Source organism: Astatotilapia calliptera, chromosome 12 (genome assembly GCF_964374335.1).
Source record: "Astatotilapia calliptera chromosome 12, fAstCal68.1, whole genome shotgun sequence".
NCBI classification, from domain to species: domain Eukaryota; kingdom Metazoa; phylum Chordata; class Actinopteri; order Cichliformes; family Cichlidae; genus Astatotilapia; species Astatotilapia calliptera.
Genome location: NC_137433.1, coordinates 3356384 through 3427394, shown reverse-complemented (window position 1 = coordinate 3427394; position 71011 = coordinate 3356384). Strand labels below are relative to the sequence as shown.

General features: G+C 40.2%; 4 protein-coding genes and 1 long non-coding RNA gene across 7 annotated transcripts in view; 1 reads left to right on the top strand and 4 right to left on the bottom strand.

The window, feature by feature from the left end:
- Positions 1 to 9223, bottom strand: part of dgcr8 (DGCR8 microprocessor complex subunit) — a 10216-nt gene extending 993 nt beyond the window's left edge. The window contains exons 1-12 of the mRNA XM_026187156.2: positions 9084 to 9223; positions 7798 to 8764; positions 6870 to 7032; positions 5642 to 5784; positions 4748 to 5087; positions 4441 to 4638; positions 4226 to 4327; positions 3711 to 3809; positions 2815 to 2897; positions 2511 to 2611; positions 1774 to 1880; positions 441 to 568 (exon numbers count right to left, since the gene is read on the bottom strand). Of these exons, the coding sequence (XP_026042941.1) occupies positions 441 to 568; positions 1774 to 1880; positions 2511 to 2611; positions 2815 to 2897; positions 3711 to 3809; positions 4226 to 4327; positions 4441 to 4638; positions 4748 to 5087; positions 5642 to 5784; positions 6870 to 7032; positions 7798 to 8484 (2151 nt within the window). The 5' untranslated portion in view covers positions 8485 to 8764; positions 9084 to 9223. The remainder of the gene's footprint in view (positions 1 to 440; positions 569 to 1773; positions 1881 to 2510; positions 2612 to 2814; positions 2898 to 3710; positions 3810 to 4225; positions 4328 to 4440; positions 4639 to 4747; positions 5088 to 5641; positions 5785 to 6869; positions 7033 to 7797; positions 8765 to 9083) is intronic.
- A 3366-nt stretch (positions 9224 to 12589) lies between these two features.
- LOC113034229 (uncharacterized) lies at positions 12590 to 24633 on the bottom strand. The gene is made up of 3 exons (XR_003274135.2): positions 21898 to 24633; positions 21484 to 21526; positions 12590 to 13051 (listed from the first exon to the last, which is right to left on the bottom strand). It is a non-coding gene; the product is annotated as an uncharacterized LOC113034229 (long non-coding RNA).
- LOC113034227 (glutathione hydrolase 5 proenzyme-like) lies at positions 17585 to 32803 on the top strand. 2 transcript variants are annotated; one of them, XM_026188627.2, is made up of 12 exons: positions 17589 to 18210; positions 21107 to 21234; positions 21309 to 21416; positions 26219 to 26396; positions 26783 to 26943; positions 27169 to 27315; positions 27429 to 27559; positions 28014 to 28198; positions 28303 to 28394; positions 29960 to 30066; positions 30241 to 30351; positions 30438 to 32803. In XM_026188627.2, the coding sequence occupies exons 1-12, from the start codon at positions 17834 to 17836 to the stop codon at positions 30573 to 30575; spliced, it is 1863 nt and encodes a 620-aa protein (XP_026044412.2). In that variant the 5' UTR covers positions 17589 to 17833; the 3' UTR covers positions 30576 to 32803. The 2 variants fall into 2 exon arrangements, with proteins under 2 accessions (XP_026044411.2, XP_026044412.2); XM_026188626.2 differs by lacking the exons at positions 30241 to 30351; positions 30438 to 32803 and adding an exon at positions 29278 to 29342 and having other exon boundaries at positions 17585 to 18210; positions 29960 to 30065.
- A 7466-nt stretch (positions 32804 to 40269) lies between these two features.
- Positions 40270 to 51063, bottom strand: arrdc1a (arrestin domain containing 1a). Its single transcript, XM_026188540.2, has 8 exons — positions 50873 to 51063; positions 47854 to 47964; positions 47553 to 47603; positions 44876 to 45030; positions 44182 to 44364; positions 43445 to 43621; positions 42450 to 42984; positions 40270 to 41325 (listed from the first exon to the last, which is right to left on the bottom strand). The coding sequence occupies exons 1-8, from the start codon at positions 50988 to 50990 to the stop codon at positions 41288 to 41290; spliced, it is 1368 nt and encodes a 455-aa protein (XP_026044325.2). The 5' UTR covers positions 50991 to 51063; the 3' UTR covers positions 40270 to 41287.
- A 10670-nt stretch (positions 51064 to 61733) lies between these two features.
- On the bottom strand, positions 61734 to 67968 carry LOC113033983 (P2Y purinoceptor 2). Of its 2 annotated transcripts, none has more exons than XM_026188232.2 (2): positions 67901 to 67968; positions 61734 to 63407 (listed from the first exon to the last, which is right to left on the bottom strand). In XM_026188232.2, exon 2 carries the CDS (start codon positions 63388 to 63390, stop codon positions 62395 to 62397), a length of 996 nt encoding a protein of 331 aa, XP_026044017.1. In that variant the 5' UTR covers positions 63391 to 63407; positions 67901 to 67968; the 3' UTR covers positions 61734 to 62394. The 2 variants fall into 2 exon arrangements, with proteins under 2 accessions (XP_026044017.1, XP_080164897.1); XM_080308771.1 differs by lacking the exon at positions 67901 to 67968 and adding an exon at positions 63512 to 64277.
- Between the last annotated feature and the right edge of the window lie 3043 nt (positions 67969 to 71011).

Sequence of the window (71011 nt, the reverse complement as noted above, 5' to 3'; positions counted from 1 at the left end):
AACAAAGGATCCAGCTTTATTTAGCTGGACACTTCAAATGTTCCAGCACTGACCCACTCACATCTTTTTTCCTGTCATAGACACCCAGTTTCCTAAATAAATTAATAGAAAGCAGCATCTTAAAACGGCATCTTCTTGCTCTTCATCCTGTTTTCAGACCCAAAATGAACTGTGGTTTGAAAAAGATTGACTGCCACTTGCTCCAATTCAGTAGAGCATCCACTGTTTATCAGTGTACTTGAACAGGCGCCCTTCTGTATCGGTCACAAAAACTATGATGCACAATGCTGAGTTAAAGCTGGAGATTGCGACTCTGTGGAAAACGGTATCTTCTTATCTAAAGACACTTAAAACCCACAGGAACTATATTAGAGACCAAAACAATTTTCTTCATCTTCAATGCTTTCTCTTAAGACTTTACAGCAGCTGTCAGTCCTTACCTTCTTGACCATCTTATTGCTCTCTCTGCCGTACATGCGCAGCAGTGAGCCCCAGTTCTTGACGTGAGGATGTAGCATCTGCAAGATCTTCTGAGATGCTAGCTGTTTGCCAACCCTCTTGTTCTTGCCTAGTTACAAAGATGACAAATACAAATAACCTGTCACTGAAACTCACATGTTAGTGTCACAGTGAAAATTTGTATTTATCACTTATATTGGTTTTATTCTGATTTTTAGTGTTTTTATTTGCATGATTTTATTCTGTTTGTATTGCATGTTTTTAGTGTGTTATTTGACATTGTTTTAATCCACTGTGGAATGGCTGAAAATGGGATAAATTAGTTGATAGGGATCACCCGCTGAGGTATGGGTGTCTCCAGAGGTGCTGTGTAAAGACCTTTTAAAAGCAGGCTAGCTGAGCCCTGGGAGGACAGAGGCCCCAGATATGAGCAGGCCAGGTGAAAAGAGGGACCCGCTGCCTGACCGTGGGGTGCAACACCTAATCAGGAGACGTGGCGGCGCAGTCCTGACAGCAAGGAACGGCGACAGTGGGAGACAAACGCGTGTGATTAGCAGCAGGGCAGAAGTATACCTCCTGCATTTGTGAGTAGTGTCTCCACTTGTTCGCCAGATGCAGCCGGGTTGGGAGAGGGACGCCATGGCTATAAGCCAGGGACACTTCTGGGACGATTGTTCTGGCCCCTATTTGTTATTTTACAGGGCGCTGATGCGAGGGGAGCCGTGGTGGCATTGCATGATGGACTCCGGTGCAGAACGCAAGCTGGGCTGGGATGTGATGGGCCTAGTGAAGGGATAGGAGGCTCCTCCTTGTCTGTTGGAGACTAGACTGTTGTGGACTCCGCTCTGGAGAAAGAATTCCTGGCCTGCTGGTGGACCCATAATGAACATGTGGCATGATTACATCAGGGGATTTTAGTGGATGTAGAAAATTGTATTTTTATGGGTTTTAGAATTGTTTTACTATATAGACAACATTTTATTCTGTAGGTTTTTTTATGCTCCCTGGCCTGGTAATAAACTGCTTCCGATCAGACCTGCTTCATCTTTGTGCGCTTGGTGTCTGACTCGCTTGCTCGCCCCCTTGTATTTAAAAGAATCATTCTCTTTAGCATGACATTCTGGCACATCAGCTTTAGTGTCTGCGTTACATTAGCAAAACAGGTCCACTAAAAAAACTAAATAAAAGGAAAATAATTGTAATAATATGGACTTCATTTACAAAGCAATTCTGACAGCTGCTTTGAACTTATCTATAAATAACACCCAGCTATGCTCTCGCCAGATAGAAATGCAAAGATTAGGGTCTACTTACACCAGCCACGCACAGTATGTTTCCCACATGTCATCACATATTCACTCTTCTGGTTCTTCCCCGGGATCACCTCAAATTTAATGCTGGTGTCCCCCATCCCGTGGTTTCTGCAGTAAGGAACAAACATTTGTTTTCACATGGATATTTGAAATCTGTCTGCGTTTTGCACAGACACCCCAATGTCCAATCAGCAGCTGTGAACTTCATTCTCTCATCTTGATGACGAGCAGCTCCACCTTATCATTTGAGTTAAATGCCTTTCCTTGTTTTCTGTCATATATATGTGATAAAGGATTATATTAAACAGTTACCGATAATAAAACCAGTGTCTGTACAAATAAGCCAAATGATCCATTTCAAACTGATTTTCCCACTTATGTTTCTGGATGATATCCTGAACACTGGCATCTCGGGCACACAGCCAATCAGTTGTTTCAATCCATATACAAGGAGCAGTCAGTCAGAAGAAAGATGGTGAGGAGGGACTCTAACAGCTTGTTTCAAATAGAGGATGAAATCAAAGACTGCAATAAGGCCAGTAAAAGATAGTAAGGATCATTTTGAAAAGTTAATCATGCAGAGCTGCTCTATTAACAATATGGACGCAGTCGTAGTATAAATCCCACAACAGGTGACATAAAGAGGCCTGAGAGAGAGAGACAGAAGAAAAAAGGACACACACATCGCTTTAACAATAACAGTTTAACAATATTAATAAATACTCAAATCTACTTTACCTTTTAAGGCACTCATGAAGAATCTGATATGGCGATAGTAGTCCTGCTTTGTTGGTCAGCTCATATACTCTTGAATCTTCTATACTGATATGATTAAAATACTGCAGGAGAGAATGCACTGAATGTCACCACTGCTGTGTCATCTTCAACTCTAAAAAGATGTGTTTTACATTTGAAGGAAGTATTATATGAAAATCTTGGCTTCAGAATCAGGATTTAGCTTTGCTTCAAGAGTAAACAACAACAAAAAAAAAGACAAAAAAGAAATACACACAGAAAAAAATGTCAAAAAACGAAAAAGTACCTCCAGTTCATCGCCTTCGACGGGTTTCTCCTCCGAGGTCTGCTTCACAAAGTCAGGTATGAGGATTTCCAGTGTTGCTCGAGCTGCAAACACCCAGTGAGATTTTACAGCAGGTGAATGTGCAAATATTTACCACATGTAATACAGTGTACTGTTATCTTGCTCCATTGTGGGGAGGTGCAACAAAGAGATTGTTCTTGGAGCTGCAGTGTGTAAGAAAGTGTAACCCCTTGACTTTTCAGAAGACCTCTCTCTCACAAAGCAGATACATCCAACTAAAGCCCCTTTACTATCAGTACCTACTCGAATCGACTCACCACGTTTTCAGGGTTTTCCATTAGGTCATATTACCTGGTACCACGTACTTTTTTAGTACCTTCTCGGCCGGGTCTGAGCAGGTACTAAAATGTGATGTCGTCAGACTCCACTGCCACTGATTGGCTGGTCAATTGCGTCACTTGATGAGTGATGAGAGCCTCTCTCATTCACGAAAATCAAAACCATCATTTTTAAAAAACCCGGCAACGAATGACAGGACCACAAAGAACAACGCCGGGGTCCCCCGAGTCTGCCTCAACGTCCACCTTTGTTGTAGCGTTTGTGGTGCATTCTAATAACATGCGATGTATTGCTATAACAACGAAAACACACATTAGGTGGCGCTCATTTGCAATGGAAAACCAGTGAATTGGAGTCAAGTCGTGGCTACGTGATGTAGGTACTAATGGAAAAGGGGCTTGACATGTTTTTTAAGGTCATTATGCTGATTTTTTTTTAATTTATACCAATTCCAAAGGACAACCTCTAATACAACACCATAATTTTTTTATATATTAAGCTGTGACCAATATCAACCACATGATCAAATGTCCAATATTGTAAAGAAGAAGAATTACCAGCTTTATTCTTGGCAAGTTTTTTACTGCTTGCAGTCCCTGTGCCGTATGTGACTCCATCTATAATGACTGACGCTCCAAAGGGTTCACTTGGGTTCTCTGTGGAAAGAATGGCAAATTAAAATGGATATTCCAAAAAGGTCAACATCAAAAACAGGCAAAACACAAAAAAACAAAAACACTTTTACTAGTTTATGCACAAAAAATCCTGATAGAAAATGAGTGGAAGAAGTAATAGCGTACTATGAATTTGACTGTCTGTGCATTAGCTGCTTGATAAAACCAAATCAGAGATCATATATCGGGCTTTCACATTGCTTAATAGCAGTTTTATATGTTAACCCGGTGTTTTTGCTCCAGATCCAACACCAGGTTACAGCTCAGTTGTTGTGTCTATTTAAGATAAGGTAAAAAGAGAGCTACTGACATAGGTAGCTAACCTGCTAATATTGCTTCGTAGTACACCCTTGTAAATTACTGTATTACCTTTGGCCGCTTAAGAAAGAGGAACTTACCACAATCAAAAAAGTTGTAAACAGGGCGAACCTTGAGGATACGCTGCATATATTCATGTAAGATGCAAACTTCAGACTTTCCATTAGGATTTATAACAAATTCTGTGGAAACAAACAATTCATTGCATCAACAAACAAAAACTTAACAGGATATGTTTAATATCTACACCCAAACTGTATGAAATGTACACAGTATGAATCACAGGTACTGGCACCTTTCTTAGTAGGAGCGTCCTGGACTGACAGTGTGATGAGCTTCTGGTTGGCAGGCAGGATAGGTCTTTCCGACTCTGCCTGTTTCCTCTTCATGTCTCTGTTGAACTGTCTTCGCTCAGCCCAGGTGCGAAACTTCTTGACAGTCACTTGTTCAAAGTCAAAGCATTTCTCCAGGTACAGGCGAAATTCTTCAAGTTCTGCAAGGAAGTTTCAAGATGTCAGATGATGTCTTTTACTGTAGCAAAACACAAGCAAACAAACAAAAGAACATTTCAAAAGTCACTGCTAGTGTGGGAAGCTATTTACCGATGGACTCATCCTTGCACACCTCCACTTTGGCCTTGACCTGCCCTAAGGCTCCTTGTGCAGAGTCACAGGGAAGAGACTCTTTATTTTGGATGCTGTTGTCAGTGGTACCTTCTCCATCCCGACCTTCACCAGGGAGACTGGAGGGTGGCATGACATCCTGGTCCTCAGCTGTAGCATCTGATGTGCCTACTTGCTCTCCCCCGTTGGCCTCCTCAGCAGGCTTGACAACAGACTCCTCTGCATCAGGCACCACTTCCCCATTCAGCTCCCTTTCCTCCTGTTCCTTCATTTTCTTGTAGTGTAGGCAGGGGATGCTGCTTACAGGTGGGTCGTGTTTCTGTTTGAACAATATGTTAACAGTGCTGTAAGTTTGAGACTAATTTTAAAATGACCTGGAAAGTGTCCATAGGCTTTAAATAAATAAGGTAAAATCTCTCAAAGTGATGTTTACCCAGCTGTAAAATGTTCAAGATGTAGCTCATCCAGTGCCGATATGCGTTTTGGGGAAAACAGTGTCGTTATGGTTTTCTTTAGGCAAAAACATTTGAGCCTTTGTTTCCTCAAACACTGTCAGTATTGGCAGGGTTCCCAAGCCCTTTAAATCACTAATTTCACACTAACTTGAACAACAAAAATAACACCACATCAAATGTTGTTACTTTTGTATTATGTGAATTAACTCAGATTAATCAGGAACAAACAGACGAGGAACAGTGCAGAGTTTAGGCTTTTGGTGGCAGACTACTTTAGTCCAAACTGAGAGCAGAAGCAAAATCTGTCACTAATCTGTTTAGAGTGTTGACACAGGCAGACGTTTAATGTAAGCAAAGCTAAATTTTATTCCACCAGTTTCATAAACAGAAACAGTTGTGAGATTTATGCCGTTCTTACCCTAATGCTTCCAGTGCCAAGGAAGTACGGTCTGGACCAAGTGACCACTCTGGTCTCTCTGTGCAGGTAGACTGGAATGCCTGAATTATGGAATGTCATTATCCATCCATCAGGGAGAGGCTCGGTGGGCGGACGTCCCCGACCTAGTACATAAGAAAATGCAAATGTAAATATAAGTACTACATAGTACACTTTGTGGTATACCTCATTAGTAATACTAAATACTGACATTTCTAGGAGTTGTAATAATCATTCATTCAAAAAACATCGAAGGCATTTTTATTCATTTGCTTCATTTTCCATGTAAATATAATCCAAAACAAATCAAAAAAGCCAGAACAGCAACCATTACTAAGACTTTAACACGTGTGAGGTTTTTGTCAGATATTCAAGGCAAATTAGAAGAATTTATTTTTCTGTAAATATTTTGCTACTTTGAAAAGAAAAGTTCTTTACAGTTTCAGTGTAGGTGCATGATATCCCTCTCACTCTTAGCAGTAATCATTACACTTTAGGTCACCTTGTTGTAAATAAGCACCTTGCTAAAAATCTATGGGAGTTTGTCCCCTGTGAAAAAGACATCGCTTTTTAACTTTGAGACCGAATCATGTTCAGCTCATGGGTATGGGGTGAAGACTGAGAGACTATTTGCTATTCATTACATCAAAACCATCATTAACAGGCCTAAATGCTTCTTAGCTGGGAAGGTGAAGTCTTTTCATTAATTTGCCTTTAAAATGCGACCAATGCAACCACATTAATTTAAAGTTTGGTAAAAGAAAAAGTGAGACACGGTTCTGAAGTTGAAAATAGAAACTTCAAACAATGATTTCTGAAGGAACTTTAAGGAATTTGGAAAATATTTCTGCTTTGTCTTTTAGGATTTCAGACCAGACTTGTTTAGTAGGTCATTCTGTGTAATGCAACAACAACACTCAAAGACAGCAATGACCATGTGCTGTTAGACTGTGTGATCCTTTCAGAGGACTTCTTAGTTGTCTAGTGTATTTATAGAGAGCACATCTACCAAGCAGTGTCTCAAAGGAGAGCAGGTTATTTCCATAGGTCACACACAAAAATATAATATACAAAAGATAAAATCAATTTCCTACAATTTCAGATGGTTTATTTAAACAAAAAAACAAAAGTAACTAATAAGACAAATATGTGGCACATACAAGACAGTATTTGCAGTATACTTCAGACTACAGGCCCCTCCCCAACTCACTCTTCAGGACAGTCTTAATTTTGGTCATCATGGGTTGAACACCTCCTTCACCATCTGACTGATGATCACTGTCCCCACCATATTTATCCTCTGCCGGGCGCATCTTCTTTGGGACTGGCATGCCCTCCTCCAACAGAGCGTCGACATCATTGTCAAATTCCTCCTAGAAGAGTGAAGGGTTAAGGCCAGCAGATGATGATTGTTGGGCAGTTCTAGAGAGTACTGAATTCTTTGTAGTCTTTTCTCAGACTGTGTGTTTGTGTGTGTGTAACTCTGTAGAAATATAGAAAAAAACATTACAGCTGCAAAATGGTGCATAAAAGCAATTATGAGTTTAGAAAGAGAGGATATGCCCCTCTGTTAACTAGCCAGGTTTCAAAAAAAAAAAAAAAATTACCTTGAAAATAGGAAAAGGGCAGGCACGTTAAAAAATGACCAAAGCTCCACAGCTGTGATTTTACTGGCCAATATTTCCTCAAAAGTACCAGCTGGTCCGACCAATCACAGTGAGCCTGTCAAAATGGATTCTCTAAGGATCTCACCAGAATTCATCCGTCTAACAGTAACTTCTCCTACTAGAAAATCATATGAAGATCTTTTGGGTCAAATGCAGACTCCGCTATTGAAGGTAAAAATTAAAACACTGACCTCTTCCAGCTTCACACTTCACATTTTCAGTGATTTAAAACAAAACAAAAAAACATTGGTTATCAAACATTTACTTAAACATTTGGTCCTGTTTTTATAAATAAAAGCTTGATGCAGAAGAGTGATGAAATATGACATTAAGAAGTGTACTGTACTTGCAGTGACTGTAGTGTTTGTGGTCTGCATTAGTCCTGCATTATTATGTATTTCACAACAAAGGACAAACTCAGTGCAAAGTTGTCACTAAAAGGGGATACTGCAAATAAAAGTCCAGTCATACCTCATAAGAATAAGCCGTGACTTCGTCATATGCCTGTTCCTGCTGAACTATGACGTCAGACTTAAAGCCTCCATGCTCTCCATCGTCGGGCTCCAGGAAGTTCTCGTAGAGGTCATCCAACTCATCCAGGACAGCAAACTCAACCTTATTCTCTAGATCTACCTCTGTGTCCTCTGACTTTCTGCCTGCAGCATTTGCTGCTCCACCAGTCACCTCGGCTACCTCCTGCTCACTAGCCATGTCGTGCAACTCACCATTGAGACTTTCTAAGCCATCCTCGCTCCCTGCCTCCTGCCTCTCACCTGTATATAAAACCTTCCTCTCTTTGCTATTACTGCTTTCAGTGAAGCTCACACTAATCTTAACATCTCTGAGCAGCTTGAGATCTGGCAGAAACTTGGTGACCGGGGGAGCATGGCGGGCTGTTCTGGGGCACGGTGGGGCGGGACTGGCCTCATCTGAGAGATGACTACAGAAAGTCAGTGAGCCCCTGCTGAGGGGCTGCTGTGTCTTGGTTTCCCCGTCCCCTGGGGTGTATGTGTATCCATCACCACCAGAGCTAACGTCCATTACCTCTGCGTCACTGGACGTTTGCAGGGGAGGTGGTGGAGGTGCTCTTCCCTCATCTAGGCCAAAATCATCAGGTGGCTCCAAGGGGAGAGGGGGTAGAACATCATCTATCTCCATTTCCTTATAAATATATAGCTAACTTAAATAGACTGAAATTTTAATTTTAAATTCTTTACTTAGTGAGAGGCTATCTTCTTATCTAAACACAGAATGCATGCAGAAGCACATCCCTGCATAGGCCACGTACCAGAGGTGAATATGCTAAGCTGACTACATTGTTCTTTTCATTAATGTAGACAGCTTTCAGAATCACTGTCTCAATTATTGGAAATCACAATGCATTCAGCTTAATATGGGATCTAGGCACTGATCATCCTCCACTGCGATCTTGTGGAAGCTAGAAAAAAGGGACCAGTGAGAATAATGTCAGAAAGCACAACTTTATTACTATTACAATACGATATTTAACGTAAAAATAGCTTCGACAAATAGACGTGTTTTGGCTTTGAATTTGAATATGTTGTATGCAAACTATACATTTGAATAAAATGGGGAACAACCACTCTTTAGCGCATCTGTTCAGCCCGAAGCTTCACAGTGGGCCCCTGCTAAGGTTAGCATCAATGCTAATGAGCTGAGCTACAGCTCACCGAGCAAACCCGCAAAGGTCAGCAACCCATAAAACAGCCAGATATTTGGGATACAGGCGTACTCACTGATAAATATGACACGGGTATCTCCTCTTGGGCAACTATCTACCTTTCTAAATTAACACAATTCTCGTCGCGCCGCCATCTTGAAGAAAATCCTAGCCGCGGCTCCCAAACTCATGCCCCGCCTTCCTCTACCGGCTTTTTCAGAACCGGATGTTCACATGGCCAATCACTGCATTCTTCAACCGCCATTATTCGGCCAATCAACACGACAGCGTCACACCTCGTGGCCTATCAGCAACATGGCAATGCTTCGTGCTTTTCCCTAAAGCAGGGGACACGGTCCAAATTCGAATGAAACCAACAGTAATTGTAACAACGTCTCCAGCACTCTCATTCCTTTCAGTGGAAATAAATATATTTGGAAAAACCTTTATATTCAAGCATCACCCACCTAAAACAAATGATGGGCATATCCTGAGAAAAGTAAAAGTTCAGTATTTCTCAGTATATATGAATTACAAGAGCTATAAAGGCACATGTAATATTTTGGAAGCTAAAAAAAAGTATTTTACTTCATCATCCAAACAATATGTTGACATCTACAAACACTCTACACAGAGTACTATGGGGCGCGGTTTGTAAACTGAAACATTAACAGCAACATTTTTCCACATTTAGCTCCAAACCTTGTAAAAACCTGTTGTTGTTTTTTTAGAACATTTATGAAAATATTTGTAACGTTTTTTAATCAAGGTCTTTTCATTGAAAGAAATCATATAATCACAACAATAGCATACTGCTTATAAACTGAAACCCCACTCTCCTGTCTGCCAAAGGAAGGGGGGGGGGGGGGGGGTCAAATTAGGCAGTGTGATGGAAAATTGACATTTATGGACATTTCCACAAATTGTACAGAGGCAACTATCCATCTTTCCATTTGTCAGTAAATGTCAGAGATGGTTGCCAGGTAGTGTAGAAGCTGGATGTAGATCCTTTGAGGGAGCATCTTATCTTTTCCTGTTTAAAATACTGCATAACCTCTATGATCCAATGTGAACATGAAAGGAGTGAGGAGTCTTTCCAATGCAACAGCACCTGTCTCCTGGCTAACAGAGTATAAAAGGCTATCGTTTTCAACTTTATTTGTGTTCAGATGCCTACCCTGTGGGACGGTACCAACTAGTCCAACAAAGGGACATGGCTCAAATGGCTCTCCTAAAACTTTAGAAAGAGTAGAGAAGACTACTTGCCAGAACTGATGATGCACTGAACAAACCCAGAATATATGTAGAAGGGTGGCTGAAGCCTGCTGACATTTATCACAGGTAGGACCCAGATCTGGTCTAAATCTGGACAATTTAGTCATTGACCAGTGTAGTCCATGTACAATTTGTATTTTTCCAACCTTTATTTGATTTGTACATAGCACTGTGCATATATATATATATATATATATATATATATATATATATATATATATATATATATATATATATATATATATATATATATACTGTATATGCATTCAAGTGGCTCCAAAGTGTTTTCTTGAAACAGGACATCTAACAGTTAGGTCCATAGACATATTTGGTCACTGACACAAGTTTAGGTTTGTTTTTGTCGTTGTTGTTTTTTTCCTTGTTTACTGAAACATCTCTTTTTAAAGGGACCAAAGGTAATTGGACAGTTGGCTCAAAGGCTATTCCAGGGGGAAATTTGGGTAATTCCTTCATTCTGTTATTATTGAATGGTCAACCTGATCTTAACCCAACTGAGTGTGAATTTCATATGTTGAAGACTATAGGTCCACAAACAAACAGCAACTAAAAGTCGCTGCAGTAAAGGAGGAAACCAGCATCTGGTGATGTCCATGAGTTCAAGACTTCAGCCTGTCGTTGCAGCGAAGGGTTTTCAACCAAGTATTAGAAATTAAGATTTTATTTTCACTTATTTAATTTGTCCAATTACTTTCTGGCTACCTGAAATGAAGGCTTGTTTTAAAAATGCTTTAGTTGCTCACATTTTTATGCAATCTTTTTGTTCAACCCACTGAATTAAAGCTAAAAATCTGCACTAAACTCCACCTTAGTTGTTTATTTTAAATTCATTGTGGAAATTTACCGAACCAAAATCAGTGAAAAGTTGTCTCTGTCTAAATATTTATGGACTGTATTTGCACATTTAACAATATCCAGAGTATCTTTAAGCTAGAATCACTGCTATGGTTGTTTTGACTCAGCCAAACAGTTCAGTTGTGGTTTACATCCATGTCTGTCCACTCATGATACAGTCAGTTATGGCAAAAACCCACCTTTGGTTATCGACTTGCATTCACTTCATGAATGAATCTGAGTGAACATTTGTCCTAGATTAACACTGTACACCTACAACCTTACAATATAACGTGCTTTGAGACAAGAATTGTTGATTGTTAAGTGGTGCTATATGAATAAAACTGAACAGATCTAAAGAAGGGTTCCTGACATTTAAGTTTATTAGAACAGGACACATGGATGACTGCAGCCCGCTCAGATCAAGGCTTTGACGTTTCAAATATTCCAGTTCATCCAAGAACCTCAGCAGTTTCTGTTAACATGTTGTTGTTTTGCTCCCCCATCTCAACCACTGAGCCTGGTGATTTCTTTAGAGGAAAAGGACAAAAGGGAACAAAAAGACACCGACTGCAGAGATGCTGATCTTCTACACTTTGAAATCACAAAATCACAAATTGACATTTTCTAGAAATCTTAATGTGTTGAGCTGAGCTGTTTAACTTGAACAGTGAACAGTGGTGGAAGAAGTATTTAGATCTGACTGGAGTAAAAATGGCAACATTTCAGCACAAAATACTAAATATAGATAAAATATTTAAGTGAAGCTCCTGGTTTCAAAAAAAAAAAAATTATTATTATTATTGTTATTATTTTTACTAAATTGATGTCAAACTGCAATGGAAAAAGGCATAATATTTGAAACAAATATGTATCAGAGGTTTTTGAACTCAAATCTCTTTAAGATTCAGCTTTAATTTGTTTTTTCTCTTGATATTCCTGTATTCTCTCTAAAGCTTTTGTTTGATCAGCAGCGACAAGACTCACGATCTCCAGTATTACGGCATCACCTCGAATCTGGAGAGCATGGGTACCACGCATGTGTCTGTGCTGACCGAAGATGGATCCGCTGTGTCTGTCACCAGCAGCATCAACCACATGTCAGTGTCTGGATGAAACTGTTTCACTGTTAGGAAGCAGCTATCAAAAATGTGTCTTCCTTTGAAACTGAAAGATTGAAAAGGTTTAAGAGATTATTTTTAGAAGCTGCTTTGCAAAATTTCTGTACTCGTACGTGTTGTCATTCATTTACCGTTTTCTACTTGCAGATTTGCCTCCAAATTCCTGCCTCCAAGCACTGGAATCATCCTTAATGATGTGCTGTTTGACTTCTGCACAATATCTAATTTTGGTAAGGGATCAGCTGGATACATTTTACACTCATTATTAATGAAATACAAGCACAGGGAAGAGCATTGTGGAGATCAGGATGCACAGTGAGGATTGTTCCAAAACTAATGACACAGAGTTTATTTTATTTCCTGCAGTTATTTTCTTAGGGAATGAATAAAGTCTATTTAGAATTAACTCATAAGCAAGGTTTTTGTTACATTCCAACACACATTTCTCAGAGGAAAAAAGTAAAACAAACAACAAACAACATTTCCTTCAGCATTCATCAGTGTCTGATGTAAATGGCACGTGTCCGGGTTGAATAAATGCATCATCATCTGATTCACATCATTCAGAAGCAATTTATATGTGATCATTTTTCTCTTAACAGTGATGAGTGTGGATTGTAGTTTTGTGCTGTCACTCAAGGCTTTTGTTGTATTTCTCAGGAGAGCAGCCGCCCTCCTCTATGGCTCCAGTTCTGCTGAAGTCTCAGTTGAAGACACTGGTGGTTGGATCGACTGGTGGGAGTATGACCAGTACTGGAATGGCTTTGGTACGTGTCCATGGCAATCACACAAATTGCTAAGGAGAGAAAATAATACAGATCCTCTTTAGTGTAAGAGTAAACACTGTAGTCACAGAAGTTTTCACCCTAATCCATCCTCTAATCATCACTTTCCCATCTGAAAGACTGCAATGTATTCTAATATTTCTCTTCAAGGCGCTCATGAACCACCTTTGGTTTGGAAAGAGCCTTAAGGACGCAATTAATGCTCCAGTTGTTTATGTCGACTCTGAAAATGCAGTAAAGTTTGAACCCAACTTTGAAAAAGTACGTGTAAATATTCAGTGTATTTAAATGATGCCACAATAAGAAATTCTGCTTTTGTTCCATCTGAATCTCTTCTCCTCTTTGTACTTCGGGATGTAATTGAGGCTCTTAAGAAAAAGGGACACAATCATCAACCAGCAACAAGATTCTACAACGTAGTTAACGCTGTGGAAAAGGAGGAGAGCTGTATCTCTGCATGGTCTGATGAAAGGAAAAAAGGCAAAGCAGCTGGTTACTGAGGCCAAAAGCCAGGGGTGTTAGTTTAATAGCCTGGCTTTAAGGTTATAGATACTCCCGCAGCCACAAAATCACAAAATTGTAGCCAATAGTGTGCATAGTACTTAAAGATCATTAAACAAGATGCTGATTATTCTCACAGTAAACACTGTCCTAATAAGTTTATAGTTCCAGTTCATAATTTTAACTCTTACTAAATGCATGTTTATTTTGGTCATTTTAACCCCACAATAGTCCAAAAGGATCATAAAGTAGAGTACGCTTAGGGTGGCCTGTCTATATCTGGACTTCTGGTTTCAAAAGAAAGAAAACAAAAACTGTTTTAAAACACATAACAAGATGGCCACAGTCACAATGCTCAGGTTAACACATGTAGTATATGTGAAACACACAATCACAGTTAATTAGGATGAATCCAAAACACCAGGGCTGATGTCGCTGTTACAGCCATGTCACTACAGCAAAGCTTACACACTGTAGAGATTTATTCATAACATTATCTTAAATGGTGATACCACAAGGATGTGTGACATCATCTGTGAGACATCAACCTTAAGATTCAGTGACCTTATATTGTTTTTAGAGAACAAAACTTTTCAGTTTTAATATCTGATTTGTTGTGGTTGTGTGTCTAATAACCTAATCTGGCTTAATTATGGTTGAAATAATATTTTTTTATGACATAACTTTTAGTATCTGAGATATAAACATGAAATCATTCGATTTTATGTTGTAAGATGTGAAAGATTTTGTGCTTTCTGTGCTGTGGTGTTTTTTTCTTCTTCTCTGTTCTCAAACTAGGAGCTCAGCCTGGGAGGGGCTCTTTTTTTCTCCTTCTCTTTCCTCATGTGTTGTGTATTTACAGGTTTTTTTCGTACCTCTCTGTCTTCCCACTGTTATGTTGGCACTTATCCGGCACTATCATGAGCACATGCCGGTTGTCTGGCAGCCTTTAAAACAATTTCCCTCGGGAGAAATAAAGTATCATCAATCAATCAATGATGCCAGTTGTCTACAGTAACTGGCAGTACTTACAATTTTAACTAAAGAAGCATGTTGAAATTCCAAATTTTAACTAGCTTGACCACAGAACAGTTTTCCATTTTGCCTCAGTCCATTTTAAATGATCTGTGGCACAGAGAAGATGCAAGTATTTCTGGATCATGTTTACATATGGCTTGTTCTTTGCATGGCAGCGCTGTAATCTGCATTTTCGGATGGCACATTTATTATCCTGGGTCTGTTTTCCCAGTTATTTTGTTTTGTTTTTTTAGATTTCTAGTTTGTTAATTGAAATATTCTGTGAGGCATCCAATATTGACTTTTAGTGTTGTCCTTTGCACACATATTCTGTGAGTCTTTTGGTGATGTGCTGTACATGATGAGATATACACAAAGTTTTCACAGTTTTAAACTAATAAACATTATTTTGAAATTGATCCATAATATGTTTTTGCAGATTGGTGACCCTCTGTCCGGCATTACTTCTGAGAAACTCTGCCTCTCTAAGTTGCTCTTTTTATGTGCAATCATGTTACTGACTTGTTGCAAATTATCTTAACTTTTAAATGTTCCTCCAGCTGTTTGTTTTTAGTTCCACTTATTATTTAAACATTTTGTTGCCCCGACCTAGCATGTTTGCTCCTGCCATCAAAGTCAAAATGAATTGATATTTTTGATAAAATAGTAAAATGTCACATTTTAAACATTTGATATATTGTCTGTGTTTTACTGTTTTATTATTATTTGTTTTCTATGTATTATTATTTATTATTATTAGTTTTCTCATTATTAGAAAAATAATCGATGAATAGCTACCTTACCGTGGCAGGAGGGTTTGTGTGTCTCGGGGATCTAAGGGATGTTGCTGACAGGCTTTTGTCCCTTCTGAGAGAATAAGCTGGCCAAAGCAGGTGATAGAAGCCACTGACATCTAGACAAGTTTCTTTACCATGTATGAAAGTTTTTTGGGTTAATACCCTATGTTGCCGCTAGAGATCCCCTGTTTCTGTTTTCTGTATGGTAGGTTTAGGTAAAGGTATTTAAGGTGGACGCACTCAATGGGCGTCAGGTGTGTTGTTAGTCGGAAGAAGACAAACAGTTTGTGACCGCTGCGCTGTTATGTTAAAATAGATAAACATGAACAAGATAAGTACTACTGTATTTCTAAACATTTTGCTCTTACAGTTTTTTACGTACTGCCGAGTGACTGTCTGCTGCTCCTCAAATACATTTCATTGCAATGTTGACCCTGTGCTAACTTGCATATGACAAATAAAACTGAAACTGAACTGGAGTTATTGGGCTGTTTAATGAATGCATGCCAATGTTCTTGATATTTATTTAAAATCACCTCTGTTAATTCTTGATATTTATAATTGAGTGGTCTGTATATAATAGTGCTATTTCTTACATGTGTAAAATCTGTAACATAATGTATTGTTTGGAGTTTAGTCTGTTACTGTTGCTATTTTCACAATTTCTTCTTGGAGCAACTGTAACCTACATAATTTCCTTAGGGATTAATAAAGTATTCTGATTATGATTCTGATTGTTTCAGGATGACCTGCCATGGTCCAATCACACATCTGCTTACTTGTATCTTTTGCACCCCATGACTTTGAACTTTTCCTGTCCATCTTCCATTGGTTTTAATGTTACACTCCAGTATAAACACCCATCCCCCAACCCGAGGATCACCACAACATAACCTAACAGACCTACACCTTAGTTCACAGATTCACTTTGTCTAGGGTTTATTTCTGGGATTTCGCACAACCCAGGATTCAAATCATGAGTAGATAATGGGCTTGGATTTACAACATTATGAATGAAATGTGCTCTATTTGGAAGCAGCCGGCCCCCTTTCGACAGGTTGTGTGTGAGATTTTAAATCATCAAACTGTAAATTATAAATTTTAAATTGTTATTGATCCCTTTACTCCTGGTCCTAAAGCGTATTTTTATTTTCTTACTCTTCTTATTTTTATTGTTTGTTTACTTGCACTGCTGTAACTGGAGCCTCGTCTCGTCTCTCTATATACTGGACTGTATGTAGCGGAGATGACAATAAAGTTTACTTTGACTTCAGTAGCGAGGGCTCTCGCGCTCACTTTTCGCGTATAGAATTTCGAAAAACGTCGGTTCAAATTACAAGTCTGTATCATGATGTCTGGTGTTTTCGTGTTTTTTGGTTTGCTTTTATTTTGTTTTATTTTGCGAGTTGGTTATTAGACGCTGCTCCAGCCAGCCAGAGAATCCCCCGCAGCCCCGCCCTCTCCTCCCTGTGCAGCAAGCAGCAGGCGCACCTCGCAAACGGAGGGCGCCCTTACTCCCAGCAAATGGGTGATAGAAAACCGATCGGTGCCTGTACCATTCCCAATATGCGCTGGCATGACGTCGGGGCAGCATGAGTACGAGCATTTTTTTTTTTTTTTTTTGCCGATGCCCGTGATGCCGCTCCCCACCACGATGCCTCCCCGGGCAACCGCCCGTGTCGCCCGTATCTAAAACCGCTACTGATGATGGTTGTGTTGACAAATTTGTCCAAATCTGAAGCTAACAAAGTACATTTAAGCTAAATACAGTTCACATAGGTTTCAATTTAAATACAAAATATTGTTTCAGTTTTTATTTAACCTCAAGTTTAGTTTTAAATTGCAGTTAACTGCATTTTCGCACTTGAATTTTTATTTCAGTTTTAGACCAAATATATTTCTTCATATTTGAGCAGTGCTGACAGATACCCGAACATTCAGCTGCACTTAATATTAGTCCAACTGAAGATCATAATTTACCACTTCACCACCCACTCTGGTCAGTGAACCAACATCACTGAGAGACTAAAAGTCACAATCTTGATGCAAAGTATTTATGGTTTGGGTGAGGAAGACCAGTGCGTGGCTCATGAACAGCGAACAGTAGGAGGTCGATAAAGCAGCGATAAGAGCCGTCGATGTTATTCGATCCATTTGCAGTGGGACAACGACGTGCACACTATCCCCGGTGGGATCAAGCACATGGAGGAAAAGGCTGAGGTAAGAAAAGTCCACCCAGTGTCTTGCAGAGATGAGCAAAAAACATCAGGGCTACCGGTGTTCTGACAAAACGTCCTACACACCGGGAGCAGCTACCTCTGCTTACCACAAACACACGTCTCCGTTGCGTTGTGCCTATCAGTACCCACACAGCGGATATATGTGCGCAATACATCGCTGTGCTGTCTGGGAAATCAACAAGCGGTTAACTTTTGGAGGAAGTGAATTACCGACGGTTACGCAGAGAAGAAAGCAGCGATGCCTGAGTCAACCGAGCACGTGGAAGAGGCAAATACGTCTCCTATGTGTCCCCCCAACGAGGACATTGAGGACGAGGACGTTGTGGGGGCAAATACCACTCCTATGTGCCCCCCCAACGAGGACATTAAGGACGAGGACGTTGAGAGCGCAAAAACGAGAGCAAAACGAAAACGCCTGGCCAAAGTTCTCCGCGTATTAGTAGCAGTTGGCTTATTTGTAGTTGGTCTAATTGTAGGTGCTCTAGTAGCTGGTCTACTAGCTGATTATTATGGGTATTGGAAGGGTAGAAGTGAGTGTAAGGACACCAGTGCTAATTGCCCTTTCTCAAAAGCTGCTGTGGCCGCAGACTCCTGGAATTGTTCAGAGATTGGACGGTGAGTAACATTTTAAACTTCGGACACATTTTCGTTTTTCGCATTACACATAAAATTATGCACTGTTCCAAATGCAAACTTTAGCGCTAAAACGTCTTTGAAAACTGCATGACAGCGTCTCATCATGGAAGTGTGCGGTTATGTCACCCCCCCCCCCCCCCTTTTTTTTAAATAAAAGTCAAAATTCGGTGTGATCTGTATAAAATCTTCATGCCATTTCCCTACTAAATGATTTATTGGTCAAAACGGAGAAAAAGCCGTATTACGTAGAAACTATGATTCTTACAGATGTGGTGTGTATTGTCAACAGACAGTACAGTATAGAGATTAAAAATATCATGCCTCGGATCCCATCATTCACTTCAAAGATCCGGACCTAAGATCTGTTTCGTTCCTAAGTGACAAATTACTATTGTTACTGACATCGTCTGTAATGACAACATAGAGGGGAATAATATTCCAGTATCACGGTAAAGCACGTAATAGATGGTCCAACATGTGGATATCACCCTTTGCCTCTCCTAAGCATTAAATTTAAACGCATACTTAGGTTGCAGTAAGCTGCAGTACCAACAGTGATATTTTATTTCAAGCAAACATGAAAAGAAATGTTTAAAGAGATGGGGGTGGCTGTAGCTCAGGTAGAGCGGGTCACCTACTAACTGGAAGGTTTTTGGTTTGATATATATATATATATATATATATATATATATATATATATATATATATATATATATATATATATATATATATATATATATATCAAACCAAAAACCAATCTTGACCAATCTTCTTCAGATAGATTTATTCCCTCTCCTTGGACACAATATCTGTATTACAGTGAGGTCTTAATTGGAGACATTTAAAGAAGTAACCCCAGAGGTGGGACCAAGTCATTGTTTTGCAAGTCTCAAGTAAGTCTCAAGTCTTTATCCTCAAGTCTCAAGTCAAGTCTCAAGTAATGTCAGGCAAGTCAGAGTCGAGTCTCAAGTCACTGGTGTAAAAGTCCGAGTCAAGTCTCAAGTCTGAAACTTTGAATTTCAAGTCCTTTCGAGTCTTTAAAAAAAACAAAACGAAAAAATAATGTTGCAGTTATGCTAAATGTAAATATTAGACCATGTAATTTTAAAATCTGTGTTTTTCTCAACACATGACAAAATAGTGAACTTAGAAAATATACACAAATTGTGAAATTGCACCTCTTTAAAATGCAGCTCAATTAAACCTAGCTCCAAGAATAATTTTCACCGACAGTTCTGAGATAAGCTGCATGTTATTCTTGGATGCGGTTGTAGGACCAGCTTTAAAATCGCATGACAAAAATATCATACACATTAAAAAAAACTGTATCACCAACGTAGCCTGGAAAACATTTGCTAGTTAGATGAAGTCAGCTATCTCATCTTAGCATATTTATATGCATATTTATAATCATACGGTTCTTGGAGTGAGTGCATACACTCATGAAGTTTAGTAACTTCAGGTCACTGCAACAAGCCCAGGTACAGTTTACCGACGGATGGGTGCAGGACCTTGAAATGCACCGTGTAGAACGAAAGACCATCGTACGTATCATAAGTTTACCAGTCTCACAAATCGTCATCATAAATACACATTCCTTAACCGTTTATTAATAGGACATTTGAGCTCAACGGTAATTAATTAGTAGTGGAAATAATTTCTGGTAGCATCACAGAAATGTAGCAGTGACAACAATACTGTATGCTGTAATCGTACTGGGCAATTAGTGATACAAAAAACCTGTTTTATCCTGTGAATAAAAGTATATGTTTTTGTCAATGTACCATAATAACAGAAGCGAAACGCAATATTGTGTCAGGACAATTCACTATTTATGCTCAATAAATAAAGGAGCATAGCGCGACAATTTCTGTTCAGCGCCAGACTTGCTTGTAACCTATATCACCAATTATGTTAAGAAAAATGACGCATTAACTACAACAGCAGACTGACCTTCGTGTAAATGCTTGGAGCAGACTAACCTGTGAGCTGGAGGGTTCTGGGACGTTATATTTGATCTTTGAATGGCTGCAATCCAGTCGCGTCTTTGTTACTTCGGAAACATGGCTCGAACAATTTCTCTTCAACGACGTAATCCGATAACAACCGATCTCTTTACCCGTCAGCTTCCCGTGGCTGTCATGCGACCGGCTATTGCAGTTAATAATACAACAGCTTCTTGCCATTTTTGTGTTTCTTTTTATCGCTGTGTGACTGATTTTAATTGAAAGCCTGCGTGCGCTAGTACCGCTTGCCACGAGTTCCCAGAATCCTTTGCGGTTCTACCCGTGAATGACGTCACATTTTCAATCTCCATATAATATGCATGTTAAATTTTATATTTGGGGTAAAATATCAAGTCTTTTCAAGTAAACCGGTTCAAGTCCAATTCAAGTCCCAGGTCATTGGTGTAAAAGTCCAAGTCAAGTCACAAGTCTGAGAACATTTTTTCAAGTCAAGTCTAAAGTCATAAAATTAATGACTCGAGTCTGACTCGAGTCCAAGTCATGTGACTCGAGTCCACACCTCTGAGTAACCCCTCTCCAGGTTTTAACTGTCTGACATTTGTTGAAAGGTAACCAGGCCTTTTTCAGATGATGCTTTCCAATATGTGGAAATGCCAAAGTTGCACCAATATTTAAACCTACTATCAGTTTTAACAGGGCTGATTTCTGTGTCATATGCTCGCAAGCGTAGTATTCTTGCATCACTTTCAAACATTTTCTTTCTAAGTTCCTGGAACCAGATGCTCAGTGGTACTTTTATGCAGTTGGATACTTTGTTTTAAAAGTGACTGCAATAATGGTTTATCCCCGCGAATAGCCGGGAGCGGGACATGAACTTCAGCCTGATCTATTTCTCTGAACTGTTTCAGGAACATTCTTCAGAAAGGCGGCTCTGCAGTAGATGCTGCCATTGCTGCGCTGTTGTGCACCTCCATCATCAACCCACAGTGCGCGGGCATCGGAGGCGGGGTCATATTCACTGTGATGGACAGCTCTGGTAACAAGACACCCTTGCTCCTCTTAGCTCAACCCCGCTGGGGTTTAACATAATAATATGTCATCTTTTCAAAGGTAAAGTGAAAATCATCAACTCCAGAGAGACTGTCCCCAGAAATGTGAACTCTGACCTGCTTAAGTTGTGTCGTAAAACCACAGAGTGGACCATGGAGTGGCTGGAAGGTGGGTTGTTTTTCTGCCATAATGCTAATATTTATAATGGTTTAGTCTAATCTGCTCTTGGACTCACCTTTATGACACAGCCTCATTCCTCATTCCTCAAGAAAGAGAAACTGGGATAATAAAAAAGAAAAGAAAAAAAGAGATAAAGCAAACCACTACAGAGGGTTTGGCTGTCGGCAGTTATTCAAGACAATGAGTCGGTGTCGTATATGACACTATCAGAATAATCTAGCATAAATTAAAACCATGAAATACATGCTCCTTAGTTTCAGAAGCAACCAGAGAGATTGAAGTAGTTTCTTTCTCCAAACAGGTCTTAACAGGTCTTTTTCCAGACTGGTCTTAACAAGTCTTTCTCCAAATTATGCACAAGATGTAACACAAAAGTTCTAAAGGTGTAGCCAGTTATTTGCAGAGGTATTTTTTACATTCTGCACCTTAGTCTGTAAGACAAACTCAAGATGTGAAGGATCATACCTACTTTTTATCATCTGGGATAGGGCTCTTGTCACCAAAGAAGCGAAGGAAAGAGACAGCATGACAGGTATCCGCCTCCTCACCTCTAACCTCATCTCCTGAAATAAAGTCAGGGCTCTAACACACTAAGGAATGCATAACCATTATTATTTAATTACTGTAAGCAGATTAGACATGGAGTGCTTCCAACTCCAGGCAGTCAACGAAAAACCAGCTAAACAACAACAGCTGGTTATAAGCTAACATTAAAGCAGGCTTGAGTTTCCTGTTTATGAAAGTGGGACAAACTGGGACAAAACAGTTGGACAAAAGAACAAAACACTAAAGACAGGACCCTCAGATGAGACAGAGACGGACTGGACACAAAGAAAGTCCTGGGTCCTTTTTGTCATATCTGTCATTTCATGGTGCATCCGATGTGTTTTTTTTTTCTTGGTCAAAGGTTTGAACTGCAGGCAGGTCATTTTAACACCCAGGTACTTCTACTGTGAAACCATGCTATTGTAATAGATACAGTATGCGCGGTCTTGCTGATGTCAACTCGATGGGAGCGTAAGTTGTTCTAAGACCTGTGTACACCTTTCAGCACTGATGGTGCATTGCCAGATGTGCAAGCAGCCAATTCCATAGGCAGTAATGTAATCACCTTCAAATGTTTTGAATTGAGTGGTGATAACAAGCTGCAAAAACAGCAGCACTTGTTAAAGCCCTTTACTGTTTAGCCCAGAGGATGCAGGATCCACATTTTCTAACAAACAAACAAACAAACAAACAAACAAACAAACAAACAAACAAACAAACAAACAAACAAACAAACAAACAAACAAACAAACAAACAAACAAACAAACAAACAAACAAACAAACAAACAAACAAACAAACAAACAAAAAGATTTGTCAGACATTAGAACAGTTCTCCACTTTGCCTCAGTCCTTTTTAAGTGAGCTTTAGCCCAGAGAAGACAGCTGCATTTCTGGATCATGTTCATGTATGACTTTCTTTTTTGCATGATAGAGAATTTAAATTTGTGGATGGCACACTGAACCATGAAAACTAAGTACATGCTTACTGTTGTGGCGAGGTGGTCAGGGGGTGTTATGATTAAAATGCAACAGCGCCACCTAGGGGAATTTCAACCCTAGGAAATATAAAGAGAGTGTGTTTTCAGACTAAACAAAAGAATTACATAGGCTTGAAGAGACATTGCTGAGGCAAATTGGTTCCAGTATTAAAATGCCTTTATTAAATACATTTGTTAAAAGACAAAAAAAGGGTTAATAAGCAATTGCAGCCCAGAGCACAATGAAAGTTGACTGTGGCACGGCCTCAATAGTGTCCTCAAGTGTCCTATTATTTTACATTTCCACCAAATTATGTGTGTGTGTTTTAACAACAAAGAGAAATATAAAATTAATGATTTCTAAACTCAAAATAACCCGTAACCACACAGCTCTTTACATACTTTAGAATTTAGTCTGTGCAATACTACAAATTTTTGGATTCAAAGATTCAAGAAAGTGTTTATTTTCATGTGTACAGAAGGAATAGCATTTCTATGTGCAAAATGAACTTAGTGTGCAAATTGTCCTTATATGCAAATTGCAGTTGAGGTAGGTCAGCTGTTCAGGTGTCCGACAGCAGTGGAAGAAGGAGTTAGTGAGTCGAGATGTTCTGGATTTCACACTCCTAAACCTTCGTCTCGAGGGCAGAAGTGTGAACAGTCCATGTTGAGGGTGTGTGGGGTCTCTAAGGATGGAGGCAGCTCTCCTCTGGACTCTGCGATGGTAGATGCTCTGCAGAGAGGGCAGCGGGGTCCTGGTGATCTTCTCCGCAGTTGTTATCACTCTCTGCAGGCGCTTGTGGTCCATAGCAGTAGTGCTGCCGTACCATGCAGTGATGCAGCTGGTCAGTGTGCTCTCCACGGTGCAGCTATAGAAGCTGCTGAGGATCTTGGCTAACATCCCAAATTTCCTCAGCCTCCTCAGGAGGCTTCTTGACCAGCTGTGTGGTGTTCAGTGTCCAGGTGAGGTCTTCACTGATGTGAATGCCCAGGTACCTAAAGCTGCTCATCTGCTTTGTTTTATCAGTGTTGAGGGTGAGGTTATTGTCCTCACACCATGACACCAGACCGGCCACCTCTCTCCTATAAGCCGCTTCGTCCCCTCCAGTGATGCGACCGATCACTGCAGTGTCATCTGTGAACTTCAAAATGATGTTGTCTTTGTTGGAGGCGACACAGTCGTGGGTGTACAGGGTGTAGAGGGTGGGGCTGAGGACGCAAACTTGTGGGACGCCAGTGTTTGTAATAATGCTGACTGAAGTCCTGTTGCCGATCCTGACAGAGGCCTGCCAGTCAAAAAGTCCTGTAGCCAGTCACAGAGGGTGGGGTGCAGGCCGAGTGTAGACAGTTTGTGGATGAGTTTGTGAGGGATGACTGTGTTGAAGGCGGAGCTATAGTCAGCAAAGAGTACCCTGATGTAGGAGTCATTATTTTCCAGGTGGGAGAGTGAATAGTGAAGGGCAGCAGCGATGGCGTCTGACGTGGACCTGTTGGCCGGTAGGCATACTGCAGGGGGTCCAGAGTGTCTGGAATATTGCTCTTAATGTGTCCTTGGGCAAGACACTTCACCCTACTGGTGGTGGTCAGAGGGCCCGGTGGCGCCAGTGTCCGGCAGCCTCGCCTCTGTCAGTGCGCCCCAGGGTGGCTGTGGCTACAATGTAGCTGCCATCACCAGTGCGTGAATGTAGTGTGAAGCGCTTTGGGGTCCTTAGGGACTAGAAAAGCGCTATACAAATACAGGTCATTTACCATTTAATGTAGGCCAGCACCACTCTCTCAAAACACTTTGCAATGATTGGAGTGAGTGCAACTGGTCTGTAGTCATTTAGGCAGGTGGCTGGGCTTTTCTTGGGGAGATGGATGATAGTTGTGGTCTTGAAGCATGTGGGAACTATGCTCCGACTGAGGGAAAGGTTAAAGATGGAGGTGAGAACATCAGCCAGCTCGTTAGCACATGCTCTAAGGGCCCGTCCAGGGATGTTGTCTGGTCCTGCTGCCTTGCGGTGGTTGATCTTCCTCAGGACCTTGTGCACTTGGTCTATTGAGACCGCTGGCGGGGGAGAGGGTCGGGTAATCTGGGGGTTCTGGAAGGTCTTGGAGGTCTAGAGGTTCTGGGAGATATGGGAGGTGTGGAGGATCTGGGAGGTCTGGGGGGTCTCAAAGCAGGTGTAAAGCGGGTTGAGATCCTCCAGCAGACCACCTGTGGAGCTGATGGTGTTGGTGGTGGCCCTATATTCTGTGATGTGCCTTGCCACATCCGCCTGGGGTCAGCAGAAGAATAGAAGTACTGCCTCTTAGCTGCTGTAATGGCTTTCCTCAGTGTGTACTTCACAGCTTTGTACTCCATCTCATTGCCTGATCTGAATGCAAGAGAGCGAGTACGCAGCATGTGTCGTACCTGACCGTTGATCCAGGACTTCTGGTTGGGGAACTTTCTGATTTGTGTAGACAGCTTGCCAGGATGCTGTCCATCTTTCCCATTTTCTGGTCCCCAGGACAAATCTTAACTTTCCTCACAAGTCCATCTTTATCAGTCATTGTTTCTAATTTGGCTAATCTTCACTCGTTCTGTGGCAGATTATCTGTCTATGGAGGTTAAGCTGGAAATCTTGTGAGATCTTGTGAGGCCAGAGACACAGGCTGCTGTGGATGCACATGTCCCTGTCCCTTATGTTGCTGTCAGCAGAGTACAAAAGACCTTCCTGCATTACTTCCTGATTGTCTATAGTGTGTTGACTTTGACCTATGGGATGGACAGCAATACGAGGAGTATTTATTATAGCAGTTCACTTGTGGCGGACATAAAATAAATAAATAAAGAAAATAGAAATTAAAATATGTGTGAGGTAAATGGATCAAGAAAAGAAAGGGGGCTCCAGACACCATTTATTTATATGGCCCAGAGTTCTGTGCTACACTCCTGCACACAGGCTGCATAAACAGTAAGAAAAGTAAGTATAAGATGCTAAATGCTTCTTTAGGCCAGAAATAGTGTAAATATGTAAATGTAGTGAAATAAACTAAAAGTAAGTGTAGGATGCAAAATGTTATCTCTAACACAATCAGTTACAAACAGACACACATTTAAAAATTACAGTGTTTCCCTCTGAAATGGAGCAGAATAGAATAGATTATTTACAAAGCACCAAATTATAACAAATGTCATCTCAGACCATTAAAGGTCAGGACCTTACAGTTTACTCAAAACACGAGTAAATGTATGTGTGACTTTCCAGCCCTGACTACCCATTATCTATCTAACCAGATAGCAGATGGATTGGGGTTCCTGGGGAAATTCGAGGTTATGAAGCGGCACACCGGCTTTATGGGAAGTTGCCGTGGGCCGACCTCTTTCAGCCGACCATCAAATTAGCCAGAGGAGGATTCCCTATTCCTCACTACCAAGGTCAACACATCCCACGCATTGGCAACACGTCACTACGGTATGAAATACACCAACAATGTGATTTCAAAAATACAAATGAATGTTTTAGGCGATCGTGACTCAAAGAGTTGGCAGTTTGTCTTGTAACCAGAAGGTTGCCGGTTTGAGCCCCAGCTCGGACAGTCTCGGTCGTTGTGTCCTTGGGTAAGACACTTCACCCGTCGCCTACTGGTGTTGGCCAGAGGGGCCGATGGCGCCAGTGTCCGGCAGCCTCGCCTCTGTCAGTCTGCCCCAGGGCGGCTGTGGCTACAATGTAGCTGCCTCCACCAGTGTGTGAATGTGAGAGTGAATGAATAGTGGTGTTGTAAAGCGCTTTGAGGGCCCCGAAAAGTGCTATATAAATGCAATCATTATTATTATTATTTCACTGTCTTTGTCTTTTAGGGAGTTATATTTAGATAAAAATGGGAACCTGCTTAAGACCGGGGATACTGTGAAATTTGAGAAACTGGCTGACACTTTGGAGACGATCGCAAACGAGGGACCAGATGTGTTTTACAACGGAACAATAGCAAAGAATTTAATCAGTGACATACAGAAAGCAGGTATTATCAGACGGGTTTCATCCTGCTCTCTTTTCTGAACATTTTCTGTTTGCCAGGCACAATGATCTAATTACAAATTAACAAATCGATTCGTTCTGTAAAAATCTACCATGATCACTGTGTGCTACACTCTGATCTGTCTGGATCCATTCAAAGTCTTGATTATGAAATGCGTTGTGTTCATTTTTGCTCAACAAAATCATTTGTTTTAATGTTTTTGCTCAGGAGGAACACTCACACTGGAGGACTTGGCATCGTATCAAGCTAATGTGACTGATGCGTGGAATATTTCTCTGGGAGATTACTGGATGTACTTCCCTCCGCCTCCTTCAGGAGGAGCCATCCTCAGCTTCATCCTCAACACCATGAAAGGTTCCTGATTGTTGCTTCTAGCATGTGGAGATGATCCTTATCAATCTTTACAAATGTGATACACTAGAAATGGATGTTTTAAATAAAAAACAAACAATTATTTATATTTTCAGGATACAAAATGGAATCAGAACCTAACACGACTGATGAAAAGATTTTGTTTTATCACCGTTATATTGAAGCTTTAAAATTTGCCAATGGATTAAAGAAACATATCAGAGATCCAAACTTCAGCTCGGATAAAGTAAGTATCTGAAAATCCTACAGATTTGCACCTGCTTTGTTGCATATAGTATGATTATATTTAAGTGACTAAACAAGTAAATGTAGCAACACCACATCAGCCTCTGCTCTGCCTGAACCCTGTGCTCCACCCCGCCTGCAGCTCATCCACAAACCACATCCCACCACAGTCGGTTTATGCACATTGATAATGAGTTGAGGTCTGAAGTTTTTTGTAATATCTCTGAGCATTGCACAGTCGGACTTTGGGTTAATTTGCTGGGGTGAGCTTGCGACTTTGCAAGTCGCTGGTTGAAGATGCTTCTGCTATGTCTGTCACCAGCAGCGTCAGTGATGCATCAATGATCAAAATTCTGTTAATATTTGGCTGTAAATTGTTAATTTTCTTGATATCAATGTATTTTCTGTAATGTGCTTATTTAATTATGGGTCTTAATTCTCTGTATTTCACACAGATGGCAAAGAATTTGACAGTGGATAGCTTTGCCAACCACATACGGAGCTTGATCAGCAGCGACAAGACTCACGATCCCCAGTATTACGGCAAAAACTCATATCTGGACAGCATCGGCACCACACATGTATCTGTGCTGGCTGAAGATGGATCTGCTGTGTCTGTCACCAGCAGCATCAACGATGAGTCAGTACCTGCATCATTCTGTTTCACTGTTAGAAACCAGCTGACTTTTCCACAACAGTGTCACAGGGTTTAGACCTAGTTCATTTAATGTTTACTCTTTACAGATTTGGGTCCAACGTCCTCTCTTCAAGCACTGGAATCATCCTCAACAACCATCTAAATGACTTTTGTGGTCGAGCTCATAACATCTTTCATGGTAAGGGATCAGCAGGATTCCTTCTGAATTTAATATTTATTAACAAATATTCTGGACCTCAGTTCTGATTTGTATAGTGCTAATTCGCAGTTGTACTTCATCTTCATCTTTACTTCAACTAACGTGTTTAGCATGGTTAATATCAGCAGTCTCCAACCTTTTTTGCGCCACGAACCGGTTTATGCCCGACAATATTTTCATGGACCGGCCTTTAAGGTGTCGCGGATAAATACAACAAAATAAAACTAGTACCGGTACCGAAAAAAAGAAGATTTATTCATAACACACGTGAAAAGACCCAGGAAAACTGAGTAAACGGTAAAAACGATGACAAAATAACGCTGAAAACCGATAAAAACCCTGAAAACCATACATTTCACACCTGAGCCTCAACTCTCGCGGCCCGGTACCAAACGACTCACGGACCGGTACCGGTCCAAGGCCCGGGGGTTGGGGACCGCTGGTTAATATAACATATACTTTATAAATATGCATGTTTGCACATGTTAGCATGTTGGGGGGTAAATATAAGAAATTTGAAAGAAAAACAACAACACCTCAGGAAACTGCACACCATGAATTATTAAAATCTAAGAGTACCAAACAAAAGCACCATTGAGGAAATGAGCGCAGAAAATTGCATTTCATAATTCATTGTGACACCTTGTCATCTGACAATTGATGAAAACAATCAACAAAACTGCCAAACTGAAGCACATCATGTAAATTTGGATTAAAATGCCATTTTCCATTTAATGCCATAGCCTACTGAAATGTTTTGAATGTTCAAAAACAGGCACAGTTGAGCTCTGAGTGAACTTCTATAAACACAAATTACACGAGCTCTCTAAATCTGTCCTGTCTTCCTCACCTCACTCTTCAGCTGGTCACAGCAGATGACTGCCCCTCTGTGAGCCTGGTGCTGTTGGAGGTTTCTTGCTGTTAAAAGTGAGTTTTTCCTTCACACTGTCATTAAGTACCTGCTCACAAGGGGCTCGTCTTATTGTTCAGTTTTGTCTCTACTGAAGTGGGTTAACCTTATAATATAAATGTGCTGTTGTGATTTAACAGTATATGGATATTTATATTCATTTATACTGTATATAGATAGGGCAGCACGGTGGCGCGATGTTGCCTTATAGCAAGAAGGCCCTGAGTTCGATCCCACCTCCTGTGGGGAGCTTGCATGTTCTCCCCATGTTTGTGTGAGTTCTCTCTGAGTACTCTGGCTTCCTCCCACAGTCCAAAGACATGCAGTTAGTAGGGTTAGGCTAATTGGTGATTCTAAATTGCCCATAGTTGTGAATGTGAATGGTTGAGTGTCTCTCTGTGTTAGCTCTGCATCAGGCTAGCGACCTGACCAGGGTTTAACCTGCCTCTCACCCTATGATAGCTAGGATAGGCTCCACTGCCCCCGCAATCCAGGTATGAAAATACTGCAAGAAAATACAGTCACTGATTTGTGTATGAAACATTTGTATGAATGATTTATGCTCAAATATGTGTGTACAGACTGGTTTCTGCTTTCTAGTTTCGCCGTTCAAGGTCTTTGTTTTATTTCTCAGGCGAGCGGCCTCCCTCCAATATGGCCCCTTCTGTGCTGAAGTCTCCGTCGAAGACGCTGGTGATTGGAGGGTCTGGTTCTGAAATGATTCCACCGGCTGTGGCCTCAGTACGTATGCATGGTACACACAAAGGTGCCGTTACATATTAAATAAAATAAATTCATGTGGACCGATGCCCGTCTTTGCTGTTAAAGGTTGCATCACAGTAAGAGGATTCTTCACCCTAATTTATCCTGTAATCATCACATTCTCACCTCATAGATTTATTTTTTCTCTCCAAGGCGCTCATGAACCACCTTTGGTTTGGAAAGAGTCTTAAGGAGGCAATTGATACTCTGGTTGTTCTTGTAGACTCTCAAAGTGAAGTAACACTTGAATCCAAGCTTGAAAAGGTAATTTATTCAGTGTATTTAAATGATAAATTAATAATTTCTACAGGTTTTGTTCCATCTGAGTCTCTCTCCTCTTTGCTCTGCAGGATGTAGTTGATGGTCTTGAAGCTCTGGGACATAAAGTAGCAAAATTCTACAACACAGTTAACGCTGTGGAAAAAGCGGGCAACTGTATCTCTGCGTGGTCTGATAAAAGGAAAAAAGGTGAAGCAGCTGGTTACTGAGACCAAGAGTCAGTGATGTCAGTTATACAGCATGGCTTTAAGGTTATGATAGCAGAGCTGGACATGGCATATTATGTTTAAGTGGAAGCTAGCGAGCTAACTTCCTGCTAACTTCTAACTCTGTTGAATTTAATAAATTCTGTTTTCATGGATGCCTGGAAGTTAAACTTAATTGTTACACCTGGTAGAGCAGAAAACTGATCATCTTATTAAAGATGAAAGAATTTAGACAGTTTGTAACTCTCAGTGATGCCACAGTGATCGTTTGACTGTGGGACCCAGAAACGGTTAATGACGTCAAACTTAAAGACCTGATAACTATTTCAAACTGTTTACAGAACACCAATAGGAAAGGATGGTTTTGTTTCTTGTTTTTTTATAATTTTTGTGCTTTTGAGTGTTTGCCTTAGAAAATGCAGTTTTTACTGTTTCTTCCCTCAGTAAACATAAACAACGATTCAGGAAAAAACATTACATATATTTTTTTTATCATGACTCTAGTTTTACGTGGCCTATCAACACAACATACACTTTTAACACAAAAGTGAAGACTCAGGGTTGTCTTGGGTTGTTGCTATGTCATCTTAAATTGGTCATGTGATTGGTTTATCATGGCTATTTTTCCTCAGCAAATCAGCAGCACTTGTGCGATTGTTTCACCCTGGAGACCGCTTCGACTGTCTGAGTGTTGAAAATATTATTTAAATCCCAAATTTAATGCAAAATAGTGCAAAGACAGCATGATAGAATTTTTTTGAGAAATTGATATATCGGCCTTGATTTTATACAGTCAATATGATCTATTATATTCTTTTATCATAGAATATATAAAAACAAGGACACCGCTTTCAGGTTGAAATGTGAAGCCTGTGTCTGTTTCTTCAACCTGCATCAGGCCAGCAGGAAGAGACTGACCGCAGAAATCTTTGGTTATATGAAAGATTGTTGGAAAAAGAGCTACAATTCACATTTTCAAGTCTCATCAAATTCATGTTTACTTTGTAAATTTTAGCCCACTGGATTGTCCAGAAGTGAGAGAAAGTAAGGTCCACTTTAGGACAGCCCTAAGTTATCTATCAATTGATTTGTAGCTTAAACAAATAAACAAAACCAAAAAAGTTTGGAGTCCTACAACAGCAGTGCAGTTACTGTTACAGGCATGTCAGCATTAACAAAACTAGATCTCACAGACTGTTCGAGCCAAACAGAAAGGTCAGGTTTTTATCTGAATATTATACACCACATTTAAATGCTTTTCAATATTAGGTTTTTTTCTTCAGTTTGCATATTAAGATTTTTTGCTCAGTTCATCCTGTTATTGTTTTGCTGTTATAAAGTGTGGGTAATTCTGCTGATGTGCTCAGGGTTAAAGTTAATCAGACAAACAGTTTGTGAAGCAACACTTTTCTTTTTATAGTTGTTTAATGTATTTTATTGACAGGAATAGACAACCCGTGAACGTGAAATACCTCTCGAGAGTAAGACTATGTTCTTTGGATATATACCTCAGGAATGGCCTAAATATGATAAACATTTAATAAATATTTTATTGGTGGCCTGTAAAAAGAATATCACCAGAAAATGGTTATCCCCAGAGAGCCCAAACATAAGTACATGGATGGAAATCACAATGGAAATTTATAACATGGAAAAGATAACAGCTTCTGTTAACCACAAGCTGGAGAAATTTACATCATATTGGGAAAACTGGGTTAAATATATCACGCCTCATAGGCCAGATTTTACTATTACAAACCAATAATTATGATGTATGTATATATATTTATAGGATCACCCCATACCAACACATCTGTGTGTTTTTTTTGTTTTGTTTTTTTGTTTTTTTCTTTGTTTTTTTGTTTTTTGTTTCTTTTTTTTGTTTTGTTTTGTTTTTTTGTTTTTTCTCTTTTCTTAGGTTTGTTAGTTTTGTTTTTTGTTTTTTGATTTTCGGATTATGTGATGGTTTCAATTACTTCTATCGTTGTAAGTATTCTTCCCTTATGACTTGGATGTAAATTAAAATACTATTTCAGTATTTAAGGCAGATAACCTAAGTATGAAGAATGCTTACATGATGTACATACTGTGAATGCCTGCTTTTGAAACCTTAATAAAAATATGAATTAAAAAAAAAAAAAAAAAAAAAGATAAGGAATAGACAACCCGGACTTGAACTGAAAATGTTTTATTTTGCCAGTTTTGTGTACAATAAATTCCTTTCTTCAGTGTTTAATGTCTGCCTAGTTTTCATTATTGGATTTCATCCAGGCTGCCTTTTGGAAATCACGAGTCAGAAACTTTATGTTCTGCGGAGATGACAGAAGCTTATAGAAAACAATTGCTTTCAAAACACACAGGTCACGTAATTCTGACAAAATCTGAAGTTTTGGTGCACTTCACCCCAGTTCCAACAGGTGGCGCACCTGCGGCTTCAAGGTTCTGCCAGGCGCCAGAATTCACATTTTTATCAACTGGAGTGATTTGTAATAATTTAATCATTACTGCTTTAATTTATTAAACACACATGTGTAAAAGAAAACAATACCCTCTCTCTGACCTGAATTTGAAGCGTAATCAAATCAATATTATATAGATAAATATCCTACTCTGATAATCCTGGCTTACAGATTGGAGAAAGCAAGATACTGCCGGGTGAGCTCCATTCACTCATATAAGCAGAGAGAGAGACACACCAAGCTGCAAACTCATAAAAATATCTCAATAAAAAAATGTCATCCTCACTATATACACACTATATTTGTACTGTAGATAAGAAAAGCTAGAAAAACACATCCATTATTTTCAGGTGATCGATTTCGTAACAGTTTTCATAACAGATTCGTTTTTTCTTTTCTTTTCTTTTAAAGAAAATTCTTGCTGATGCTTCTGGTGTGAATATCTGATAAACAACACAAGGCAGGTTTACTATAACCAAAGCTCAGCACTCACAGTAAACATCATGTCACTGTTACAAGATATACAACATTCACAGCAGTATAAATTTTAAAAAGGTTTCTTCATGTTTCAGAAGTCGCTCAGCAGAGGATGATTCGAGTCAGCATGCATGAAGTGGACTGTTACAACTGATCAGAATTAGTCCATCAAAATATAATACATGTCAACTTTTTATAAAGAAGGAAAACACATTTAGTGGTTAAATTGACTAAAAATAAAACCAAATTCTATTCCAGCTTCTAGCTTTGTTCTACTGTGTAAGTAAAGCAAACCTGATGACAGGAACTCCCAGAAAATGTAAAAAAACATCCAAATTTTGAGCGCTTTGAGCAAAAAATAAAGCTCAAAACCAACTGTGTGGTTTTTACAGTAAATGTAGTAATGTTACCCACAGATGTATTTGGGGCTCACTTGTGAGGGATGGCAAGGATTCTATTAAATTATAATAGAATCTATCTATAATAATCCTTATGTGTTGGAGTGTAAATGGCACTTTTCTAGTCCCTAAGGACCTCAAAGTGCTTCACACTACATTCAGTCATTCACACACTGGTGATGGCAGCTACATTGTAGCCACAGCTGGGGCGCACTGACAGAGGCGAGGCTGCCGGACACTGGCGCCACCGGGCCCTCTGACCACCACCAGTAGGCAAACAAGGTTAGTATCTTGCCCAAGGATATTTGGCATGCAGTCAGGAGGCAGCCTGGGATCGAACCACCGACCTTCTGATTAGTGGCTGACCTGCTCTGCCACCTGAGCTACAGCCACAGTAGAGTGTATACTGTTGACTTTAAAGAGTTACTGGCAAAGTTACACTAATCATAGCCCAAAAGGTTGATTCTGTTCATCTGGACGTAGCGTTTTCAGTTGGAGAAACATTTTTAGCCTGTCTCACCCTGTCCCTTTCAGAAGATGACATCAAGAATTGGGCAGACTCCACTCCAGTAAAGCTGCTGGCCCTGACGGTGTCAGTCCCAGGGCCCTCAGGTGCTGTGCTTCCCAGCTGTCTGGAGTTCTACATCGGATCTTCAACATGAGCCTGAAACTGCAGAGGGTCCCATCACTCTGGAAGACATCCTGCCTGGTTCCTGTCCCTAAAAAGATTAACCCGTCGACCCCAAGTGACTGCAGGCCAGTGGCTCTGACTTCACATGTCATGAAGACGCTGGAGAGACTCATCCTGAGACATCTGCGTCTGCTGGTGGAGCCTTGGCTGGACCCCCTACAGTTTGCTTATCAACCCCATCATCTACCTGCTGGACCAGGCTTATTCTCACCTGGACATTGTTGGGAGCACTGTGAGGGTCATGTTCTTTGACTTCTCTAGTGCTTTTAACACAATCAGACCATCACAGCTGGGGAATAAGCTCACAGAAATGCAGGTGGACGCCCCACTGGTAGCTTGCATCACAGACTACTTAACAAGTTGACCACAGTATGTTCGGCTGAAGGGCTGCTGCTCGGACAACAGCAGCACGGGGGCGCCGCAGGGGACGGTCCTATCACCCTCCCTCTTCACCCTCTACACGTCTGACTTCAGGTCCAAGTTTCAGTCATGCCATCTGCAGAAACTCTCTGATGACTCTGCCATTGTGGGCTGCATCAGACGGACAGGAGGAGGAGTGCAGGAGTGTAGTGGACAGCTTTGTTGAGTGGTGTGAGCTAAACCATCTACAACTTAACATCACAAAGACAAAGGAACTGATCATGGACTTTAGGAAGCAGGCTCCTCCTCCTCCCCCTGTCACCATCAGAGGGGCTGATGTAGAGATCCTGGAGGACTACTGGTACCTGGGGGTACACTTGGACTGTAAACTGGACTGGACCAAGAACACCAATGCTGTCTTTAAAAAAGGGCGGAGTCGGCTTTTCCTACTGAGGCGGCTCAGGTCCTTTAATGCTTGTAGGAAAATGCTGACCATGTTTATCACTCTGTGGTAAAGAGTGTTGTGTTCTTTGCAGCTGTGTGCTGGGGCAGTGGGGTGAAGACAGCCGATGCCAACAGGCTGAACAAACCGATTAAAAAGGCTGGTTCTGTCCTGGGTGTCAGACTGGACCTAGAGGAGGTGTCTGAGAGGAGAATGCTAAAAAAGCTTCTTTGTATCATGGACAACCCCGCCCACTCCATGCACGCCTCCATGATGAACCATCAGAGCACACGCAGCAAAAGACTCATTGCCCCGAAATGCAGAACTGACCAGTGGTCAATGCAAACAGTGCTGAAGCACCCCCCAAAATGGGCTAAAATCGCCCCTGCCAGGTACCAAAGCAAATCATTCGGTACAAATAATGTAAATATGACGGTGAATCACGAAAGATTGATATCAAACTGATCACTTGACCCATATTACGTTACTTGCTCTTCGAATGAATCAACAAATGGCGAAATGAAAAGCCGAACAACAACAAAGCTGTTTCTTTAGAGAGTCTCAGCTTACATGTGTTTATTTCATATTTTCAGTTGTTTCCCTCCACGGCTAAACAAAGCGTTTCAGTTATGTACTGATGAACACAACAATGGAGATAAGGAGCTTCTTTCAAAGAAAAACTCTGGTAGATGTTATTTTATATATTATGCTTTGTATGTTGTTCAGTATATTTCTATGCAAAACAAGAGGAACTTCAACACACAGCAGTATATTCACAGCTGAAACCAGATATTTACACTTTATGGAAAACACAAGAACAGTTTTTTTACTGTACAACATCAATTTAGAGTAAACTTGTTTTGTTTTAGATAAATAAATATTGAAATATCTTTTGAATTAGTTAAATGTCAGAATAAAGAGAGACAGAGCTTCTATTTTTATCACTTTCATCAAATTTAGGAGTACATGTACACTAAGTTTATTGTTAATTAATAAGAAAACTGCAGACGATTCCATCCTGAGCTGAAGAAGCTTCTGATAGGTTAGTAGAGTCCATGTGAGTAAACTGGTGGCACAGCTGTGGATGCATATAAGGCAAAACACAGAGCCTGTTTCTGTGACATGGGAACATCAGGAGATGTCAACCAAAACACCAGGAAGAGAACTGTGGAGCTCCATAAGTGTGGCTCAGAATAAAGTTAACAAACATGTTTTTTATATTTATCAATCTAAAAAAATTAACATTTAGTCTGATTTGATGTTACAATTAAAAAAGTGTTTTTATCTGAAGAGTAAATATCTGGTTTCCACTGTATATTTGATGATTGTCAGCACAAAGAGGGAGAGAGAGGAACAGAGAGAGATGGAATAAGAGCAGGTGAGGTCAGATGGTTGTTTGCCAAAACTCATCAGAACATGTATCTCGTACCTAGTGTTTCTTTTTAGATACCATTTGTTACTTTTCAAATTCTATATTTATTAAGTTTTGCAGGCTTGTTTGCACAACAAGGATAAATAATTATATACATTTTTCTCAATCTAAATATTGTACTTTGGTAGAATTAAAAAATAAGTATAGTGCAAGTTTATGATGATTTTAGTGCTGCTATCATCTAGTTCTGATTCTGGTTCGGTCGTGGTTAAATCCTAAGTAGTCCTGATTTTGAACTGTTGTTGTCCTGTTTTAATTCAGGATCAGTTCTGGGTCTGGTTGAATTGGGGTTTAGTCTGCGTGTCTGGATACAGCTCTGATTTTGTTCTGCCTTGCTGCTTAATTAAAAACTAGTTTTACTGCCTTACTTTCAGTTAATGTATTTTGTTTTGCACTATGCATATTTTATATGCCATTAGGTAATTTATTGTGAAAATTCTCATGTAGGAACTATTGTACTGCATGTTGGTTCCACTGGTGCACCTGAGGGAGATGCACGCCCATGTTGATGTGTGAGCATGGCAAGTTGAAGCAAGAGAAGCCAATTTAATTCAGAGAAAGTTGTTTCTTAAAAGTATCTGTAAAGTGCTCATTTCTGCCTCAAAGCATGGCTCAGCCAGCGAGGTATGTTTGTATGTTATATAGATCATTTTATGTCTTTATTTCACTCGTCTGACTATTTCATTGAATTTTATGTTATGTTTTAGTTCGACGGTGGTGTAGTTTGTGATCAAGGTGAAGCTGTAACAACCCCAAGACCTTACAACTAACATTAAAGCCAACTTCATGCCATCAGTAAAAGATGAAGTCATTCTTTTTTAAACAAAACTCAAAACACAGCCACAGTCATTTCTGACCCCCATCCCACATGCATACGACCCTTTAGGGCTAAGCCCCAGGTGTATAAAATGTCTGGCTCTGCCTATGGAGTCAACAGTATCCATGACACACAACGTAACGTTTGATAATGTGCCGTGCGCTAAAGCATCAGCTCTAAGAGCCGGGCTTAGAGAGCGCTTTGTAGTGAATCAGAAGAATAGACTCCCATTGAGCGAGAGCCGGCTCCTCACTTAATTTCCTTTGGCTGCTCAGCTCTCACACAGTGGCTCAGCTATGCTCCAATCCCTTCATATTGTGGCCAATTACATGCGAGGATATAGGATAATATCATTATGTGAAAAACAGAGGGTGAGAGAGAGGAGGGCTGTGCATTGCAAAAATACATAAATATGGCTGACACCCGTAAACGAAGCAGCATCTGGCTGCAGTTTAAAGCCTTTTTTGTCTGAGTCTTGGTCTCCATACCCTCTGGTCTTGGTATTGTCTTGGTCTCTTGACTACAAGTCTACTGCTATCACACTCTTTAATTCATCCACTTAGGTCAGATCCACAAATGTGGAACAGAATTAATCACACCACAATGCACCATGTACACCATGGCATATTTGAAGACATACTCGTCCTTTTAGATTTATATGTATAGTTATATCTCTATATTTATCTTAATATTTACGTATCAGAACTCTGTTTCCACACTCATTTTGAATGAGTGCTTGATGTTTGTTGTATATTTGCTGCTATAACAACTCAATTACCCTCTGGGATTAATAAGGTTTCTCTGATTCTGATTGCACAAAGTGGATGGGATAGGAGGATGACTACCTTGTTATTCCTCAACTTCACTCCAAATCAGTAACTATAGTTAGAACTTGGACACAACTGGAGGTTCCAACAGAATAATGATCCCAAACACAAATCAAAACTGGTTTATTTAACATTAAGATTCTGCAATGGCTTCAAAGCTCCAACCTCAGCTGCATTGAAAAGTTGTGGACTGCTCTCCAAATCTGTGCCTCAAAACTACCCAAGAGTGGTCAAATATCTGTTCGAAATTTTACCAGAAGCTTGTTAATGGCAACAAGAAGGGTTAGGTCGAGATGGACATTTAACCAAATATTAGTGGTTAACATTTGGTTAAATGTTAAACATTATTTGAGCCTGTATGTACAATTTTGACAAAATGAAATTCTTTTTTCCCGAAGTTATTAAAAATAGAGGCTTTATTCCACCCTGTAAAAAGATTCATCTCCAATATACTTCAATAAAGTAATTGAAGATGGATGACAAAAAAAAAACTGGGGTCAACCATCCAATGAACAGTTCACAAGAGTTGAAGTAAACGTGTGCAGTTAGGGTGGGGATTGGGTTGAGTTGAATGTCAGGGGTTATTTGTGACAGAAGGCTATCAGCTAGAGAGAAAGGAAAAGCTTACAAGATGGTAGTGAGACCTGCTATGGTATAGTTTAGAGATGATGGAAGTTCTTGGGAGTTACAAGATTAGAAATGAGTATCAAAGGAACGGCTTGGGTTGAGTGGGTTAAAGACAAAGCTAAAGAAGAAAGGTTGTACATGTCCAAACAATCCTAAAGGATAGGGTTGGTGTGATAGAAGATTCTAGAGATGGGGTGAAAATTAGCCGGTCTCACTACCATCTTGTAAGCCTTTCCTGTAGTAATTCTTAAAGAGAGCAGCCAAAAGAAGATTTTAAACTATAAAATAATATTAAAGTTACAAAGAGGTTTCAAGGCATCTGTTGAGCAGTTAGTGGTTGAGCCCTTCCTGATTTTCTTGTTTGCCACATTTTAGATCATTAAACAAATGTAAATATTAGACAAAGATAACAAAGAAAACCAACTGGTTCGTAACCTCAAGCTGAACCACACTTGGTTTTTTTACAGCAGAACAATGATCCAAAACACACCAGCAAGTCCACCTCTGAATGGCTCAAAAACCAAATGAAGACTGGAGTGGCCAAAATTCCTCCACAGAACTGTAAAAGACTCATTGCCAGTTATTGCAGTTTAGGGGGCACACAGGGGTTTCGATTTGTCCCCTTAATGTTAATTACATTCATTTGAAAACTGCATTTTGGGTTCACTTGTGTTATTTCGATTTATTTATTTTTGGGGGGCCTTGGGTCAGACTGGGTCATCTGCTCACCCACTGAGCTAAACTGAAACTAAATGTGTTTAATGATCTGAAATATGTAAATGTGACAAACATGCATAAAAATATCAGTAAGGGGACAAACACTTTCACACCACTGTATATTAAGAATCATGAAACACACACAAAAAAAACAAAAAAACAAAAACAAAAAAAAACCTTTACAAAGTGTTCCCAAAAACCTTCAGTGGCACATGAAACTCCAGGTTTTTGGCAGCCAGTAATAACAAAAACAAAAAGCAATGGGACATGCTCACTCTGCCTCAAACTCTACACTGCACTTAGGCAAAAAACAAACAGATGGACTCTGTCAGGCTTTTAGCAGGAATATAGGCAAGTTAGCAAGTGGTGGGTGAAAATGACCGGTTAGTGTAACTGCATTCCTTTAAAAAAGGTCTTAAAAATGCTTAATGAGTCTTAAGTATGACACAATTTATGGGTTTCACAGGTTTATTAGAATCCAAACAGTAGTTGGAAGTTGGAACAATAAATAAATGGGCTTTCAGCATGCTCAAGTGATTCAACAAAGATATATGAAGACAAATCTCAAGTGTTATTCATTATGAAGGCCCAAATATAGCATCAGGTCACACCTGCCTTATTGTGGAACAACTAAAAGGCACATACAGAACCAACATATAATGTAGGTGACATACATGCAGTAGTGAAAAAGAAGGAATACACAACCCCATTGGTCATTTACTTTTATGTCCTACAGCACAAGACATGAAAGTAAATGCCTCAACAGATGGAGATCTGGCTAAACGCCACCATATCATGTCCTCACAGAGCTACATGTAGACCGCTTACAAAAGGAAGTGCTCGTTTAACACAATCACACATCAGCAAACTGATTAAAAGCATATTAAAACAAAACCCTTTCTGAACAAAGCATTTCAAGAAAATAAGGCGACATCTGTTTCATTTCAAATCCTACAGTTTAAATTTGGAATGACATCAACATAATTAAATTCTGGACTTGTTTTCAATTATTATATTCTAAAAAACTAACATGACATCACAGATGCTATTTAAGGAATTTTTAGTAACCCACAATTTAAAACTAAATAGTGTACAACCAAGTAAAATGCAGCTTCTCTCTCCTTTCATTCAATGTGCTAAAAGCATATCAAATCTGGCTTTTGGTGGTGACTTGCTGCAGAAAGGATTCCTCCTTTGATAACTGAAGACACTTGTTCACCGGGCAGCCACTTTTGATCACTTTATCAAAAAAATGATTTCTAAAAGCGTAAAGTAAAAATCCGCTCATTACACCAGGATACACTAGGTTTCATGTGGATTGTGAATGTCTCTCTCTTTTTTTAACTTTTTAAAATGACAGGGCTCTTATATTAGAAATGCGGCAACATTACACATGAACTTCGCCTCAACATTTTGTTGAATATCAGTTAATTGTTAGTCGTTCCTGGTTTCTTCTTCTTTGTCCATATCATGTGTTGCAGCTCGCATTGTAAGAAGGAGGAGCCTCTGAAACACACACACACCATCAATCCAACTGGTTAATATTTAAACACTGTTAAATACCACACTTTATATATTGCCACAAAACAAGCAGTATGAGCTAGGTCCTTGTATTCCAGTTGACTTTGTTCAATCGGAATACACTCTTGTTTGGATCACATTAGTAGCTGTGGTTCTTCTGATGGATCAAATTACTGCACCTATTTTCACAGCATGAAGCTAGTTGGGTAACTAGACTTTATCCCGCAACTGGACTTTCCTATATGTGAATTTGTAGAGCCAATCAATCTCCTATTAATTTCCTTAAGAGTACTGCTGTGGGGAAGAGCTGCATTGATTCTGCAAAGAGCCACACCCATGGGATTGCTGAGCAACACCACTAACACCTTGCAGTGACTGTATCACACCAGAAACTTTTACTGAACTAAGTTGGGGTTCATGAGACTCTGTTGTTTCTGGTGAACAGGGATGAGCTGATGATACTTTACAATTAGTAAGCCATTGCATTCCACCAACATGAATTCCTGTTCCAAAGAATTCCATGCAGATTGAGATTTTAAACTGGCTGCCATGCTGCACAAAGGTACAAAACATTCCTACAGACTATCACATAATATGAAGCATGGTGGAGGGATCATCATGGTTTGGGCTGCTTTGCTACCCAGTCTTTCAATCATTAAGGGAACAATAAATTCAAAACTGCAGCAAGAGGTTTTGAAGGCCCCAGAATATCCAGACCAGTTGCTGGTAAAATCATCATACAGCCATCTATTTATGCTTGCCATGACGGCACAGGTAGCCACTGTAGTATTCTCCCAAAAGATAAGCCTTGCTATTGAAACCTCCACATCAATGCTGATATAGGAGAAGAAACCAAAACTGGATGTCAGAGTCCTGCCTTAACCATTAGTGCTGCATGGCCTAGGACTGTTAAATCGAGTCCAAAGTCTAATAAGCAGCTACAGGAACCATTAAGGAACTTCTAGGAATAACTAAGGGTTCATTAAAGTTGTTGCAGTCGATACTGTGAGTAATTACTCAGCGATGAGGCTTGAACCATCGCTGAAGTTTTTAAAAAGTAGAGTCTACTGATTTCTAGAGCAACAGTGGTAGATTGTGTGGCAACTGACCTTTTGGATAATCTGAAGTGCTGTAGTCTGGAGGCAGGATCTGTGGTGTTGCCACTGAAGTGGTACCATTCAAAGAGGGGTAAAGACTTGTGGGCCCTGTGGACCCACTAAATTCAGGCCCGTTGGGTGCTGCAGCTGGTCCGACTGGCTGCTGGTTTTGAGGAAAAAAGAGGCCTGGTGCATAACTAAATGCATTGGGTGACACCAGTTGAGACTGCCGCTTGTTTTGGAAGTCCTCATTCATCAAGGCCCCTCCCTCTGCTCCTGGGTGGTAGTCAGCTGGAGGAGCGCTGGGGGAATTGTGGGAGGATCCCCTAGAGCGAGGGGCAAGACGAGGAGCAGGTTTTGGGGCTGGACGAGGGGGCAAGGTGGGCGAGGAGGCAGAAATGGATGTGTCTAGTGTTGAGTCAGAGGCTGGCGTATCCTCAGTGGAAGGAGCAGATGCTTTTTTGGAAGGCCATTGTTTTTTGTCTAATGAGACGTTCCCAATGTGGATGGGTAGTGTCAGCATGACATCAGGAGACTTCAGACACACCTGGTTCATCAGCAGAACAAAAAAGAATGTCGGGTGGTGGAATAGACTCTGATTTTCATTCTTTGTCAATATTAGTGGATGTAAATCTGCTTTGTCAGCTGGTCAAAAGTTTAAATCAGCACAAAATAAATAAATAAATAAATAAATAAATAAATAAATCACCTTTTTTAGACTATGGGAGCTCTTGGCTCTTAGGGATTACTAGAAATTGCTTGTCACTGACCTGATTATTCAAAACCTTGGCTAAACATTGGGATCATCATTTAAACTCTGTGTGTGTGTGTGTGTGTGTGTGTGTGTGTGTGTGTGTGTGTGTGTGTGTGTACACACACACATAAATAAATAATATAGGTTCTTGCAGCCATCCTCATGCTTACAGTATTGCACATACTACTCATAATTTTTCAGACAGGTAGCAAAGCAATACTGAGTATGTATCAGAGAAGGAATATGAACCTACTTTGACAAAATATTCGATCTTTATAAGCTCACAGCCAGCGAGGGAGGACTGAGGCAGGGGAGGAACAATGATCTGCTCCTTCCACTCCACCTCTTTGCCAGCTTTCACCACGCCTCCCTCCACCTTCGCTATTATTCTCAGATCATAGGTCGGCTTCTTCGTCTCATAGGTCACTCTCTGAAAACATACGACTATGGATAGTCAAAAACTGTGATCAGTGTGTTTTGACTGCAAAATACAGCCCAAAGTCAGCGTGTGATCTCACAAATAGGCTTCTGGAAGAATAGTCAAAATTCTCATAAGCACACTTTCAAACATTGTGGAAAGCCTTCCCAGAAGAATTGAAGCTGTAATAGCTACAAAGCCTAGGCCAACATCATATTAGAACCCTATTCATTAAGAATGGTATGTCAGTTAAGTTAAGTAATGCATGCAAAGACAGATGAACAAATACTTTTGACATTCAATTAACTTATAGAAGAAAATGCCAGAAGGGCTAGTCCTGCTAAATGCGAGCAGGACTGCTAGTAGCTAGCAATAGTAAATTTAGAAACTGTTATTCCTGTAGTGTCAGACTCAAGTTTGGTCTTCTGTTGGGTTTATCGACGCAGCAATCATATTTAGAAGATATAGAAAATAAGTTTAAAACATGGATTGTAAATGTAAAAACATAACACTAACAGTGAGAAAACTAATACCAGAAGGTAACCAGAGTTAAGGAGATATAAAGTTCCAACCTGTATCAGACTGGCTGCCATGTTGCCAGTGTTCTTCCCAGATTGGTTGTGGATGTTGGCGGTCACCTGAATGATCTCTCCTGGTGTGTAACCCTTCATGTGCGTCTGAGCCCTCAAGACTATTGTGCCAGTTTTCATCAACATGTAGGTGAACTGCTGAGTAACTGCAGATGAGCAGGTTCCCTATATGGGTCATGGCAAAAGACACTTTGAATAGTATAATTGACTTTAAATTAATTTGGTGAATCTAAATGCCAGTAAGTACAAAACAAAGCAAATAACACTCAAACAGTTTCTTGTCTAGTTATTCAAAGGATTAGAATTAATGGTTCACACAAATGCAGAACTCTAGATTCCCCATTTATTGCATTTAGTTGACAACTGTACACCTGCTCTTCATCAGACTCTACCTCCTCCCTGTCCCATTGTTTTCAGCTCTGCACCTGCCCCATGGGATGAGGAAGATGTGCAAGTTCTCTTGTGTTCTTTGTCCAGTTATCCAAAAATCTAGAGTTTGTGGATTCATTGGAACCATTTCTGATAAACAGCAAAGTGTTAGGGTTGGTCCAAGCTCCAAATCAAAAAAACAAAAAAACTTGGCTGTTGTGTGTTTGAACTCTGAAGACTAATTAACTCAATGTTTAGGACCAACCATTCAGGGACTGAATACAGACATACAGCTACAATGTCTCACCCATATATCTGGCACTTCATTCAGGTTCAGAAGGCTTAGCAGGAAGAAAGCTTTCTCTGTGGTGTAGTCCTTGGAAAATCGTGGTGTGTCAATAAAAGCCCTCACTCTGTAAATGATCCTTCCATAGATGCCTTCAAAAGACGTTGGAGCAGTGGCTGTGGGGAAGAAGTGAACTGTGTTAGTTTGTAGTTATACAGTAGCGTGAACTACAGTTTTTAAAAGAGTTACAGTTTTTGCAGAAAGAGTGAAGAGCACCCAGGAGCAGGGATATTTTTTCCTCAGGCGGCCACAATATTAGTAATCTGTCATTTTAGATTTAAATCCTTTTAATGTCTGGAAGGGATGTTTGAGTAACTCCTCTAAAATGTGTTAACCCTCAAGTAACACACTTATTGAACATGAAGACTATAAAGACTCGTTGAAGAATGTAGGGACCAAAAGAAAACATTGTGAGAATAAATACTCAAGTAAAATACAGATACCTCAGAACAAAGTAATTGTACTTTGTGCTGTGTTTAATTAACCTACATGTACAGCTGTGCTTTAAAACATTGTAAAAATGTAACCACTCCGCTTTCTGTTTGTGTTTTTGTCTATAAAGTAGTATAAGACATGGTTTCAGTCAACACTAACTCCAGTCCTTTAACTCATTCACTGCCAGCCATTGGCAGTGAATGAGTTAAACCCATTGACTCATTCACTGCCATTGACGGCTATAGACGTCAATGGCAGTGAATGAGTGAAGCTGTATAGTTCTGATACTGTGTGCATGAACAGTAATAACAGTAATATTGGTAGTAGCATAACTTGCAGGGAAAAAACTAACTACCTATTTTGGGGCACCAACATTTGAAATAGCTTTCACTGGATTTGACTGACACAGTCCAGGGAGTTTTTATGTCCGAGCCGCTGAACTGAATTTAAAGCTATAATCCATCCAGATTAATTCCAAAATAGCTGCTGAGTTTTGACACCTTTTCCCAAAAGAACTATGATATTAATTTATAAAGTATAGAGCTCTTCTCTTTATTAACCTTCCAAATCTTGACAAATACAGAAACAAACCAAAAAACAAACAAACAAAAACTTCGTAGGCACCTGCCAGCACTCTAGGAGTGAAAGCAAACAAGCTTAATGATTCATATCAGATTCACAAAAACTGGCTTGACTGGTTCTGAGTTTCTGTGATCCTAGCTACATTACATAAAAGGCTTCTTGTCTTGTCTGCATGTCATCTTGCAGACATGCACCTACACAATGACTAAACACTGTTGCCTGTGTTCTATTGTGTGACAGCCAAAACAAATCAAGACAATGTATAGAAAGGAAGTCAAGTATTTTATTTCAGGCAACAGTTTTGGCACTGAATAAAAAGTTAACAAGTCTTCAAATGGTGATACTAAAATATTTCCTCATTATTCAACTGTCTCGTCATCTTTATGCACAGTTATCTTAAGAGTCCATAACAATTAATGGTGTAATCAGGGAGTTCTCTCAAAGATTGCATTGTTATGAGTCAGTGGAACACACTGTATACTGCTGACGTCACAGTAACCATTACAGGGATGGTAGTGGAAAGCATCCACCAGTCTCTTCTTAGTTAGACACCATCATGGCACCTCATTCAACTCATGTATATGCTCTGCAATTTTGGCCCGTTCCAGAGAAAAGATGACTGATGGCAGGTTATAAGGGCCAAATTATCTGTTGTGGTGGCCCCAAAACGAGAACTGTTGCAATTGCCTTATCACTACTGATGGACAAAATTCTGACAGCGCCAAAGATTTAGAGTGACCTTATCTCACAGCGTCAGTGCTGCCCAGCATACCTATGTCAGTGACGCAGTCAAGACTCACGACTACACTGTTGTTTTTCAACACAACACTGAAAAATGAACAACCCAAAGCCTTGCTGAAGATCAAATAGTCAGGCAAAAATGTAAAAACAGAAGAAGAAGAGGCTAATAAAAGGAACAAATTTCTGAGCAGGTTGTAAACAAAGAATCAATTTGATCTCTTAACCACTTTATCTGGAGGTTAAACTAAAACCACCCCAACCATCATGAGAAATAACCCTTCACTAGCGGTGTGCGGATTGATATTGAAATATCGATTCTTCCAATACCAGTAATTTATGCTCTAAAATAGATTCTCATATTAAAATATCACCATTTTAGTACTTTGGGGTAAATTTGTAGTTTTTCATTAACAGGAACACAGTGGAAAGCAACTACATCATTGGGATTATCTAAATTGGAAGGAACTACCTCCTCTTACGCGTGCGCACTCACAATGGCTGAGCGTAAACAAAGTCATGTGTGGACGTATTTTACCTCCACAAACAGCCAAGACGCAATGATGATACATGTGGCAAGAAAGTGAGGTGCTGTGGCAACGCCACTAACCTCGTCAAACATGTCAGAGTAAATCATATCACAGAATATGACGAGCGTATGTTGAGGCGAACTGACGAGACAACAAAAGCATGCATATTGTGTGTGTGTGTGTGTGTGTGTGTGTGTGTGTGTGTGTGTGTGTACACACACATATATTTTTAACATTTTGGGAGGAAAAGAAAATCAGTCCCATCCTCACAACATGCCAGAACATGTCTGACAGACTGGGAAATGAAAGGGGAAAATAAACACATGCAAAAATATCCCATCAACTTCACCTACCTGGTATGAGAAACTTGAAGGGAAATGTGTGCATTCCCTCTTTCAGGGTACCTATTTGGGACACAAAGCACAAATAAAATCCTTTGATGGAAACAGTAACAGTTGCTCTGTTGTTTCCAAACAGTCAGATATGCCTCAAGGCTGCAGTGGAAAATGAGAAGTTGTAATCTTCACATATTGTCACATTGACCAGTTCCATTTGCAAATTTGTCTCAATTATCACAACAAACCATCTCACAAGGAAGTATTTTGTGGACACTGGACATTTGCACACAGTTTTAATTAGCATTTGGAAGCACACCTTTGTCTGCCACTGAGATCGTGCTGTTGAAGTACTGCTCCTCCATCGTCCATGCTGTGTCATTGAACTTATTGGTGATGCCGCAGAAACCATTGCAGTTCGCTTTGATAGCTGCAGATAAGAAAATACACAAGTTTAACTACAGACGATTCGTAGTAGCCACAGCAGGAAACACTTTTCGTAATCAGTCTTTTCCTCAAGGGTGTGTTATTGGTCTGTTTAATGGCATATTGCTCCAGATTTATACAACATCAATATGTGCAAAAGACCTGTAATAAACACCCTTCAGGAGAGTTTAGGATGCATTATTTGATTTGGGAAATAGCCTAAGCCAGCTAATGTTTTGTAACAAAAACAGACCAAAAACAAATTACTGGTCAAAAGTATAAAGAAAGCTTGACTTTATACTGAAAACCATAAAATGCTTGAACCAGATTTTCACCAGATTAGGAAAGGCAGCCAAATATTCCACAACATTGTATTGTTCCTACAGTCTACTGTTGGTCAAAGTCTGAAGGTTATTCAACTAGTCTGAATGCTTTATTACTGTTTTAATGTAATCCTTCATTAACAGAAACAAAGGTAACCATTACATAAAATCCAGGTCCTACATTCTATGAACATAAAAAAATACCCCAGCTTTACAGCTACAATGTTAGACAAATTTGTTTCCATTTTGTTCATACATCATTACTTATTTAAGCCGTTTTGTGCTGTTGGTGCCTTTGGAGAACCATCTCGATTGAAAAATGATCTAACAAGTAATATGGTTTGTTAAAATAATGACTTACCAAGAAGTTTGGGCTTCAGCTTTTGTGATTAAAGTTTTAGAATTGAGTTATGGTGTCTATTACTGAATGCCAATTAAATTTCACGTGTTTCAGCATATGCTCAAAATAAAGGCACATCTACCTCTGAAAGAACATACCAGCAACAATAATACCTGCTAATAATGTCCAGGACCTACAATGTGGTGATGTTTGTCCAGAAATTAAATGGTTGACATCAAGGTAAGAATGTCCATCTTTTCAATACAGTCTGTGGTCCAAATACATGTTGTTATATTCCCAATTTTAAGTCACATAAAAATGTTCAAAATGTTCTCAGTAACACATTTGAGTTAACAGCAATAGAAGAAAGCACACTGCTATAATGATGGCATCACATGAACAGAATGAAGAGCGCCAAAAACGTTTAGAATACTAAACACAACCTTTACCAGTCTCAAGAAATCCCAAAACAGAACAAAACATATGAAAAGTTGTTTGTAGGTTCTTCAATAAACTGGCTGTTTAAGTGAATAGTGGTGAGTGAAACTAAGATTTTTATTGCAGTGTTAATATTTTTCAGTGGCACGTCTCATCACAGTACTTAAAATAGTTTAATATACCATTAGTATTTTAAACGGTGAAACTGTAGCATGTAGCATAAGAGATCTTGAGCCGACAGTCCGACCAGCTTTACCTGAAGAGGAATGTAAACAGACCAGAGGCCTCGCAAGCATTCAAAGTAACAAAACACAAAGACGCCACTCAGCAGGTTGAGAGCTACAAAGAGTAGAAGAAACCTTTCCCTTGCAATCTGCATTCAAATGTGTTACCTTTTATTGTCCTTGTTGACACAGTAGAACCTTTGAGATGTTAAATATCCCAAATAAGAAGAATGAATAAGTGCATTCAGATGGATGAGATGTTGCTTTTACAGCAATCTGGACAATGACACTCACTTTTCCTGTTTCAAGTTTCATTTTGGTCTCTTGATGACAGTCTTAAGTATGTTTAAATGTACAGTCTGACTATACAACACTACAAAATAAATAAAACAGCAGAACCAATTAGACACTGCTCAACGCCAGTGCATTACTTTAGAGCAGGGGTGTCAAACTCAAATACACAGTGGGCCAAAATTCAAAACTGGAACAAAGTCGCGGGCTAACATTAATATTTACTGAAATATATTTATTCCTCCAGATATAAGAATGAATCTTTTCTTATGGACTCAAACACGTTTTGCTGAAAAACTGAATATGGAACAAGCAAAGCTTAATACTAAACAATATATATATTAGCTGTATAATAGTAGGCCAGCTCTGATAGTAATTTGGTATGGCTTCGTGGGCCAAATGTAATTAGGCTGCGGGCCAAATTTGGCCCGCGGGCCAGAGTTTGACACCTATGCTTTAGAGGGTCCCTTCAGAGAGGGGGGCCTTGACACAGAGCCAAAACTGGAATAAGGCAGCAAAGTGATAGAGTATTTAGTACAGTCGCCTCACAAAAATGTCCCTGGTTAAAATCCTGGCTGGTGCTTTTCTTTGGGGACTCTGATGTCTGTGTGGGTTTCCTCAAGTTAGTTTTCACCAAAGCCAAGCATGTTAGGTTAATTAGTCATTTTAGATTGAATATGAATGTCGGGTAGGTAAAGAGAGGTGTATAGAATACAGTGCTGCAATAATGTATAATTAAACTCATTTTCTGAGCTAATCTTTCAACTTTTAACTAAACTTAATCTACACGTAACATAAAAACAGTAGGAAATCTATGCTTATAAAGCTGAGTAGGACTGAGGAGTTGAACTAAGAATCATGTTAAACAAATTATAAACTATCAAAACAGAATATTTACATAGTCCAAAATCCAGGTATTTTGCTGTAATTTAATGAAAGACCGTCAATTTGTGTTTTGGATAGTTTGGGAAATTGGGATAAAACATTGAACCAAGTGTTACAAAACACAGAAGCAAATTTCCCATTAGGCCTCATTAAACATTTTCCATTGAATCAGTGTGCAGAGCTACACCGCGGTAAACGGCCGATGAAAAATCATATGCAAGTTTTAGAACCACAAACACAGAACACCACAGGATGGCTTTTCAACCTCTGAGTGATCTTCAAATAGGAGAAGTTATTTCTAAAACCAGGCGTGGGAACAGTGTAGGAATTACGACTCGTTACCAAATCAACTCACTTCCTCGTTTCTCGAGGTCGACGTTTTCCCACCTGCTGAGCGCAGATGGCTCTTACCTTTACACTGCAGCTGTTGGCCCAGTTTTACTGTCACGGTTCCAGAGATGGACTCTCCCGGACTGTACACTTCTTTGTTTTTCTCAAAGGCAATCTTAAACTCCTGAAGCTTTCCCATTTTCTCACCCGACGTAATGCGAAACAAGACTGAAAATCACCTGTGCGCACAGGCGACAGCACACACTTTTACCTCCTCGTCCCCACCCCTTTTAGTGACGTCATGTTCACCGGACAAACGTTACATAAAAGACTGCTTTTTCAGGCGTATTAATAACGAAGTTGTCTCTTAGCATATCTCTTAGCATAAAACAAGTAAAGTTTTCCAAAGTTTCATTTTCTTTGCCTAGTATCATATGCCTGAAAATATCTACATGCATAAAAACCCATTACACTTACCTGCAGCACTCACAGCCTCTGTATTCTCATCGTAGATCAACTCCCAGAACTTAATGGCTGAAGGAGAAGGACCGCCTCACAACCATTAGCAATTCCAGAGTGTTTTTCCCCAGAAACTGGGAAGCAGAATTGACGACGACACACCACATACACCATCAGACCAACTGGTTAGCACTTAAACACTGTTAAATTAGGGATTACTTTATTAATCCCTCAGGTGCGGTTCCTCCGGGAAATTCAGTGGTGTCATTAAAAATGACACTTTTTACATTAACACAGCTGAATGAAGCATGAGCCAGCTGAGGGCAACTGTAACATTTAAGATATTTAAGTATTCTCGGTGATATTAAGGTTAGCAGTGAGCAAACTAAAATTAACCCATCAATTAACCGCCTTGAGGCAACTTTTGTTGTGATTTGGCGCTATATAAATAAAATTGAATTGAATTGAAACCAACAATATTTTCTCCAGACTGTTTTTTTTTTTTTTTAATTAAACGTAACTCAGCTGCATCCCCAGAATGTCTCTTGTTTGGTGGGTTTCCATAACAGGTTAATATCAAATAAGCTTAGTTGCATTTGGATGAAGCTTATTAATAAAACCACGAGGTTGTATTACCGCATACTTACCTTGTTCTTATGTTAAAACAGTTAAGTATGTCAAAGACAATTAATTATCAATGATACCAACATTGTCTTTAGATAGTGACATTTATGCAATGTAGTATAATGTGCTGATGTCATTAGGGAGTGCTCTTGCAAATTACATTCTTATGACTTAATGGAACAAAGTAACAGCTGCTGGATTGCATTAGGAACTGTTTCTAAACCTGTTCTTGTTTTCAGTGGTGAAAAATAGGGTGACAGATGAGGTTAGGCATCGGTCCCTGTAGACTTCGATGCTTGCATACAACATTGTGATCTGTAGAGAGGTGGCCCAGGTGGCAGAGAATTTGGAAATGGAAAAAGTATGCACTGCAGAGAAGGGAAATCTAGTAGGTAGCAAGACAGATCAGAATCAGAATACTTTAATAATCCCTAAGGAAATTATTTATTCAGATTACCCAACCCTCATCCCCAATCAGTCGTGGCAGATGGCTCAGGCTCAGCCTGATAAAGAAGAGTGCAAGAGACAAGTGTTGGGGAAAATTGTGACAGAGGGATTGCAAAAAGAGTGAAAGGGAACATTTACAAACTAGTGAGACCTTTCTCCAACAGTGATAGGATGAAGAGTACAGTCATTCAAATGGGCACAGAAGAGAGCCACTAGTCCTCCACATCAAAAAGAGCCAGTCGAGGCAGTTTGAGCATCTGACTAGGATGCCTCCTAGGTTCGTCCTGGGTGAGGTATTCTGGGCATATCCTACTGGGGGGAAAGATATTAATAGACTTGTCTTTTTCACCTCTGATATTTGTTTTTGGGCTGCTTACAAGACAGGTAGACTTACCTGGTGAAGAGGCAAAAGGTTTAACCAAAACATCTTTAACCAAACCATATTGCTCAGACAAGGAGGAGAGAGAGGTGTCGTTTTGTCTTGCTTCCCCCGAGTTAGCCAGGGAGCCGTTTATTAGCATTCAACAACAACGACACAACAGCACTCTCTCACCCCACACAGAAAAACATGGTCGCAGAGAGAGCGCGTCACGTGGTAACCGTGGGAACATAACGCTGCTGCCTGAAACAACCGAATACAGCTGCCAAATAAAACCCAAACAGCCCTGACCCGCTACATAGCCCCCACCTAAGGGGTCAGTCATCCCCGACAACCCCATTACCCAACACAAAGTCCTGCAAATGTCCCGGTGTCATCTTTCGGCGCACCGGCCGATCTCAACCGGCAGGGGAAGAGTCACTCAGATCAGAACATGGGGTGCCACTAGCATCCCCTGCCCTGGCGACTGTTGAGCGAGCGGTCGGTACGGTGAGAGTCTGTCCTGATGCCACACCACCATACCCCTCGGGCCCAGCATGTGGATCCTGTACACCACTTCTGGAGGTCGCTCCACGACCTCCGCCGGCCCCTGCCAGTGACTGCAGAGCTTGGAGGACACTCCTCTCTTAAGGACAGGGCAGTACACCCAAACCTTGTCACCAAGCACAAAAGCTCCCCCACTGGCACCTGATGTCGTAGGCCCTCTTCTGTCGTACTCCGGCGCCGGCCTAGGCCTGGCAGGTGTAGTTATGAACCACCCGCAGCCGCTCCCTCAGCCTCCTGTAGTAGTCCACCTCTGGCTCACCATCAATCTCCGGCTCGGGTGGGGGACCCGAACACCAAGGCATCACTGCACGCTGTCGGAGGCTCGGCATGTCGGTCAACAGAGGCAGCCCACGAAGCATTGTCCTAGTGTCTGTCATGAGAGCACTTCACTCTCAGGCTGCTGGCTTGCTTGTGGTTCCTATTGTATTTAAAAGTAGTGTGGGAGGCAGAGCCTTCAGCTTTCAGGCCCTCTTCTGTTGAATCAGCTCCCAGTTTGGGCCTTGGGCCCCTGCCCTTGGCCCTCGTCAGGTTGGGTAGCCTCTGGTGGGATTGCCTATTGCGTCTGGCTCACTGGGACGCTTGCCCTTTTGGCCGTGGGCCATGTGGAGCCTCCCTTCTTCTCTTGCCTCTGAGATGTGTGGGCTCAGGTCTTCAGGTACCCTTGGGGACTGTGGATGCCTTGAATCTCCTGTATCCTTCCTTGGCTTGCCACCTTTATTATCAATTGATTGTTGATCTGTGTTCCTGTGCTCATATTTTTCTGTTGAAGGTGCAGTATGTTTTTTCTTTCTTTCTTTCTTTCTTTCTCTGTTTTTTTCTTACAGGTACAGCAGTTAGCGATACATCATGCTTTTGTATTAGTGCTCTTTCCTTTTTTTTAAAAAATATTTTCTACTATTTTCTCCTATCTTCAATTTTTTTATTTTCTTGCCTGTCAGCTTAGACATTGTCATACTACACATTTTGTGTAGAAATGAATGAATAAACAGATAAAAGTAACATACAAACTCAAGGAGCCCATAGAGAATTTATAGAGCTCATCTTGTAAAAAGCAAAAATGTCTTTGGCACAACATCGCATCAGGTCTCATTGCATAAAGTGCCAGACAAGTTTGAAAAACACACATACTGATATAAGAGAGAGAGAGAGAGCAAAAGAGAGAAATGGGTGAACTGGAACAGGAGGACTGGGAGACCATGACACCTGTTGGTGGAACACCACTAGAAAAAATCTAGTACCGGTATCTAGTGTGTTGGTTAAATCTTTGATGCAGGCCTGTATGCTGAAATGCATTGGAGTTTTAGTTTAAGTTGAACTATGCAATGAGAATGCCTCATTGGGCACCTTAAAAAAAAAAGAAAAAGAGAATGGCTTGGAGGTTTTTTTTAAATTTTATTTTAAAGCCCAACTTTATTTATGTAGGATACTGTTTTATTATGAATCAAATTTTAGCTGCAAATATTTCTTCAATTACTTCACATTCCTGTGGCAAAGGTGTGGCTCTGCTGAAGAGGAGGGGTGGTGCAGTGTGTTTGGCGGAGGCAAAAGACAATCTCCAGACATTCTTTCATGAGGTGGAGGCTCGAGAGAGGTTTTTACCCAAAACAGACAAAAAAAAAAAAAGCTCTCCAAGTAACACTTAAATATTAAATAAAATCCAATTGTGAAGCTGAACTTTAAATGGGTGGGCAAGGGGGCAGGGGTGTGTAGAAAACGATGTGTCAGGAGTCGGGTGTTCTCGCCGGTTCTAGTGAGCCTCGACCTCCCGGTCAGCTATCGAGCTGGTGGGTAACTGACATCCTCAACAGCTCCATAGAATATGTAGAATCGAGGCACCCTGGCCATCACATCTCCAGCAATTGTCCATCGGTATCAAGTTCCATTTTTGCAATTATTGCAGTGTTCGATGCCACCTGTGAATTATCTTTAACTGGATAAACCTGCTACCAATTTCCTTGTAAACCCTGACAAATTGTTTGTCAGCTAGTTTTATATTAAAATGTTAACACAACACACTGACACCACAAACACAGTGGAGAGTTCCAGTTCAGTTACTTGGAGTGAAAGTGCAGTTGCCAGTGTAAGGATATCTGTAGATCAAAGCAGCAATGCCCCTAAGCCTTGACAGATGAAATCCACCCTAATGAAACTGTTGAGAACTATTTAAAACAAGCACAACTTGTAATGAGCCTTAAGTGCCCATTAGAAACTCAGTTTTTAGCACTTCTATATTTTCATTTTTCAGTTTACATTTTTGTGTTAAGTACACTATATGGGGAAAATTGTTTTGCATATGAATGAATGAAAGCAATACTCGTAGTAGTAGTGTAGTTGCAACACAGACTAGTGATAGATTTACTTTTACTAAATATATTGAGCTTTGTTTTATAACCAAAGGCTAACTTTGTTTTGCTCTTGAGCGCCTGAAAACACAATTTATTCTAGCAGAAAATAAAAAGCCAACAAGTTTGAAGTCTCTTCCTGTTTTGCTGACATTGAAACAGTGAATGCAGAATGCCAGTAAATTCCAGTCAAATGACTGCACTAAGCTGCAGTTATGATGCTACATGGCAGCATGCAGGCGGTGCTTTCAAACTAGTGATTTTTCTCACTGCTTTTGCATGTACTGCTGTGGTGAGCACTGCAGATGTTTCATAGGTATTTTTGACATGAAGAAAGAAAATGCTCTCAATTATGGAAACAGCCAGAGGGTTTATTTGTGTGATTTACGTGTGTGGCTGTTAATAAAGTTGGCGCTCTCTCAGGGGCGTGAGCGTTCATCCAAAATGGCAGAAGGCTGATGTGTTTATCTCGTCGGTGCAGTTTACCATGTACATCAGATTTTCCTGCGCATCTTCATACTTCTGCTAACAGGTTATGGACCCAGAGAGCTAAGAACCTTTCTAAAAGAGTTTTTTTGCCACATAGAGAGAAATGTCGCAACGTACAGCGTGCTCGGTGAGGATCAGCATACCATAGCGCCATGAGCCGACGAGCCGCTGAGTCAAATAGCCGTTGGTCTGGGCTAGTTTTTGATGGAGTAACTACGGCAGACAAAGTTTTGGGCCACCTTCATTTGCAAGGACTAAAAGACATTATTTTGAAGCAGCCTACCGACGTGGAGGGAGAAGAAGACGGAGCAAGGAATGCAGAGGCCTACGCGGAGCTGATCCAGTTTCTGGGTGATAAAAGTTTGTCTCTTGTTATGCGAGAAGCTGCGGATGATGCATGGATGTTGGAAGGCGCTGGGCATTTTAAAAACCTATTATGCAAGTAAATGGCCTGTATTTATATAGCGCCTTACTAGTCCCTAAGGACCCCAAAGCGCTTTACATATCCAGTCATCCACACATTCACACACACGTGATGGCAGCTACATTGTAGCCACAGCCACCCTGGGGCGCACTGACAGAGGCGAGGCTGCCGGACACTGGCGCCACCGGGCCCTCTGACCACCACCAGTAGGCAACGGGTGAAGTGTCTTGCCCAAGGACACAACGACCGAGACTGTCCAAGCCAGGGCTCGAACCGGCAACCTTCCGATTACAAGACGAACTCCCAACTCTTGAGCCACGATCGCCCCAAAAGTCCAGCAGTGAGATTGTGACTGAGTATGTGATACGATCAGAGACAGCTATCACAGCCCTGAGAAATGCTGGAGAAACATTGAGTGATTGGTTGCAATGGTTTTGAAGGGACTGCCAGAATCATTCAAACCTTTTGCTATCCAAGTGAAGTTGAATTGACTTTTGCTGAATTCAAAACCAAACTGCGAAGCTACGGAGACACAGAGAAAATGCACGCTGCAGCATCAGATGACAACGTCATGAAAGGACGTGCACGACCGAGTAACAAACCCATGTTTGAACATTCGAATGACCGGGGAGCCGGCAACAGGGACATGGTGTGTTTCAGATGCGAACTAAAGGGACACAAAGCCAAGATGTGTCAGTGCAAGCAGTGGTGTAAATAGTGTAAAACCACTTACTGGGACTCAACCTGCAGACGGAGACAGCAACAGAACAATGCACAAAAAGTTTCCGAGGAGTTGGGCAGCAAAGACTACGCATTCTGGATAAGCAGCAAGGATACAGAGTTCCAGTCAGAACGTGGCATCAACAAAAAGGGTCTGATGGTGGACACAGGGGCAACTTCGCATATTATTACAGATATAACGAAGTTCGGAAAATTTGACGACAGTTTCCAGACCAAGACACACTACGTGGAGTTGGCTGACGGCACTAAGTGCACCAGAGTTGCAGAGCAAAGAGGGGAGGCAGAGTTTTGTTTAATAGACAGCAGGGGGCAGTGCCACAAATGACAGGAACAGTCCAGCTTATATGGGCTACTACCTAGAAAAGTACAGAAGCATAGACTGGTGAAGTTTGAGACCAAAACAAGAGTAGAGACAAATACAAACTGACATGATGATAGATGGGTGTACACAGTCAAAAACAATGTTGATGGTTCTGAGAAGTACAAGGCACGTTATGTTGCTAAAGGATACAGTCAGAAGATAAGTGTGGATTATGAAGAAAGATTTTCCCCTTCTGCTAACCTGACTACTATCAGAGTGTTGATGCACAAGAAAACATGCTTTTACATCAGGTGGATGTTAAAGCTGCCTATCTACACGCATGGAACATGGAGGTATTCATGGAACAACCTGAGGGCTATGAGGTGAAACCTGACACAAATGAAAAATGGGTGTATAAGTTGAAAAAGTCGCCATATGGTTACAGAGCTATGGGCTAAAACAAGGTGTTGCATGAATATCTGAGTGAGAACAACTTTGTGCAAAATCCCACTGACCATTGTGGGATTTTGATAATATGGGTAGATGACCTGATCATCACTACTAGTGATGAAAGTGAACTAACTGTTGTGCAGCAAAATTCAAAACGAAGGATTTGGGTAAACTGAGACATTTCATTGGAATAGATTTTGACCAGAGCGATAACTGTGTAAAAATGTCACAGAAACAGTATGTGGAAAAAAATACTTGAAAGGTTCAACATGCAGGAAGACTGACACCTTGTGAGAAAACACTGAACTACACTGATGGTGCAGAAAAGATGAGTGAGGAATTTCCTGGAGGAACCCACCCAGGGGATTAATAAAGTTTCATCTAATCTAATCTAATCTAGAGGTACAGAGAGGCAGGTGGTAGTCTGATCTATTTGGCTACATGCACAAGACCAGACTTGAGTTTTATAGTCAGTAAACTGTCACAGTATTTCACTGAGCCAACTGAAGACCAATGCACCACAGTAACACATGTACTGAGATATCTGAAGGGAACATCCGAGAAAGAACTGTGTTACAGAAAACGTGACAATGAAGAACTGAGGTTGTGGGCATACAGTGATGATTGGGCAGCTGATGTAACAGACAGATGTAGTACGACTGGTTATTGTATAAGTCTGGCTCTAAATGGTCCTTTGATTTCATGGAAAACCAAAAGTCAACTTACTGTTGCATCATCTACCTGTGAAGCTGAGTACATGGCTGTAGCTGCAACCCTACCTACAGGAGTGTTTGTACCTAATGTAACTGTTACGAGGTATCGATGGACAAGAATATGCACCGCCAAAGGTTTATGAAGATTGGCTAAGAATCCTGTAACGAGACAGAGATGTAAACATGTTAACATAAAGTACCACTTTGTAAGGTCAACTGCGAGTGAAGGAAAAGTAACTCTGGATTATTGTTCAACAGAAGAGATGGTAGCAGATGTAATGACAAAACCTGCAACAAAAGTTAAGTTGTTCAAGTTTGAAAAGTTTATGTTTGGACATTAACCAGGTATACAGACATATATACAGCACCGGCTGAGAAACCCTATATGTGTTTTTGTTACTTAAGAGAGTCATAATATGAGAGCAAGTGGGGGTGTTGACATGAAGAAAGAAAATGCTCTCAATTATGGAAACAGCCAGAGGGTTTATTTATGTTTGAGGTGTGATTTACATGTGTGTGGCTGTTAATAAAGTTGGCGTTCTCTCGGGGGCGTGAGCGTTCATCCAAAATGGCAGAAGGCTGATGTGTTTGTTCCTCCCTAATTATCGTCGGTGCAGTTTACCATGTACATCAGATTTTCCTGCGCACCTTCATACTTCTGCTAACAGGTATGTTTTGCCCCTTTGTTCACGTGCTTTAACTTCACTATAAGTGTATTGGACATGTGGCACATGGTGGGAATTCTGTTCTTTAAAAATAAATGTCCCTGCAGCACAAGTGTGTATACACTTCAACACAATAAGAACAGTAACAGTATATATTTGTGTGTGTGCTGAATATGGGAGAAAGATTCAAGACATAACCACAGTGCTTAGAGGCTAGTGGAGCTAAGAGCAGACCGCAGGAACCTCCCTGAACAGGATCCAGTAACCATCACAGATATCCAGGAAACAGTCTCCAGCATGAAGACTTGTCCTGATCCCCAAGGACACATCTGCACTTCTGCCATCTTTGATCATTAACTTGGAGTTTGGGGTCATTCTCACTGGAAATTTGAACGTCTAACTTAATTTGGAACCTGCCTTTGACCATATAGCAGCTAGGATAGCCTTCCTAAAGCCAGCAATGTCACACAGCCCATGTCTGAATGGACTTGCAACTAGATCAGCTATGCAGAAACAATATTGGTCTCTGTTACTTTGATGTGCTTGACAAATAATTTATAAAAGGATCCAATCAGATTAAGTAACCTAGACACCACAGGATCCAATCAGATTGCAAAAAGTAGTTTGCACTAATGACCCATTATATTTGTGGCTCCTCTAAGTTACAGGTTCCTGAGCTCAGCTCGTAAACAGGCTTTAGGTGATAGAAGTATTTCTTAATGGAACGCAATGATTATTCTAGGAATACCTGTCTGTAAATGCTAGTTGCCGCCTTTAAATGACTTATTACTATTGATGCATCCATGTAATTTGTTATTAAAGTGCAAGTGTCGATTAGCTGTGTAAAGTAACACTGAAAAGGAAGCGGTTCTGCCAGCCTCTCACTTTCGACCACTAAGAAGCTAAATGAGTCACTAACTTTCACATAACAATAGGCTCATTCTGCCTTACAGATGTTTTTATTTTTGGCAAATTATTATGTGCGAAGCATGTAAGTCTGTTCCTCTGTAATGCTTTCTGTGTTTGTCACAATAAAAAATAGTTTTCTTGAAGTTGAACATTATTATTCAGGACAGTGCATGTGTTGGGCACTGATTATTGCGTCACTACAAGAATGTATTAAGAGGATAATCGAAGTAAGTTATGGTAAATGGAATGATTCTTATATGGTATAGATTCTTTTCTACTCACAAAGCGCTCTATACAACATGCCTCATTCACCCCCAGTCTCACAAGCACTTCTAAACACAAGTGCAAACTAATCAACATTCACACTCCGATGAATGCACCCCAAGTTAGAATATAATATGGAGTTTGTGGTTTGGAGTGCTGGGTCATTAAATGGCCATTGCATTTTCCAATTCTCCATATTTTTGTCAGTTCGAAACACACCAGCATTTAGTTTGTGGTTATTTGACTTCTGCTGGCACACTCAATATCTTTTTTGTTGAGGCCACCTGACACAACAGTGGTCTGTGCAGCAGTGCCTGTTAATGTCACTTGAACAGTGTTACAGAGTCTTGGACTCTTGGGACTTGAGCTAAGGCAATATTTCACAAACCCACAGTTACTGTGTTACTAATATTGAAACTGCTTCTGTGTATCACATCTGTGCTATGGAAGGAGAGGAAACTGACCTTTTTCTAAATTGGGGAAGGACTAATTTAAATTTGCAAAGATCTTAAGATCTGCAAAGGCAAAGTCTGTTAGTTTTTGGAGCATTTTAGTCAAAGAATCAATGGGCATGGGAAATTAGTGGTGCACTGGGAATTATTATATCAAATTCTTAGCACAATAAAAGCATTGCTGTATGGGTTACAGTGTGAGTGATTGTGTGATGGCGTCAGCCACACATAGATAAAACAAGTCCATTCATTCACTTTATTAGTTTGATTTGCAGTTGCTTCACTAATATAATTCATTAATGTTTTTACTTAAACCTGACACTAATTTAATGAAGCGTGCACATAATGGCATTGTGTGGTTTTTCTAAAGATGTTTTTTGTTATATTAATTATGTTTTTCTTTCTTTGAGTTACCTGGTTTGGGGCGGTGGCTGTTTCCTGTCTGGGCAAAAGGCGTGGCCGAGGGCTGAGGGCTTTGAATGCCGACCACTATAAAATCTACCCTCCTGTGTCTTTGCGATTAGGCCAGTTTGTGAGTTAAATTGTGTCAACTTTGTTTCAGTTTCTGGAAGTTGTGTTTTGATTAGAGTTATATTTAGTTGACCTCTTTTATGGGCCCACTAATTATATTTTTGAATTCTGTCTCTTTGAACTTTTTTGAGGGTTAAAATAAAGAAAACCCATTTTAAAGACATTATTTCTGTGTCTTCTATAATATAAAACTTGCACAACCAAGATATGGAGTTGTTTTTTATTATAAGACAGTTACTTTAATACACAGAGAACACAGTGACTTCAGAGCCAACATTTAGTTTCACACCATGGTCTTTCCTTTACCTAATCCTAGGTGCTTTTATTGTCTAACAATAAAAGAGTCTGGATGTGAAACTTGGAGTGTGGTGTGGCAACACATGACATGGTTTTCTTGCTGGCAGTTTGGCATGTGACAACAGGAAACGCACAGGTGATACTGAAAATGTTAGAATACATGAGATCATTCCAGAATCCCTTATAATACAGACTGTCATGGTTTGGTGGGATGCAATCATGAATGTCTGCTGTATGGTTTGTAAGTTTATTAACAATCCCACCCACTCGCTGGTCCCCAGTGCAGTTCATAAATATGGTGATTACTACCACCACCATTTAGTAATATATATAGAAAAGGAAAAAATACAGAAAATAGTTTTGTGTATAAGATAGTTGTGAAATAATAGATAAAAGATGGGTACTGTGTGATATCTGTTAATATTTTGGGTACGTAGAGAGTTCTTCACTGTAAACCAGCTAACTATATAACATCTGTGTTGTTTCTAAATGGGAATTTCAAACATAGTCTTCCGCCAACACTGGATCTTGGGACTCAGATACCAGTCATATCCATGTCATATCCACATGTTAGAAATTTCCAGTCATTTCTGAATCACTTCTGTTCTGAATGTCTACCTGCCCCTTCCTGAAAGACTGGAAGGTATCTCGAAAGTTTTGCGAACCGAAGTAGTACAACAGTGGATCCAGGCAGCTGTTTACTCCCGCAAAAATCCAGGTTGCGTAATATGCTGTCTCAAACTGAAGGAGAAGATGGCATTGTTGCGGGTAGTATTTTTTTAATATGACTCCTACAGTCCGTACCACATTCAGAGGCAGGAAGCACAAAGCGAATATAACCAGACACACACCTATCATCCTCTGAGATTTCACCTTCACTTTCAGACCTTTAGCTGTGCTAATGTTTAAGCGAGTTAAGGTGTTTGCTAGACGGCTATAGCATGCAGCAGACACAAAGAAAGGGAGTAAAAACCCGAAGATAAACAGGATAAAGTTAATGACAAAGTAGGATTCTGTCAGTTTGGTCTGATGAATGGAGAGACATTGTTTGTTTTTCCCTTCTGTGGTGGTAGGAAGAGTAAAAGCAAAGATCAGAGCCTGGATCAGTAGCAGAGACCAAACTCCAGCGCAGAGCTTCCTGACAAACTCCTTCCGTTTTATACAAGAGCTCCTGTTGAAGTGAACAACAGCCACATACCGATGAATGCTGATGAGAGTGAGGAAAATGGTACTGCCATAGAAATGTGAACTCAGCAGGGCAATCTTGAGTTGACACAGGAACTGACCGAATGGCCAGTTGTTACCCATAGCAAAGTAAACTGCCATCATGGGAGTGACTGGTGTGGCGATGGCATCGCTGAGGGCCAGGTGGAACTGCAGCGTGGTTCCAGACGTCCAGCAGGGCAACCGGCAGCAGAACACCCACAGGCTGAAGGTGTTCAGGAGGAAGCCAATGAAGAAGACCAGGCAGAGCAGGATGGTGATGGACACATGCTGACTCTCCGCCAGGCAAAGGTCAGAAGCATTGCTGTTATTCCCAAGCTGAGAGAGAACTTCACCAGGCATCTTTGAGTTCCTTACACCTGTGAGAAAACAAAGCAATCATCACAACACAGTCATGTGGCAAAAGCTGTAGTTTGACCGCTTGAGGCTGGCTCCAAAGAGAGTAATGGGTAGTTATGCTCACTGCGTTGCCTGTGTCGTGGGTGTCACACCATGTGTATCTTTTTGTAAGCTGTTCAGCTGTGGCGACCAAGGCAAGACGCAAGTGTATGGTTGTGTCGGTTTAATGTTCCCGCGCAGAGACATACAGACATACAGAGGGAGACGTTGGAACAGTTTGAAAATTCTGGACCTTGTGAAAAACAAACACATGACAAATTCTTGGCTTCTGGTTTTGACTTCTTCCTCTTTTACATCAGCGTTTGTGTGACAATATTGTCTGAGTGTCGACACCTGTTGTTCAGGATAATACTGCAGCGGCTCCTGTACCTCAATGGCGGTTTTAAATACAAGTGACTGTGACACAAGGTTGCAGCAGTGAATATAAATGGGCCCTTTGTACTCACTGTTCTTGCCCCAAAATGACACACATACTGGTGCAAGTCACATTTTGGTATGGTTTTGGCCAGTTGTGCACATCTCAGTTTTTGTAACCTTGTGTGTTTGCTTGGGGTTTATTGGGGCTTACATAACCACCACACTTCTCTAGGTGATTTTTGTTTGCTTGTTTTTTTAAAAGCTTATTAGTTGAGATTTTGTTGAGGATTTGGCTGTTTTGATTTGAATGTAAATGAACCGGTGCCTCTTTTCTACTCTAACCCAGCACTCAGAGCACTTTACACAACTTGCCTCATTCACCCTTTCACGCAAGCAACCCTAACCCTCCTTGGGATTGATCAAGAGATTGCTGAAAATAAATGAGGCCTTAAATTACACGGGGTAACATTTTACTGGCAATTTTTACCATCTGTTTAATAGAGTTGAGATAAACTGGGTAATCAAATGCCATTGAAGTGTTGTGTGCTGTTAGGAATCCTTAACTGACCAATCAGCATGCAAATATATTAGTATTATTGTCCTGCTTCTGGATTATTATTTTAACCATTTAATGCCATCTGCTCCTGTTTATTGAGGACTGTGAGTGACAGTCACTTCAGGCTCCCAAAGCCTTTGTTTGAACTCTGAATTGGCAGTATGTTTAGCCAATTCCTCCCAAAAAGAGAAAGCTCGTGGAGAGAAATCCTTTCATTTTGTTGATGCTGTTCTGCAACTGAGAAGTGTGTGTTTGTTTTTCCTTTATAAACACACCTACACATCCGTGTCCATCATCTTGCTTCCCCAAAACAAGGCTTCCTGACATTTTACTGTGGTAAAACTGCACAGCAGCATGGTTCACCTTGAAACCATTCAAACAATCCACTTCAGTAAAGTAAGAGTAAAGTACTCAACAGATTCAGTTTCAGTGCCTCATGTTAATCTCACTTTATTCATTCTTTTTTCCTTTGATCTGTTTATTCTTACTGAATCTTTTCTATATTATTGCCCTTGCACTCTTTTTCATTATTTATTCATAATGCTGAATGAATAATGAACAACTTTTAAGAAATCCGGCCACATTCTCTTCAATCTGCTTCAATCTCAGCACAGTTTGAGATTGAAGCAGTTTCCCTTGTTGCCCATGCTGATATGACTTCAGGCTCAGCTTTGAAACTGCCTGTCTGAGTACAACAGTCTGCGTTTTTTCTTATTTGTTATTCACAAATAAATAAATGTCTCCTGTATGCATCAGGCTTAAATAGGCTTATTAACTGCTTGGTACTTTCTTACTGTCAGGCTTTCTATGATCCTGTCTGAACATTTTGAATTGCACTATCCTATGTGCTGTAGTAATGAGTGAAGAGCTGCATGGATTCCAGATTCTGGTGACTCAGACATCATCCCAGCGTGATGTGGCAGCTTTCCTAACAGTGTCAGTGTTCAGTGGAGCTAAGGTCAGGTGACATGCAGTTATGTTTGTCTTCTTCTGTCTTCAGACTTTAACCTCCCTGGTAGAGGTAATGTAAAAATCATGTCTGTTAGTAGAATTCATGATGCCTGTGATTTCAGAGATTTTAGAGATCTGGATCCAAGAATTTTTGGAAGAATTCTATTAACCTATATGCAGTTTTGAATCTTGAGCTGCTGCTTCTTCTTGTAAAATGTTTGGATGTCTTTGTCTGCATGAGCCATTTGTCCTGCTTTATCTTTCTGAACAGTGTTTTGAAGACTTTCCTCTAAGAACACCACCTGTTGATAGGACCTGTGCTTTTTTGTGGAATCAAATCCTGTATCTGTATCTTTTCTATCTCTCACTGAACTGATCTTCCAATAGTGAGCTCACCTTTGGTCTGCCTGTTCCTGCATTTGATGCAACTGATTCAGTTTCCACAAAGAGTTTTACAGCTTCACGTGCTTAACTCTTACCAACCTTGTGTCTAAGATCAAACTAACAGCTCTTCTGACACTTTTAGATGCCATACTGTCCACGATAACTGTTTACATTTAAGAGTGTTTTTTGGAACAATGAGTTGATAAAATCAGTTTCATCTCCTTAACTCAAGGAAATTTGACCTTTGGTTCGGAGGAGCACTAAAGCAGAGGTGTGGACTCGAGTCACATGACTTGGACTCGAGTCAGACTCGAGTCATTAATTTTATGACTTTAGACTTGACTTGAAAAAATGTTCTCAGACTTGTGACTTGACTTGGACTTTTACACCAATGACCTGGGACTTGAATTGGACTTGAACCGGTTTACTTGAAAAGACTTGATATTTTACCCCAAATATAAAATTTAACATGCATATTATATGGAGATTGAAAATGTGACGTCATTCACGGGTAGAACCGCAAAGGATTCTGGGAACTCGTGGCAAGCGGTACTAGCGCACGCAGGCTTTCAATTAAAATCAGTCACACAGCGATAAAAAGAAACACAAAAATGGCAAGAAGCTGTTGTATTATTAACTGCAATAGCCGGTCGCATGACAGCCACGGGAAGCTGACGGGTAAAGAGATCGGTTGTTATCGGATTACGTCGTTGAAGAGAAATTGTTCGAGCCATGTTTCCGAAGTAACAAAGACGCGACTGGATTGCAGCCATTCAAAGATCAAATATAACGTCCCAGAACCCTCCAGCTCACAGGTTAGTCTGCTCCAAGCATTTACACGAAGGTCAGTCTGCTGTTGTAGTTAATGCGTCATTTTTCTTAACATAATTGGTGATATAGGTTACAAGCAAGTCTGGCGCTGAACAGAAATTGTCGCGCTATGCTCCTTTATTTATTGAGCATAAATAGTGAATTGTCCTGACACAATATTGCGTTTCGCTTCTGTTATTATGGTACATTGACAAAAACATATACTTTTATTCACAGGATAAAACAGGTTTTTTGTATCACTAATTGCCCAGTACGATTACAGCATACAGTATTGTTGTCACTGCTACATTTCTGTGATGCTACCAGAAATTATTTCCACTACTAATTAATTACCGTTGAGCTCAAATGTCCTATTAATAAACGGTTAAGGAATGTGTATTTATGATGACGATTTGTGAGACTGGTAAACTTATGATACGTACGATGGTCTTTCGTTCTACACGGTGCATTTCAAGGTCCTGCACCCATCCGTCGGTAAACTGTACCTGGGCTTGTTGCAGTGACCTGAAGTTACTAAACTTCATGAGTGTATGCACTCACTCCAAGAACCGTATGATTATAAATATGCATATAAATATGCTAAGATGAGATAGCTGACTTCATCTAACTAGCAAATGTTTTCCAGGCTACGTTGGTGATACAGTTTTTTTTAATGTGTATGATATTTTTGTCATGCGATTTTAAAGCTGGTCCTACAACCGCATCCAAGAATAACATGCAGCTTATCTCAGAACTGTCGGTGAAAATTATTCTTGGAGCTAGGTTTAATTGAGCTGCATTTTAAAGAGGTGCAATTTCACAATTTGTGTATATTTTCTAAGTTCACTATTTTGTCATGTGTTGAGAAAAACACAGATTTTAAAATTACATGGTCTAATATTTACATTTAGCATAACTGCAACATTATTTTTTCGTTTTGTTTTTTTTAAAGACTCGAAAGGACTTGAAATTCAAAGTTTCAGACTTGAGACTTGACTCGGACTTTTACACCAGTGACTTGAGACTCGACTCTGACTTGCCTGACATTACTTGAGACTTGACTTGAGACTTGAGGATAAAGACTTGAGACTTACTTGAGACTTGCAAAACAATGACTTGGTCCCACCTCTGCACTAAAGTACATCTTCTTGCTCATTAGTCCACAGTCTGAAATATTAATGTTCTTTTACTTTTACAGTTAGAACTGTACTTGTGTAATTTCTCACAGTTTCTTGTTATTTCTAAGCTTACATGAAAATGTGAAAGATTTCATTGGCTACAATCATACATATGTGACGCATATATATGAATGAACCACATGCTTTAAAGCAAAAGCAAAGTAAAATATGTAAGTCTTGTACTTTCTTGTAATTGCAATTGTTTTAAAGATCTTACCAGAGCTGAAGTTATCCTCAGTAATTTGTATCCAGTAACACAATGACTGCCTCTCTTGAGGCGTGTCAGCATGTAGAGTTGTTAGGGGCGGAGCTCTACAGTGACAACTACTGACAGCAGCTTTTTTTTCCTGCCAGCTATGTCAGGACTCAAAGTAACAATTTCCTTAAATGTGCCTTGTGTAGATGACGTGAAACTGCCAGCTGCCTGTTGGGATGCCCGTCAGTCAAAGCAGCCTTTTTTTCTGTTTCAGCTCTCTTTAGATTTTTCAGTGAATGGATCTATACAACGATAAGACTGCTGCCATATAACTGATAAATAGTTAATCAAATCTTCCTTCTGTTTACGTTCTAATAGAGTTCTTCATTAAAACACATTTAGAAACTCGACCAAAGAAAAAGTGTCAGGAGTGCACAGTAATGCTTATGCCTCTGCAGTATGCAGCTTTTCACATGCAATGAAAAAGCAGTTGTAACAGAAACTAATGTGAATTGTGAACTCTTTTACTTTTATGCAATCTGCAGTTTCATCAGACCACATGAGCCCGAGACCTCCGTTTCCACACACAGAGGATGAATTTCTTATTGCTGATTTTATGAGGGGTGCTTCATATACAAAGTATATTTATTGTCTTGTGTTTCTGTCTGTTTTGTGACTCTTAAAAAAAGGATTTTGAGAATTTAACCAAGACAAACTGCCTCCGCTGTTCTCTACAAAAGCCTTGTGTTGATTGTGTAGATTGTCGTCTCGGATCTGTCTTGTGATACATCATAAATCCACTTTACTGCACGAGGATGTAACCATTTATATACTCCTATACTCATCACCACAATATGTTTAAATACTTTCTTGTTGCTAAAACTGATTCTGAAGAAGGATTTCAACAGCTCAGAAAGTGTAGCAACTGTAGCAGTTTGTCTTGAAACAACAACTGTAATCTCCACATTTTTACACATTTTTCATTTTTTACACACTTTTTTTTTTCTCAAAATAGATTTTCAACTTTAATATCAAAATTTTGACTCTTTTTTTTCTCTTCTGGTAGAGAAAGTGAGGCCTAGTACACATTGATTTGCTACGGCTGCCTGTTGGGATGCTGTCAGTCAAGCAGCCAGATGTGGACGTGGATGTGTGGATGAATGTTAAAATATACTTTCATCCACCATATAGTAGCAAGGAAGGGGAAAACTATCTCTAGGGTTTGAATCTATTTTCTGCACCAAGCTGGACACACACCATTTAATGCAGTAAAGTTACTATGTAAGATTCTATTGACATTAACATTCTTTTGGAATTAGCTTCAAGTGTTCGTTAGAGGAACTGCAATTTGTAGCAACTCCTGATGGCTTCAATTTCCCTCGGGATTAATAAAGTATTCTGATTCTGATTCTGATTTAGCCTTACTACTTGCTTCTTCCATGTACATTTGACGCTGTAGCCAAGTGACTGAAGTCTGCTAAATAAAATACAGGCATATGTCTTGTAAGCTCTGAAAAGCAACAGAATGCAGTGCCTTGTTGGTGCTTTTCAAAGCACAGCACATAACACAAAGCAACATAAAAAGTTTTTGCAAGTGACCTAAACACACTTTCCTACATTTTTTTGGTGCAGATTCTACATGTGCCTTTATTATTTTCCAGTCATGTCAAGAAAGGCATGGCGCATGATTTTATTTTGTACCATATTAGATCTGGATTGTCACAGTAAAGCATTCAGCATAGTTTCATTCCAGAAACCCCGGTAGCAACCCTCTGTTAGCTGAATATCATGTTGGAAACGCTCTCCTTTGTTACTCACCATTCACAGACTTTTCAAATGTGAATGTAGGAAATGGGTTTTCAGTGACATGCAGCAGCACATTTTCTGTTTACTTCCCAGTATGCAGCTGATTAAGTTTTCACAGAGCCACTTGAATGCTTTTCAAGCTTAAAGCTTGGTTGCTTACATGCATAGTCGAAAACCATCGTCCTTACATACCCATGCAAACAGCAGACCGCTTTTACCAATAAGTCTTCGTTTCCTTTTGTGCTGTACGCTTTGACTTCTGGTCCAAAAATAGTGGTCAACAAACACAAAATGTATAAAAAAGTTCATCAGAAGAACTAGATGTCCTGGAGAAAAACTAAGTACAGGTTTGAAATCATTGTGAAAATAACTAACAGAGAAGTACCTGTGATGATTATTGCCTGCTGACCTGTGTAATGGATGAATGCTGGAAAGTTGCATTGAGCATGGAGCTGGACATTTTTACTGCCACCACACTGATATGCAGAGAATGAAACCAAGAAATACTGCAGACACATATGGTGCTAAATTTTCAGCCATAACACAGGGCCACCCGACAGTATGTCATCTTAGCCCTCTTTCTGATTCTAAAAGGACCAAAATTTACTAAATTAATTTCATGGTGTTTTACGTGACATAAAACAACCTTAAATTTATCAGAAAAGTGCACTAAGGTCTCAGGCAACACTGTAACCAAAGAAGCCATCATGTTTGGCGTCGCGTTTCAGACCTGAAAGCTAGATTTTTTTATATACATGCTATGTTTAGTGAGCAGGAGCTTCAATGGTGACTTAATGAAACCCGTGTGGCCTGAAAAACATTTGCTCTTTCACTATGAAAGAAGAGACATGTCCTTTTGCAGATGACAAACTACACAAAGAAGGAGATGCAGTGTGTGTGTATTAGCAGATATTACTTGTGAATTCAAAGAGTTCCTGTTTTGTCCTGTTATGCCACTATTTGGTCCAGTACTCAAGACATAATCCAGCATAGCTAGTAACATTTTAAAATGCTGTGAGGGGCCAAAATCATCTTTCTGTCCGGTGGATTCATTTATATTAAAATAATGTTGGAGAGAAGTAGTCTACTCTGAACTGCGTCAGCTGTAAACACATGGAGAAACTTGTTCCAATTTCTAGTCTTAGTGTGAAAAAGTATGCTTTGCATCTTCTGTTGACAACGGACCTGCTTTTATTAGTAACACATGTCAGGGACACATGATAGTGTGTAGAGGATGTGAGAGTCAGTAGGGAATTGCCAGGTAACCTAATGAAAAAACAATGAGGGGAACAAAAACGGTGCATATTTCCAGCTGGGGAAATATTG

Coding starts and splice junctions, on each gene's coding strand:
- LOC113034227 (XM_026188627.2), top strand. CDS start 17,834: ATGCCTGAGTCAACCGAGCACGTGGAAGAGGCAAATACGTCTCCTATG. Junction 21,235..21,308: donor CACTGTGATGGACAGCTCTG/GTAACAAGACAC, acceptor ATCTTTTCAAAG/GTAAAGTGAAAATCATCAAC. Junction 28,395..29,959: donor AGCTCATAACATCTTTCATG/GTAAGGGATCAG, acceptor TTTATTTCTCAG/GCGAGCGGCCTCCCTCCAAT.
- arrdc1a (XM_026188540.2), bottom strand. CDS start 50,990: ATGGGAAAGCTTCAGGAGTTTAAGATTGCCTTTGAGAAAAACAAAGAA. Junction 47,965..50,872: donor CCAACAGCTGCAGTGTAAAG/GTAAGAGCCATC, acceptor TCTTATCTGCAG/CTATCAAAGCGAACTGCAAT. Junction 45,031..47,552: donor CTTCAAGTTTCTCATACCAG/GTAGGTGAAGTT, acceptor TCTTCCCCACAG/CCACTGCTCCAACGTCTTTT.
- LOC113033983 (XM_026188232.2), bottom strand. CDS start 63,390: ATGCCTGGTGAAGTTCTCTCTCAGCTTGGGAATAACAGCAATGCTTCT.